General features: G+C 49.6%; 1 protein-coding gene across 5 annotated transcripts; it reads left to right on the top strand.

Annotated features, from left to right (window-relative positions):
* Positions 1-3,083: 3,083 nt before the first annotated feature.
* Positions 3,084-51,047, top strand: Wdr20 (WD repeat domain 20). Of its 5 annotated transcripts, none has more exons than XM_090344861.1 (6): positions 3,084-3,292; positions 28,657-28,839; positions 32,751-32,843; positions 42,134-43,393; positions 45,444-45,505; positions 50,889-51,047. In XM_090344861.1, exons 1-5 carry the CDS (start codon positions 3,200-3,202, stop codon positions 45,501-45,503), a joined length of 1,689 nt encoding a protein of 562 aa, XP_090200987.1. In that variant the 5' UTR covers positions 3,084-3,199; the 3' UTR covers positions 45,504-45,505; positions 50,889-51,047. The 5 variants fall into 5 exon arrangements, with proteins under 5 accessions (XP_090200987.1, XP_090200982.1, XP_090200984.1 ...); XM_090344856.1 differs by lacking the exon at positions 3,084-3,292 and adding an exon at positions 3,432-3,727; XM_090344858.1 differs by lacking the exons at positions 3,084-3,292; positions 32,751-32,843 and adding an exon at positions 3,432-3,727.
* Positions 51,048-55,997: the final 4,950 nt, after the last annotated feature.

Genomic DNA, 55,997 nt, shown 5'->3' on the forward strand with positions numbered 1-55,997 from the left:
AGTAAGCCCTGGGTTCGATTCCTTGGTATCACTGCACAGAAGTGATGTCAGAAGTGGTGCTGTGGTCAAGTGGCAGAGTGCTTTAGGGTGGTACGCTGGGTGGATAGTGGTCGCCCTCCCCAGGTGCTCATCACTGTCCTTGGGAGCCTCCGCCCTGGCATCATGTCGGATGGCCAGCAACCCCACAGCAGGCTGGTTATGCTAGACCACTCCCACAGGAAGGGAAGCACCTTGTCCTTGCTGGAACAGACACGTATTGGGATACATACATAATGTCCTGGGATTCCACACAGCGCTGCTTCTGACCAGGGAACCCATTCACAGCCAAAGAAATGCAGCCATGGGCCCATGGGCCAAACTCCCAGCCCGATCATTTTTTTTTTTTTTTTTTTGCATCCAGTTCCTGAGATCTTATGCTCTGCCGGCCTATAAGTATTCGTTTCAGAGGAAGTAGTGCTTCTGTGAGGGGATACAAGGATTTTATTGAATTGGAAGTTAAGATTTCCTCTTAGGAGGCTGGGAGTTTGGTTGGTGGTAGAGTGCTTGCCTAGCATGCACGAAATCCCAGTTTCGATTCCTCGGTACCACATATATAGAAAATCCAGAAGTGGCCCTGTGGCTCAAGTGGTAGCCTTGAGAAAGCCCAAGGACAGTGCTCAGGCCCTCAGCTCAAGCCCAGGGATGGCAAAAAAAAAAAAAATTTCCTCTTAGCCATATTAGGCTCTTCATGCTCCTGAGTCAAGAAGCTAAGAAGGGAGTTATTGTTGACAAGAGGGGTTGATCTTAACTACCAAGGGAAAATTGGATTCCTACTTCATAGTACAAGTGAGGAAGAGAAGGTCTGAAGCACAGGAGATGATTTAGGGTTTTATTAAGACCCAACTATAACAAGCTAATTCAGGCTACAGAAGAAATGAAGGTGACACTGAGTTACCTCTCTAGGTAAAGAATCAAGACGACTTCAGGGAGTAGCTGAAGACAGAAAGAATACAGAATAGGGGCCGGGAGTTTGGCCTAGTGGTTAAAGTGCTTGCCTAGCATGCATGAAGACCCGGGTTCAATTCCTCGGTACCACATACATAGATAAAAGCCAGAAGTGGTGCTGAGGCTCAAGTGGTAGAGCTCTAGCCTTGAGAAAGTCCAAGGACAGTGCTCAGGCCCTGAGCTCAAGCCCAGGACTGGCAAAAAAAAAAAAAAAAAAGAAAGAATACAGAATAGGTAGATGAAGAAGGTAGTTATAAACATGAGTTTTTAACTCATGGTAAGTCATGGGTATTTCCTATTTCATAAGAATATGTGTATGCATATATAAAGCAGGTATTTAGTAAGGTGTTGGTATAATCTAACTTCTCAGAAGGCTGAGATCTGGATTATGGTTCAAAGCTGTCCTAGGCAGGAAAGTTTGTGAGACTCTTACCTACAATAAGCACCAGAAGAGGCGCTGTTGAGCAAAGAGATCAAGGACAGCACCTAGACCCTGAGTCAAACTCCATGACTGACAAAAACAAAACAGCAGATATATTTTCCTTTCCTATTTCTTTTTCAGGAAGCATAACACTGATTTAATGTCATTACTTAGGTGTTGTTAAATATCCATTATATTTAAATTATGGGATGTCAGAAGACTAGAGAGTAAACATTTCCTTAAGAAACTCTGTCAAGCCTGAACCTGCTGGCTCATGCATATACTCCTAGCTACTCTGGAGGCTGAGATCCGAGGATCAAGATTTAAAGTTGGCAGGAAAGTCTGTGAGACTATTGCCAAGCAACCACTGGAAAACAGGAAGTGGCACTGGGATCCTAGTTATATGCAGGACAGTTATAACAAGCTGTGCAGGTATTGTGTGTGTTGGTACAGGGCTTGAACTTGGGGCTTGGGTGATGTCCCTGAGCTTCTTCATCAAGTTGGTGCTGTATCACTTGAGACATAGCTCCACTTCAAACTTTGGTTAATTGGAGATGCGTGTCACAGATTTTCCTGTCCAGGTACTTTTCTTACCTGAATGTTCAAAGGCTACATAGGATGTTAGTGTCAAATGCATTGTTAACCGTTGGCACAGTTTGTGCTGTTATCTACTTGTTTTTAACTGCTTTTTTTTTTCCCTTTTTGGTACTGGGGATTGAACCCAGGAAGTTGCATTTGCTAGGCAAGCGCTTTGCCACTGAGTTACATTCTAGCCCTCTACTTATTTTACACTACATAAGATGCTTATGATCGAGACTCTTTCCACTTCAGACCTCACCTCCCTTGTCACAGGACAAGGGCGAATCGTTGCCTAGACTGGCCTGGAACCGCTGGGCTCCTCCAGCACTCGCCGCTGCTAGGTATCCAGACCCGTGATTTTCAGGTAACAAGGCAGGACACACAGGTACCCAGGCTTCTCACTCCGCCTTCATTTAAAAAAGTGACGCGCGCAGTAAAACTCTGTCTTCTGGTTACCTTCTCCGCAGCAGCACCGAGCCGTGTCCCCCAGGCCTCCAGACGGTCCTCAGGTCGTCAGCCTCGCGTGACCAGGGGGGCGACCCGCCCCGGGCGGGGACGATCACAGCTAGCCGGGGCGGGGTACGGGGGGCGGCCCGGGGAGGGGACGATCTCAGCTAGCCGGGGCGGGGTGGGGTGGGGGGGCGGCCCGGGGAGGGGACGATCTCAGCTAGCCGGGGCGGGGCGGGGTGGGGGGGCGGCTCGGGGAGGGGACGATCACAGCTAGCCGGGGCGGGGTGGGGGGGCGGCCCGGGGAGGGGACGATCACAGCTAGCCCTGGCGGGGTGGGGTGGGGGGGCGGAGTGGGATGGGGGGCGAGGCGGGGTGGGGGGGAGGCTCGGGGAGGGGACGATCACAGCTAGCCGGGGCGGGATGGGGTGGAGTGGGGGGGTGGAGTGGGGGGGGCGGGGTGGGGTGGGGGGGCGGCCCCGCCCGGCCCCGCCCAGGCGGGGAGGTCACAGCCCCGGCCCGGAGGGTCACAGCCCAGGCGGGGCGGCCCCGCCCAGGTGGGGGCGGCCCCGGCCAGGCGTGGTTCCGGCCCATCACCACACGGACTCGACCACGCTCCACTCGGGCTTCCCGCGTGCGGATCCCAAAAGGGCTCCGGGCCGGGGGGGGGCTCTTTCGGAGCAGGGTCCGCGCAAGCTGAGGAAGGCGGCGTCCGGGAGGCTCCCGTGGCTCCCTCCGCACCGGTTCTCCCCCAGCCCGGCGGTCCGAATGCCCGCCAGCCCGGCCCCAACGCGCCCCGCCCCGCCGGGGCCGCGCCCAGGGGAGGAGCCCGCGGGCGGCGCGCCGCGCGGAGAGGGCCAGGTGAGCGCGCGTGCGCCGTCGGGCCGTAAACAAGCCCGCCCCTTCCCCTCGGCCCGCCTTCGCGGGGGCCGGCTCGCGGGGGGCGGGGCCGGGCGGGGGAGGCGGGGCCGAGCCGGCGCCGGCCACGGCGCCTGCGCGGTGGGCGTGATCCGGGCACTCGGGGCAGGATGAACGCTGCTTTCCAAGATGGCGGCGGAGGGAGGAGGGAAGGAGATGAACGAGATTAAGACCCAGTTCACCACCCGGGAAGGTCTGTACAAGCTGCTACCGCACTCGGAGTACAGCCGGCCCAACCGCGTGCCCTTCAACTCGCAGGGATCCAACCCTGTCCGCGTCTCCTTCGTAAACCTCAACGACCAGTCTGGCAACGGAGACCGCCTCTGCTTCAATGTGGGCCGGGAGCTCTACTTCTATATCTACAAGGGGGTCCGCAAGGTACCGACCCGGCGTCCCCGGGGCCCGCCGGCGGCGCGGCGCGCGCAGCGGCTGGGAGCAGGGCGGTGACAGCGGGGCCCGGCGCGGCGGCCGCGGCCCGGGACCTGGGCTGGGCGCCCCCGGAGGGGCTGGGGCGCGGCGGCCCCCGCGAGTCCCCGGAAGAGGTGGGGAGGACGCCGCGGCGGCCGAGACGAGGTGGAGACCCGGGACCCGCCGGGCGCCCTGGGCCGGAGCCGGGGCGGCTGTCAGCGCCCGTCCCCGGCGGGGCGGGCAGGCGGCCTGGACGGCCGGACGGTGCGCCGCGAGCCGAGCCGCGTCGAGGGGTTCCGGGGCAGCGCGGGCGCACCAGTCTCGCCCAACAAGTCAGGCTGCGCCCCGGGCGGGCGGGCCGGGCGGCTGCGCCCCGACAGCCGCCTTGGAGGAGCCAGGCGGCAGCTGGGCAAGCTCTGCTCCTCCTGTCCTCCTCCTCCTCCTCCGCTCCCTGGCCCTGTCACTGGGCAGGGCAGGGGGGTCTCTGACTCCTGGGCAGGACGAGGGCAGTGCTTCACCCCCGGTTGCCCTTGGAAGGGGACCGGAGATGAAAAAGATCTATCAGTGAACTGTGCCTAGGAACGAGTAAACCTCCCTGCGACTTACGGCTCCCGACTCAGTAACTCCGCGGCTTTGCTTGGTCGCCAGACCCGGGCCGGGGCAGTAGATTGAAAACGTGTCAAGTGTGTTCGCTTCCGATGAGTTTACTCTGTTTGTGGCATGCTGTCAGACATGTTTGTTTTGTTTTGTTTTTCTGAAAAGAAGTGGCTTGACTCTGTCCCCTCTTGTAGGATTGAGAAACTGAAGTAGTTAGTACAGGAGCTGAAGTTGTCGCGCCACTCCCACCTTCATTACTGGCTTACTGGTTGGATGACCTTGGCTTAAGTTTTTAAGCTTTTATTTAAATAGGAGCTGTTGTGATTGGTAATATATAATTAGAAAAATGAACTTTAAAGCACAGAAATACCCAGTAGATGTAAAATGGGAGTTAAAAGCATCAAGGATAACTGGGGTCTGGAGTGTAGCCTGGTGGTAGAGTGTTCAGCCAGCATGCACCGAAGCCCTAGGTTCGATGTCCTGCTACCACATTGTCAGAAAAAGCCAGAAGTGGCTTTAGCTGTAGCTCAAGTGGCAAAGCATTAGATTGAGCAAAAGTGTCCAAGAACAGTGCCCAGGCCCTGAGTTCAAGCCCCAGGACTAGCAAAAAAAATAAATAAATAAATGTTAGAGCAAAGATCAGTTCCATGGACTCTCCTCCCCCCGGAAATAACTTTAGAATGATCAATTATTAAAATTGACATTTAGAATCAGGTGTGGTAGTTCAAGCCTGTCATCCCAGCACTTGAGAGGCAGAAGCAGGCAGTCGCAAGTTTGAGGTCAGCCTGGGCCTTGGTGATACATAAAAACACCCTCCCCGCCCCCAAACTTGTGATGGGAATCAAACCCAGGGTTTCTGGCATGCTGGGCAAGTACACTTCTTAATTTTAAAAGTATTCTCCTATCCAACATCATCTGGTTCTGGTAGCCCTCGTTTACATAGTAAAAAGAGGTTATTTGTGCGAGGAACAGGTGGCTCACATCTGTAATCCTAGCTACTCAGGAGGTTGAGATCTGAGAATCACACTAGAAGCCAGCCTGTGCAGAAAAGTCTTTGAGACCCTTATTGCCACTTACCATCAGGAAAGCTGGAAGTGGAGCTGTAGCTCAAGTAATAGAGTGCTAGCTTTGATCAAAAAAGGTGAATGGGGGGCTGGGAGTTTGGCCTAGTGGTTAAAGTGCTTGCCTAGCATGCATGAAGACCCGGGTTCGATTCCTTGGTACCACATACATAGAAAAAAAGCCAGAAGTGGTGCTGAGGCTCAAGTGGTAGAGCTCTAGCCTTGAGAAAGTCCAAGGACAGTGCTCAGGCCCTGAGCCCAAGCCCAGGACTGGCAAAAAAAAAAAAAAAAAGAAAAAGGTGAATGAAGCCGGGTGTAGCACCTCACGCTTGTAATCCTAGCTATTCTGGAGGCTGAGATCTGAGGATCAAGGTTCAAAGCCAGTCTAGGCTCAAAAGATTTGAGACTCTTCAATTAACCCCTAGAAAATGGGAAGTAGGGTTTGGCTCAAGGGTAGCCTTGGGCTGAAGAGCTCAGGGACAGCACACAGACCGAGTTCAAGCCCCTTGGCCCACCAAAAAAAAAAGTCAGTGATAGCACCTAGGCCCTGAGTTCAAGCCCCAGGACTGGCATATAAAAACAAAAAACCCCCAAAGGGTGGTTTGATTGGAAATATCGTTATAGTTGCATTCTCTTTCAGTGGGACAGTAGGGACACTACTCACTGAACAGTAAAATTAGGACAGCATTTCAGAGGTGAATCACACCTGTACTCTTAGCTATTCAGCAGGCTGAGGATCACAGTTCAAAACCAGCTCAAGCAGAAAAATCTGAGACTTTTGTTGCCGGTCCTGGGGCTTGAACTCAGAGCCTGAGCACTGTCCTTGGGCTTTCTCAAGGCTAGAACTCTGTCACTTGAGCCACAGCACCACTTTAGGCTTTTTCTATGTATGTGGTACTGAGGAATCAAACCTGGGTTTTCATGCATGCTAGGCAGGCACTCTACCACTAGGTCAAACTCCTGGATTCTATGAGAATCTTACCTCCAGTAAATCACCAGAAAACCAGAAGGGGTGCTGTGGCTCGAAGTGGTAGAGCGGTAACCTTGTATAAAAGAGCTCAGGGACAGTGCCCAGGACCTGTCTGATTTCAAGCCCTCTGGCTGACAAAAATAAATTAATTAAATAAAAAATCTGTTAAAAGAGCCTTGCACCGATGGCTCACGCCTGTAATCCTAGTTACTCAGGAGGCTGAGGTCTGAGGATTGAGGTTCAAAGCCAGCCCGGCCACTAAAGACCATGAGACTCTTAATCACCAGAAAATGGGAAGTGGTGCTGTGGCTCAAGGTGTAGGGTGGTAGCCTTGAGCTGAAGAGCTCTGAGACAATGTCTAGGCCCAGGCATAGTGTGGTAGCCTTGAGATGAAGAGCACAGGGACAGCACCTAGGCCCCGAGTTCAAGCCCTGTGACCAAAAAAAAAAAAAAAAACTTTTACCTGCATAATTTTGAGTGCTCCTCTTTCTTTTTCTGAGCTTGATTGCGGGGCTTTGGCTCTTTCCCTGAGCTTTTCGCTTAACGCTAGTGCTCCACTATTTTGAGCCATAGCACCACTTTTGGTTTTATGGCGGTTAATTGGAGATAAGAGTCTCATGGACTTTCTTGCCATAGCTGGCTTTGTACTGGAATCCTCATATCTCTGCCTCCTGAGTAGCCAAGATTACAGGTGTGAGCCATTGGTGTTCAAAATATACTATACTTGTAAAAGATCATTTTTTCTTTTCTTTTTTGGGTCATGGGGCTTGAACTCTGCTTGGGGGTCTGGGCGCTGTCCCTGAGCTCTTCACCTCAAGGCTTCCCACCCCTACCCTTGAGCCAAGCACCACTTCCCATTTTCTAGAGGCTAATTGGAGATAAGAGTCTCAGACTCTTTTGTGCCAGGGCTGGCTTTGAGCCTTGATCCTCAGATCTCAGCCTCTTGAGCAGCTAGGATTACAGGCATGAGCCACCTCGCAGGGCTTGTAAAAGATCTTCAAGAAGTGGAAACCAGTTAATTTGGATTTCAAAAGTAATGAATATTTTTTAGCAGCTCATATCTTTTTCTTTTTGCAGGGCCTGGGGCTTGAACTCAGGGCTCGGATACTATCCTTGGGCTTTCTCAAGGCTAGAACTTCTGCCACTTGTGCCACAGTACCACTTCCAGCTTTTTCCGGTGTATGTGGTACTGAGGAATTGAACCTAGAACTTCATGCATTGTAGGCAAGCACTCTTCCCCTAGGCCATGCTCCCAGCCCTTAGCTCATGTCTTTTAAAAACATTAAAGATACTTTTTGTAAGCATTTAAATTTAGCTACCTTAAAATAGTGATATTATGGTATATGCCTGTAAACCTAGCATTTGGGAGGTGGAGGCCAGCTTAAGCTATTTTAGTGAATTCAAAGAGGTGTGTTTGTGTTTTTTGTTTTTTGTGGTTTTTTTTTTTTGTCCTGGGACTTGAACTCTGGGCCTGGGCATTGTCCCTGAGCTCTTCAGCTCAAGATTATCTCCCTACCCCTTGAGCTACATTGCCACTTGTGGTTTTCTGTGGTTAATTGGAGATAAGAGCCTCACAGACTTTAGTGCCTGGGCTGGCTTTGAACTGTGATCCTCAGCTCTCAGCCTCCTGAGTAGCTAAGATTACAAGCGTGAGCCACCTAGCCCAGTGAGTTCAAAGAGGTTTTTTTTTATTTTCTGTAGGTCGTGGGGCTTAAACTCTGGGCCTGGGTGTTGTCTCTGAGCTCATCAGCTCAAGCCTACTGCTCTTCCCTTGAGCCCCGTTTTCTAGAGGTCAATTTGAGGTTGGAGTCTCAGGTCCTTTTGTGCTTGGGCTGCCTTTGAACCTTGATCCTCAGATTTCAGCCTCTTGAGTAGGAATACTGGCAAGAGCCACCGTGCCTGGCTCAAAGAGTCTCTATAGGCCAGGAGTGTGGCCTAGTGGTAGAGTGCTCACCCATGCACAAAGCCCTAGGTTTGATTCCTTGGTGCCAGAAGTGGTGCTGTGGCTCAAGTGTTAGAGCTCTAGCCTTGAAAAAGCCTCAGGACTGGCAAAAATAAAGAGCTGAGGGAGGGACCTGGAGTGTGGCCTAGTGGTAGAGTGCTTGCCTAGCATGCACCAAGTCTTGGGTTCGATTCCTTAGTACCACATACACAGAAAAAGCTGGAAGTGGCTCAAGTGGTAGAGTGCTAGCTTTGAGAAAGCCAAGGACAGTGCTCAGGCCCTGAGTTCAAGTCCCAGGACTGGCAAGAAAAAAAAAGTCTAACAAAGGGCTGAGGGAGTAACTCAGTAGTAGCTCTAACAGAAGTCTGGGTTTTATTCCATAGTGCTACACAAAAAAGACAGTTGGGAAATGGTGTACCAAGAGATAATGCAATAGTGGAAAAAAACCAATGCCGAAGGCTTTTTATCTACTTGAGTGAAACCACAATATTTATAAGATCAGTGTACTAGCAAACAACTTTTTTTCTTTCTGTGGTTACTAGGGTTTGAACTCAGGCCTTTGAGCTTGCAAGGCAGGTCTCTGTTTTGATTTTGCCTGGGCTGGTCTGGACCTCATTTGTCCTGTTTATACTTCCTTCATTGCTGGGATTACAAGTGTGCAGTACCATGACTGTACTCAGAATAACTTAACATTTTCAACATTCAGACCAAAGGGACTTACTGCATTCCATTTAAGATTCTAGGCCAAGCCAGGTACGGTTGGCTCTCACCTATAATGCTAGTACTCAGGAGGCTGAGAATTGAGGCCTGTGGTTCAGTGCCAGCCTGGGCACAAAAGACCAAAAGACCGGGAGACTCTTACCTCCAATTAGCTTCTAGAAAAACAGAAGTTGTGTTGTGGCTCAAGGGATAGAATGGTAGCCTTGAGCTGAAGAGCTCAGGGACAATGCCCAGGCCCAGAGTTCAAGACCTATGATGGACGGAAAAAAAAAAAAAAGAAAGAAAGAAAAAGATTCCAGGACATAAATATACTGCTCAGATATGCTGTTGGAATGTTTCTTACTGGGGGTGGGAAGTATATTTAGATGGTTTTAAGATCTTATCAACTCCATTTGGCCTAGCGGTAGAGTGCTTGCCTAGCATGCACAAAGACCCAGGTTCGATTCCTTGTTACCACATGCAAAAAAGAAAAAGCAAGAAGTGGTGCTGTGGCTCAAGTGATAGAGCACTAGCCTTGGGACAGCCCAAGGACAGTGCTTAGGCCCTGAGTTCAAGCCCCGGGCCTGGCCGTTGTCACTGAGCTCTTCAGCTCAAGGCTACCACCCTACCCTTGAGCCAAGCCCTATTTCCCCATTTTCTAGCAGTTAATTGGAGATAAGAGTCTCAGGTCCTTTTGTGCCCAGGCTGGCTTTGAACCTCAATCCTCAGATCTCACCCTTAGTAGCTAGGATTACAGGCGTGAGCCACTGCACCCAGCTGAGAGTGAATATTTTTGTTATGAGAGTTTCTGTCAGAAACTGCCAGACTGCCTGTTGGGTACTTTGGAGATATGCATGCTTTGTGTGGAGGTTAAACTAGAATTTTAAAGGGTTTTCTCCACACATTGGCATTATATATTGTCATGTTCATACCATTTTATTCATTTGTAATCCTTTCTTTATTTTGTTGGTGGGGCTTGAACTCTGGGTCTGAGCACTGTCAAGGCTATTGCTCTATCACTTTGAGCCACAGTGTTATTTCCAGTTTTCTGGTGGTTAATTGAAGTTAAGAGTCTCTTGGACTTTTGTGCCCTGGATGGCTTTGAACCGAAAACCTCAGATCTAGCCTCCTGAGTAGCTAGGATTACAGGCGAGAACCACCGCACCTGGCTTCATTTGTAATTCTTGTACCTCCTCACTCCTCATTTGTAATTTAGAAAGAGCCTTAGATGTCTAAAGCTTTTTATTCAGACAAGGTCTGTCCTTGAATCCAATATCTTCCTGCCTCAGCCTCCTGAGTTCTGGAATTAACAGGTATACACTGGTATATTCAATTTACTACATAAAAGGTCTCTCAAAGTATTGCACTCATGTTGTTGTTGTTATTATTATTATTATTATTATTATTTTGCTAGTGCTGGGCCTTGAACTCAGGGCCTGAGCACTGCCCTTGGGCTTTTTCCTCAAGGCTAGTGCTCTACCACTTGAGCCATAGCACCACTTCCAGCTTTTTTCTTTTTTCTTTTTCTTTTTTTTTGGCAGCTTTTTTCTATGTATGTGGTACTGAGGAATCGAACCGAGGTCTTTGTGCATGCTAGGGAAGCACTCTACCACTAGGCCAAACTCCCAGCCCCACACATTGCTATTTTTGAATGATTGGTAACCCATGTTTCTTTTTCCATTAAAAGCTACTTACTGACTGCTGAAATCTCAACAAGATTTAGTCATTTTACTTTAGAATCTTACTGAGTAGAAAGCTCCTTAATTATCACTTAAAGTAGGACATACCTTGCTTCCCTTGACCTCTAAGAAGAGAATGATCGTGGGATTTTGAAAGATCCTGTGGGTGGATTATGAAGAGCAGTGAGAAGCATTCAGAATATGTCGGCCATGAGTATCATTCTGTCACTAGGTGTTTGTGGAGTATGTCTACCAAATAATTCCATTCTAGATGCTGGATGTTGACAGTCTCTGTCCTCAAGAAACTTGGCACTATTGTTACCAAGTTTATCTAGTGGCTTAAGTGGTATTATACTTGATAGACAGCTCAGTAAGAATAAAAACATGGGTTTAGCCAACTTGTTACAGACTGATTTGGCTACGTGGCTAGAGAAACTTAAATATGGAAAGTTTTATTTATTTTTTTGCCAGTCCTGGGGTTTGAATTCAGGGCCTGGGCACTGTCCTTAGATTTTTTTCCCTCAAGGCCATAGAGCTCTACCACTTGAGCCACAGCACCACTTCTGGCTTTTCTATGTATGTGGAACTGAAGAATTGAACCCCAGGGTCTTGCTGCATGCTAGGCAAGCACTCTACCATAGGCCAAACTCCCAGCCCCATATGAAGATTTTTTAAAGACAGTGATTTTGGTTTTGGTTGGAATTAGTTTGCATAGAAATATGAAATATGGCCCTGTGTGGTTATTCAGGAGAAGGCATTATAAAAAGAGATAGCCAGTGGGAGACATTACAGTTTAATTTTCAGGGCATTTAAAATTATCTGAGAACTGCAGAAAAAAGTTGCCTTGTCCTCTGAACATTTAATTTTTTTTTTTTTTTGGTGCCAGTCCTAGCACTTGAATTCAGGGTCTAGATGCTGTCTGAGAGTTTTTTGCTCAATGTTAGCCTTCTATCACTGGAGCCATAGCCACACTTCCTGCTTTTTCTGATTAATTGGAGATCAGAGTTTCTCAGAATTCTTGTGCTCAGGTTTCCTTTGAGCCTGGATCCTCCGATCTCACCCTCCTGACTAGGTTACAGGCATGGAGCACCAGCACTCCATCATTTAATATCTTTTAATACCAGAGTATGAAATACGCCTTGCTTAAAAAATAGCCAGGGCGTGGTGGCTCATATCTGTAATCCTAGCTGCTCAGGTGGCTGAGATGTGAGGGTCAAGGTTCAAAACCAGCCTAGGCACTAAAGGACCTGAGACTCGTATCTCCAATGAACCTCTAGAAAATGGGAAGTGGGGCTTGGTTTGAGGGTAGGGCAGTAGCCTTGAGCTGTAGAGCTCAGGGACAGTGTCCAGGCCAGTCAAGCCCCCTGACCCACAAAATAAATAAAATTAAGATACTTGTTGAACAAGTATCTCTTGAAGATTTTTTACATACATGACCTTGCTAGCTCTTATGGGTGATTTGAAGGTGGAGTATGATATACTTGGGATTGTTGAAGGCCTTGCACTTCTGCTCAAGGCTGGGGGTGGCTAGGGGTGGGCCATGCCTCCCCGTCTAGCTTTTTGCTGGAGAGTCCCTGGGATTGGTCTGTCCAGGCTGACTTGGAATTGCAGTCCTCAGATCTCAGCCTTGAGAATCTAGGATTGTAAGTGTGAACGCCACTGCCCTGCAGTACCAAGTTATTTATGGTAAAGGTGAACTTTTTCTCTGCCTCCTAGGAGAATAATATGGGGTTAGGTTTCATGCAAGATTGATTGAGGACAGTGGTGGTATGTCCATATAATGGATTTTTTGTTATTGTTGTTGTTGTTGTTTTGCCAGTCCTGGGGCTTGAACTCAGGGCTTAGGCATGGTCCTTAACTTTTAACTTTCTTGCTTTTTTGTTCAAGGCTAGTGCTCTGCCACTTGAGCTACAGCTCCACTTCACAGTTTTGAGTGGTTAATGGGAGATGAATCTTATGTACTCTCCTATCCCACCTACCTTTAAACTAATTCTCTGATTTTACTCTGCTGAGTAGCTAGTATTGTAGGCGTGAGCCATGAGTGGCTGGCTCTGAGTTGATTTTGAATCTCAGCCCCCTGATTTTACCTCCTGAGTAAGTTACAGGTGTGAGTTTTTTTTGGGGGGGGGTTGTGGGGATTTGAACTCAGGTGCTGTCCCTGAGCTCTTCAGCTCAAGGCTATTGCTCTACTATTTTGAGCTTCCAGTTTTCTGGTGGTTAATTGGAGATAGAGTCTCATAGATTTCTGTGCCTTGTCTGGCTTTGAACTGAGATCCTCAGATCAGATCTCAGTCTCCTGAATGGCTAGGGTTCTAGGCCTAAGTCATTAGCACCTGACTAGGCATGATAGATATTAATAGAGAGGGAGCAGTTTATAGTTTTTTGTTATTTTTCAAGTACTGGTGTTGAACCTGGTGGGGTCTCTTGCTTGCTAAGCAGGTACTTCACTGCTGAGCCATGCCTCCAGCCCTAATTTATGGTTTTTGTATTTAAGAAGAGTTCACTCAGTAGCAAGAGCTATTTTAATAGTCTAAGTTAATCACTTTTTTAGATTATCCCACTGACCTGTGTTCTCTTTTAGTTGATTTACGGTCGCTTACCCCTGTGTGCTTTTTTCCCTCTGCTACAGCAAAATTCACGTAGGTGCGCTTTTCTATTTACTTTGCTCTCCACTTCAGAGGGCTGGTCTACCTTAATGCTTCATTTAATAAGTACTTAAGCATTTTTGTATGAGAAGCAGTATACTGGACTGGGTAAATCAAAGAAGTGTGGGACCGGGGCCCTCGCTAGAGAAGACTGTTATTGGACAAGGAACATGTATTCACTCTCCATTGTTTGTGGGAAAGGATTCTCACAGTCCAGTGGAATAATAGCTTATACATTAATAATAGTTTTGTACATTTAGCTAACTCTTATTAGATCTGTGAACCCAAAGATAAAGACAGTCCTTGACCTAAAGTACTTACGTTCTTGGGGAAGCCCCAGAAAAGCATTCACAAAAGAACCTAGCCTACTGGGTGGGTTTTATGTACACTTTGTGAGAGGATACTGTCTGGTCTTTGACAGCTGGTACCCTTTCATTTTCCTCAGAATAGTTCTTTGGGCTAGTCTGACGCTAGCTAGCTTCTTCTTGCTGTTTAGATCCCAGCTTCAGTTTTATCTTTCAGAGAGGAGAAGCTATGAATCATCTTCAGTATTACCACATAATCTCACACACAATTCTTTTCTTTTTTTTTGTTTTGTGGGTCATGGGGCTTAAACTTGGCCTGGGCACTGTCCTTGAGCTCTTCAGCTCAAGGCTACCACCCTACCCCTGGGCCTGGGTGTTGTCCCTGAGCGATTCAGCTCAAGGCTACCTCCCTATCCTTGAGCCAAGCCCTACTTCCCATTTTCTAGGGGTTAGTTGAAGATGAGAGTCTCAAATCCTTTTGTGCCATGCTGAGCTGGCTTTGAACCTTGATCTTCAGAGCTCAGCCTCCCGAGTAGCTAGGGTTGCACACAATTCTTATTACAGTTTTAGGCTTTCCACACTGCTGTAACAAAATACCATTGACTGGATATCTTATGGACAACAGAAGTTTATTTCTTACAGTTGTAGATAGATACTGGGCTGTCCAAACTCAGAGCGTTATGAGATGTAGTGTTGAGTGGATACTATTTGTTTGCTAACGGGGGAAGCAGGTTTCTGGGGTCTCTTTAAAAACTAATCCCACAGCTGGGTGCCTGGTGGCTCATGCCCGTGATCCTGGCTACTCAGGAGGCAGAGATCTAAGGATTTTGGAGTCCATGAGACTTTTTTTTTCTCCAGTCCTGGACTTGAACTCAGGGCCTGAGCACTGTCCTTGGACGCTCTCAATGCTAGAACTCTACCACTTGAGTCACTGCACCACTTCCAGCTTTTTCTGTGTATGTGGTGCTAAGGAATTGAACCCAGGTCTCCATGCATGCTAGGCAAGCGCTCTACCACTAGGCCAAACTCCTGGCCCTCCCTCCCCCTTTTTTTGTGAGTCATGGGGCTTCAACTCCTTCAGCTCAAAGCTGGTTCAAAAAAAAAAAAATCCAAAAAACCTGTGACATTATGTGATTGTCATATATTTCACATACCGTTTACATTCTTCATGACTTTGAAATCACTTTTAAGAAGAGCTGTCTTCCCTGCCTTAGTGAATCTCCTGTACTCACTGTGTGCTCTCCACCCTACTACACATCAGTTTTGCTCATCTTGTAAAGAGATTCTCCCCCCCCCCTCCCTCCTTTCCAATCCTGGGTGCTTTTTTTTTTCTTTCTTTTTCTGCCAGTCTTCAGCTTGAACTCAGGGCCTGAGCACTGTCCTTGGACTTTCTCAAGGCTAGAGCTCTACCACTTGAGCCTCAGCACCACTTCCGGCCTTTTCTATGTATGTGGTACCAAGAATTGAACCCCGGTCTTGGTGCATGCTAGGCAAGCACTTTAACCACTAGGCCAAACTCCCGACTTTTGACCATTTACTTCTGATACCCATGTGGAGCCTTGTCTGTAGACTCCAGCATCTTTCCCTTTCCTCCTCAGTGTTCTGCTGACCTCCTGGCTCCCTCTGCTCACTATTGACTCCTGGACTTGCTTCCACTCTAGTCCTGCGTTGTTTCCGGTGGTTCTTTTCTTTACAAGATCTGTCTAGCACCATGGGCCACTTGCTTTCGTAGTTTCCATGGCCACGCTGTGGTTCCCATGTCTTCTGTACTCTCCCACAGTATCACTACCACCTTAGCAACTGAAGCAGTTTCTGCTCCCAAATCTGAATTCAGCTAGTTATCTTTCTGCTCTTGTAGGAGCTTGGCTTCTGTCAGTGTAACCTCCCGGCTCTGTACCACCAGGTCAACCAGACACCACTGATGAGCCTTGCCTCTCAGCAGGATTGGACACCGTTAGTCATCTTCCTTATCAGAACGTTTCTTGTGGTAACACTTTGATCTTGCTACCTTTCTGGTTCATATCCTGGCGGTCATCTACTGTTTCACCACCTCTGCTAATTCCGTCTCTTCTTCTTGTTTTGTTTTTTTTTTTTTTTTTGGTTGGTTGTGGGCTTGCATTCAGGGTCTGGGTGCTGTCCCTGAGCTCTTTTGTTCAAGGCTAGCACTCTACCACTTTGAACCACAGCTTCACTTCTGGTTTTGTTGTGGTTCATTGTAGATAAGAATCTCATGGATTTTCCTGCCTAGACTGGCTTTGAGCTATGATCCTCAGATCTCAGCCTCCTGAGTAGCTAGGATTACAGGTGTGAGCCACTGATGCCTGGTTTCTTGTCTACTTCACCCCACCCCCACTTCCCACTCCTGTGGCTCAAGCTCAGGGCCTGAGCACTGTCCTTGGGCTTTCTCAAGGCTAGAGCTCTGTCACTTGAGCCCCAGCACCACTTCTGGGCTTTTTCTTTTTCTCTCTCTCTCTTTTTTTTTTTTTTTTTTTTTTTGCCAGTCCTGTGGCTTGAGCTCAGGGCCTGAGCATTGACCTTGGGTTTTCTCAAGGCTAGCACTCTAACACTTGAGCCACAGCACCACTTCTGGCCTTTTCTATGTGTGGGGTGCTGAGGAATCGAACCCCGATCTTCGTGCATGCTAGGCAAGCAGTGTTACCACTAGGCCAAACTCCCAGCCCCTTCTGGGCTTTTTCTATGTATGTGGTACTGAGGAATTGAACCCCGATCTTCATGCATGCTAGGCACATGTTTTACCACTAGGCCAAACTCCTGGCCTCCCTGTTTACTTTCTAACTATTAAGTTTCCTTAATGACTCTATCCTGACACATTTTCTCATTGTTATTATAAATTGTTTCCCTTCGTTTCCGAAAATTGTTTATGCTATTTTAGCTCCCTCCCCTAGGAAAAGATATTCCTTACAGTAAATTAAACCAGTGGGTATTTATTTTTCTGAGAGCATAAATCAGTGAGGACAATTAAAACTTAAACTAACGTATGCACCAGCAAAGCTCTGTCTTAGTCGCTGTCATCTCTAGATTTCCCCTTATTAGTAACTGTTGTTGGTGCTTGCTCTGGCCGAGTCTGGATATGGCCATGTACGGTTGGCACTGTGGCTGTCCCCTTTCTCTGCAGTACTTGACCTGTTTTAGAGTTCTATGGCTGCTTAGGCTGCTGGGGGGCTGACACTCGTTCTGTCAACCCTTCCTACTCTAATATTTTGCAAAACAATTAGATTTGTCCCTTAGATTTTTTTCAAGGAAGCAGCTATTATTTTGTGTTTGTGTGTGTGTATGCATGCCAGTCCTGGGGCTTGAACTTAGGGCCTAGGTACTGTCTCTGAACTTTTTTGCTCAAGATTGTCACAATATCACCTGAGCTACACCTTCACTTCTGGTATTTTTGGAAGTTTATTGCAGATAAGAGTCTCACAGACTTTTCTGTCTAAGCTGGCTTCAAACTGTGATCCTCGGATCTCAGCCTTCCTGAGTAACTAGTATTACAGGTGTAAGCCACCAGCGCCTGGCTCGTAGCTGTTATTTCTTTAGTTTCTGAAAATGTTCTATGCGTGTGTGCGTGTGCATGCGTGAGTGCATGTGTTGTCAGTCCTGGAACTTGTGCCAGGCCTGGGCACTGTCTTGGAACACATTTTGCTCAAGACTAGTGCTTTGCCACTTGAGCCACAGCGAGTGTGAGGGTTTTTTGTTATTTTTGTCTGTCTGGGGCTTGACCTCTGGGCCTGGGCGTTGTCCTTGAGCTCTTCAGCTCAAGGCTACCGCCCTACCCCTGGAGCCATAGCATCACTTCTGGTTTTCTGGTAGTTAATTGGAAATAAGAGTCTCACAGACTTTATTCCCTGGGATGGCTTTGAACCGAGGTCCTCATCTCTCAGTCTCCTGAGTAGCTAGGATTACAGGTATGAGCCACCATGAGCAGCAACTTGTTAAAGTTTTCTGTTTGAATAGACTATCCCTTGACAGATTCACTAATAGTTTTCATAATTGGCCTATTGCCTTATCCGTACAGAAGTCCATTAACTGTGACAGAATACCCAACCAAGAATTCTCAGAATCAGGTTCTCAGGAAGAAAGCCTTGTTTTTGGTGTACAGACTATAATCACCTGGCTTTGTTGATTTAGGCTTGTGACAAGGCATGCAGCATCATGGTGGAAGTGTGGGGTGGAAGAAACCAGTTTAACTTGGGGAGTGTGGACAGTGGATGTTGCTTCAGGACACAGTCCCCAGCCTCCTAGCTTCCTTCCATTGGATGCCGTCACATAGCCTTCCAGGAGTGCCACAGACAGGTCACAGGCCTTGAGTACAAGGGCCTTTTTTTTTTTTTTTGAGGGGGGGGTGTGGGGGGGTTGTGGGGCTTGAACTGTAGGCCTGGGCATTGACCTTGATCTCTTCAGCTCTATGACTTAGAGCACCACTTCCAGTTTTCTGGTGGTTCATTGGAGAGAGTCTCACTGACTTTTGTGCCCAGGCTGATTTTTTTGTTTGTTTTATAATAAGAGATTTTACTTAAACATAAAAAAGATTGCTGTTAGAGTTAAAATCTGTAATGGAAAGTAGTTTTCTTATTTTTATATTCTATATTGCTGTCTGTCGTAACAGAAAAAATCAACATTGTTTTGCTCAGGAACAAGGGGCATATAACTAAAGACTGTTCATTCAGCACAGTCCATCTGTGTGTCCTCTGCAACTCCATCAAGATAGTGAATAGACATGCTATATATTTCACAGTATAGTGTACATTGTACAACGCTACACAAAAATAAAGATGTCAGAAGTAACTGAACTCAAAAAATAAAGTTTAGTAATTGATCATCATTTCCATTATATTATTTACAAAAGAAACCATGGATCAAAAGGTGAAATACCCAACAATCATACAACAATTTCTTGTGTGCAACAGAATTACGTCCCAGGCTGATTTTGAACCCTTAGATCTCAGCCTCCTCAGAGGCATTGAGCCACCAGTGCCCAGTGAGTGAAAGGACTTTGGTAGATATTTAGGTGACTAGAAACTGGGAAGTCATGTACATGGAGATTCTCTCTACCCTTGCCCAGTTTGCTTCCGTAATAGCAGTTGTAGTTACAGGGCTCATGGGGTTTCACAACCATGCATGTGTAGTTCTCTGCACCTTTAGCCTATGTACACGATAATGTAACTTAACCATTAATATTCAATTTGTTTCCAGGTGAGGATCACATGTACTCAGTATGTAGTGCTTTATGAATATATGTACTTATTTTTTATGGAAATGATGTTTTTATTTTTCCAAAATTTATGTAGGTTGTACAAGGGGATTATAATTCAATATGACTAAGTGTCCAGTGTTTCTTACTCAGAATCCTCCGTTCCATCACCCCACATTGAGTTTGTTCCTTCCCCACAGGCTCCTTCCACTTTTTTTTTTTTTTTGGCCAGTCCTGGGCTTGAACTCAGGGCCTGGGCACTGTCGTTGGACTTTCTCAAGGCCAGAGCTCTACCACTTGAACCTCAGCACCACTTCTGCTTCTTCTGTGTATGTGGTACCAAGGAATGGAACCCAGGTCTTCATGCATGCTAGGCAAGCACTCTACCATTAGGCCACGTTCCTGGCCAAGTCTCGCCTCTTGTTCTTGTGTTTATATTTATATAATGCAAATTATTATAAGACTTTTTTTAGATAGTCCAAGGAGTTTTTCAGTTTAGTATAATTCCTTAAAAAGTTTTTATGGGGCAGGGAAAGAGAAAGCAACAGATGGGTTATTCTCAGGGAAACATAATTATTCACATCTGAAATACCCTGATAGAATCATTTGATGCAATAAAAATATACACTCAGGGGCCAGGAGTGTACCCTAGTGGTAGAGTGCTTGCCCTCTATACAAAGCCCTGAGTTCAATTCCTCAGTACCACATATACAGAGGAAGCCAGAAGTGGCACTGTGGCTCAAGTGGGAGATCCCTAGCCATGAGCAAAAAGTGTCCAAGGACAGTGTCTAAGCCCTAAGTTCAAGCTCCAGGACTGGCAAAATAAATAAATAAATAAATAAATAAATAAGCAAGCAAGCAAGCAAGCAAGCTGACTCTCTGGGTTCACCAGTGGTTCACCTGGGAGCATAAACTGGCAAAAAAATAATGACAAGCTGGGCACCAGGCAGGCAGCTCATGCCATTTATCCTTAGCTGCTCATGAAGCTGAGATCCTAAGGATTTAGGTTCAGAGCTGGCCTGAACAGAGAAGTTTTGAACAGAAAAGTTTGAGACTCTTATCTTCAGTTATTTATCAAAAGCAGCAAGTGAAGCTGTGACTCTAGTGGTAGAATGCTCACCCCCCCAAAAAAAACAAAAGGGCTCAGGGACACCACCCTATCTTTAAGTACAAGCCTGTAAGATGGATACTCTTTACCTCAAAAAAAGTGACAGGGGAGGGGGGAGGTACCAGCAGGAGGGGCAGGACTAAAAAGGGAGAAAGTTGAATGAGGATGGATATTGCAGAAGTAGTTTATGAAAGAAACAGCTAAGCCTGTCAGGCAGGTGGCTCACGCCTGTAATTCTAGCTATGCGGGAGGCTGAGCTCAAGGATCTCAGTTCAAAGCCAGCTCTGGCACTAAAGACCTTGAGACTCTTAGACTCTTATCTCCAATTAACCACTAGAAAAGTGGAAGGGGCTCTGTGGCTCAAGGAGGGTAGTAGACTTGAGCTGAAGAGCTCAAGGACAACACCCAGGCCCAGTGTTCAAGCCCCATGGCCCACCATAAACCAAAAAATGAAACAACAACAAAAAACAACTAAACCTGTTGGAACTGCTTAAAGAGGGGATGAGGATTCAAGGGAGAGTGATGGAGGGGAGTGATGTTGATTGGGTATGGAAATGTCTCAGTAAAACTCCCCTGTACACCCGAATATCTAGTAATATATAGCTTTTTTTTTTTTTTTTTTTTTTTTTCAGTCCTGGGCTTGAGCTCAGGGCCTGAGCACTGTCCTTGGACTTTCTCAAGGCTAGAGCTCTACCACTTGAGCCTCAGCACCACTTCTGGCTTTTTTCTATGTATGTGGTACCGAGGAATGGAACCCGGGTCTTCATGCATGCTAGGCAAGCACTCTAACCACTAGGCCAAACTCCCGGCCTCAACTATATAACTTTTTAAAAACATGGGAGCCAGGGATGTCTTGTGTGTGTTGAGTACATACTAATCCACAAAGGTATACCCTCTAGCCCTGTATTTTGAGATAATTTCATGATTAGAGAAAAATCACAAAAATACTATAAAGAACTTCTATGTTCACTCATTGAACCACCAGCACCCAGCAAGAACAAGGATTTTTTTTTTTCCAGTCCTGGGGCTTGAACTCAGGGCCTGGGCACTGTCCTTGGACACTTTTTGCTTAAGGCTAGTGCTCTGCCACTCGAGCTACAGCATCATTTCCAGCTTTTTCTGAGTATGTGGTACTGAAGAATCAAGCCAAGGGTTTTATGCATGGTACGCAAGCACTGTACCACTCAGCCGCCTTCCCAGCCTGGATGGTGCAGCTTTTCTGTTGAACTCACTGGTTTGAGGCTGCTGTCTTCTGCGGAGTTCTGGCTGGGTGAAAGACTAATTGAATTACAAAATCCAAGCTGAGTACTTTGGTCACTCCTTTTAGTGGCTGATCTCCTTTAATAAACGAGATAAAACTAATTCTCTTTCCCTTTAGCTCTCTTGGTTCCTCTTTGATAAACACTGGATAGGCTGGAAATGGTTTTATTTGATACAAAATTCCTAGTACAAATAAGTAAATTTTTGAAGTTTTTTTTTTTTTATGGATTTTGGGGCTTGAACTCTGCCTGTACACTGTCCCTGAGCTCTTCAGCTCAAGGCTACTGCCCTACCCTTGAGCCAAGCCCTACTTCCCATTTCCTAGAGGTGTGAGCCCAGCTGAAGTTTGTTTGTTTTATTTATTTATTTATTTATTTATTTATTTATTTATTTATTTCCAGTCCTGGGCTTGATCTCAGGGCCTGAGCACTGTCCTTGGACTTTCTCAAGGCTAGAGCTTTACCACTTGAGCCTCAGCACCACTTCCGGCTTTTTTATGTCTGTGGTACCAAGGAATCGAACCCAGGTCTTCGTGCATGCTAGGCAAGCACTCTACCACTAAGCCAAACTCCTGGCCCTTTCTGCATTATTTTCTAAAAATCAAAGTACCCCCCCCCATCCTGGTACAAAAATAACTAGAAGTAAAGCACTGTGAAACCCTGGCCCTAGTTTCTCTGTAGGGCCACGGCATCATTGGGGATTTCAGGTACTCCCTCTTAGCAGATCATTGCTTATGTTGTTCAGCGACTTGGGTTGGAGCCATGTTATAAAAATCCTTTATGTGCTCTGCTAAGAATGATAAGCACAAGGATTCTCTAAAGGTTAGAAAATCAGTACATTAGTTTGTCGCATCTTCGAATAACTCCCTGCTTTATAATGGCCTTTACTTCACCAGGATTATCTCAGTACTTTGAGAAGGTTAGCCCTTTTGGAGAACTTACAGAAATTAAGAGTTTAAAATGAATATCTTTTCAACTCACACATAAAAGCATTTTGCTTTTTGTTCTATTTCAGATGTTAGTATTCCTTTTGGAATAGGATTTCATATCTATCCATATTTAACAAGGGTTTAATAAAATAGGTCATTTGAATATGATCGCATAATGTTATGAGATCTGGCATTAGGATGTGTGCAAATTGAATTTATCTAATGTTTATTCATAGTGTCTTTTTAATGAAGAGATTGGGTACTGCATCAGGCTTAATAAAGCACTAGGATAACGACCTGTAGTGACCCGCTTTGGGACTAAGAGACTGACCCTGTGGAACGCCACAGGAGAAATGGAGACGGGCTGGTTTTCTCAATGCATGTTATATATATATGTCATAAAGAATCCCATAAAGATGCTTAGTTAAATTTTTTTTTACCAAATTAAAAAGAATAGAGAGGTGGAAATGATAAAGGTTTAGCAGCGTATTAAGTTCAGTGTGTGTGTGTGTGTGTGTGTGTGTGTGTGTGTGTGTGCGCGCGCGCATGTGCGCGCACGCGCGCACATATGCCAATACTCATACTTGAACTCAGGGCTACAGTATGATCCCTTTAGCCTTTCACCCAAGCCTGGCACTCTACTACTTGAGCCACACAACTCCTTTTCTATCTTTTTGCTGATTCAGTGGAGATTCGAGTCTCTAAGATGCTGACTTGCTTGGTGGTAGCTGTTGTTGATGCTTCTCATGCCTTTACTTTGGTTTGAACAGAGGGACTGAGCTCTGTCCCTTAGCTTCTTTGCTTAGAGCTGATGCGCTGCCAGTTAAGTCACATCTCTACTTGCAGTTTTAGTAGTTAATTAGATAGGAATCTCATGAACTTTCCTGCCTAGGCTCACGTCAGATCACAGCATCCTGAGAATTTAGGATAAAAGGCCAAGGCAGCCAGGCACCAATGGCTTGCACCTATAATCCTAGCTACTCCCAAAGCTGAGATCTGAGATTGCAGTTCAAAGCCAGCCTAGAATGAAAGTCCATGAGATTCAACTCCAGTTAACCATTAGAAAATGGAAGTAGCACCTGGCTCAAGTGGTAAAGTGCTAACCTTGAGCTGAGAGCTCAGGGACAGTGCCCAGGTCTAGAGTTCAAGCTCCTAGATGGGCCCAGTGGCTCACGTCTGTAATCCTAGTTATTACTCAGGAGGCTGAGATTTGAGGATCAAAGTTCAAAGCCAGCCCAGGCATAGAAGGACCTGAGACGCTCATCTCCAATTAAACTCTAGAAAATGGGAAGTGGGGCTTGGCTGAAGGGTAGGGCAGTAGCCTTGAGCCGAAGAGCTTAGGGACAGCACCCAAGCTGAGTTCAAGCCCCGTGGCCCACAAAAAAAAAAAAAAAAAAAAAAAAAAGTCTAAGCCAGCCTTACCAGCTTTGAATCCTCTGAAACCTGGAACAGTGGCAACATGTCCCTTGGGAGGGTGAGGCAGGAAGGTGAGAGTGGGGAGGCAGCCTGGGCTATACAGGAAGACCCTGCTCCCCTGGGTGCTGGCTCCCATCCTCCAAGAGCTTTTGGATTGAAAAGAAAAACAATTTTTTTAAGTGACAGGTACCCTGGGAGGAGATGATACATGATAATGACAGAAACTTTTGATTTAGCAGGTACTTGGCTGGCAGTGCTGGGTCAGCTTCCTCGGCAACCCCCCCCCCCCAACAAGTCCAAAGCAGGCGCTCCTGCTGGCCTGCGAAGCCTGTCTTGGTGAACAAACAAGCGATTTATTTATTTATTTATTTATTTTTTGGCCAGTCCTGGGCTTGAGCTCAGGGCCTGAGCACTGTCCTTGGACTTTCTCAAGGCTAGAGCTCTACCAGTTGAGCCTCAGCACCACTTCTGGCTTTTTTCTATGTATGTCGTACTGAGGAATCGAACCTGGGTCTTCATGCATGCTCGGCAAGCACTTTAACCACTAGGCCAAACTCCCAGCCCCAAACAAGCGATTTAGACTATTGCGATTGACTTTTCACTCAACACGTTTGCCCCTGCGCGCATTTGGTTATGGCTTGAAGGGGATGGTCCGGACATCTGACTACCCCTTCTCCCAGACTGAAGTCTGGCTCCTCCCAGTTCCCCTCCCCCTGGTCCTCACCCCCACCTCTTAACAGCTTTGCTGGTGGCTGCTAGGCATGCAAACCACCTCTGGAATCCAGGTGGGAGTTGGTCCTTGTGAAGCTAGAGTCCCTCAGAAGATACTAGTGGGCTTCTTTGCCAAGGGTTTGTTTTTACAAAGTGGATGGGTCTGGGATGCCAGGCATCTGGGCTGTGTGATACTAGTGTACACTAGAATGAAGGCAGGACAGCCACTGTCTGGTTTCAGAAGTATATTGGATACTGAAACTTGACTTCTGGTTTGTTTTGGTTTTTTTGTCAGTCATGGGGCTTGAACTCTGGTCCTGGGCGCTGTTCCTGAGCTCTTCAGCTCAAGGCTTCTGCCCTACCCCTGTGCCATTTCCAGTTTTCTAGTGGTTAATTGGAGATAAGAGTCTCACATTCTTTAGAGCCTGGGCTGGCTTTGAGCCTTGATCCTCAGGTCTCAGCCTCCTGAGTAGCGAGGATTACCGGCGTGAGCCATCTGCCTGGCCGAAACTTGACTTCTGTTACTGTTGTCTTTGCTTAGGAAATTTATGACAAAAAGAATTATCCCTGTTTTCCCTTATTTCTATTTCTTTGAAGATACTACTGGTGAGAATTTTCAAAGCATTAAGCACTAAGTCCTGCCTTCAGAAAAGGAACTAACTTTTCTCCAGTGTCTTTTAAGAGTAGTCAGGTATTATACTGGAGATTTTACATCTATTATTTCATTTTAATAAGACAATCTTGGGAGATAAATGCATTGAGAAGATTGATCTGAAATCTAGGTCAAACTGGGCAAGGCTGGTGTGTTTGATTCCCACTTTGGTGAGCACAGGAACTTGGAGTCATAGTGATGAAATTTTAGAACTAGGTGTTACTTCTGATTTCATCCTGTCAATTTGGTGCTGGAGCAGTGTGGCACTGGAGTGGGTTTTGAACTTCTGTCTGGAAGCTCTCTTGACAGCTGGTCTTATTTGCCAGTCTCTAACATGGGAGCTACAGGCTACTTAACCACACAGGCATAGTAGTGCTTAGCACATGGGGGGTGAGATGTGTAAAGGTGCTCTTTTTTTTATTGTAATTAATAAAAGAGTTACATGATATTTGCCAGATAGTAGGTGCATTAAATCACATACATTAATACCCTTTCTAAAGGTGCTCTTTGTAAGCCATGAAGTGCTATACCAATACTCAAAAGGGCAGTTCGTTGTAGTTAGCATTTAGGTCAGCAAAACGATTATCTACACACACGCACACACACACACACACACACACACACACACACACACACACACACAGTTTGTCTTGTCTCCTTCATTTGACTTGTTTCCTTCCTTCCATCTTTTTCAGTTGTGGGGCTTGAACTCCATGCCTGGGCCCTGTCCTTGAGCTTTCTCAAGGCTAGTGTGCTACCACTTGAGCCACAGTACCACTTCTGGCTTTTTTTTTTTTTTTTTTTGCCAGTCCTGGGCTTGAGCTCAGGGCCTGAGCACTGTCCTTGGACTTTCTCAAGGCTAGAGCTCTACCACTTGAGCCACAGTACCACTTCTGGCTTTTTTCGATGTATGTGGTACCAAGGAATCGAACCCCGGTCTTAGTGCATGCTAGGCAAGACTCTACCACTAGGCCAAACTCCCCGTCCCACTTCTGGCTTTTTCTGTGTATGTGGTAACCGAGGAATGGAACTCAGGGCTTTGTCATGCTAGGTAAGCGCTCTACCACTAAGCCATGCTGCAGCCTGCTGTTTCTTTCTGTGACAGTTACTCAGTGAGACCTTCCATATATGTCAGGCCCCACTAGTAGGACATAGTACTGAATTATACTGATGCCATGAAATTGTGACATGGTTTGTTTTACTGGGGTAAAGTGTGTAAAGCCTGACTTCTGACATCCCTCATGTACATTGAGGGACAAATACTGTACATTGTGTGTGTGTACAGTGTACTTATTTCCATAAACAGTCATTTAGCTCCTTAACATAGTGTTAAGTAATTGTCCAGGTATTTGGGATATAACTGTTGAACTAAAGTGAGTGGAAAGATGACTGTGTGTGTGTGACAGGATTAACCCAATTTTGTTTCTCCTTAAAGGCAGGTTGGTTGAACTCTCAAATTGGCATCTGTGCAGGGCCCTGCAGTTCATTGTTACTTAAGTGTAGGCAATGAAGACATTTGAAAGTCACTGTGTGGTATTTTTGTCACTACACCCAGTTACTCATGTTTTCAGTCCTGTGGCTATTATCATTATTATTATTGCTAGTCTGGGGACTTGAACTCAGGGTCTGGGTGCTATCCTTGAGCCTCTTTGTGCTCAAGGCTAGTGCTGTACCATTTGAGACATAGTCCAGTCCATTATGGCTTTTTCAGTATTTTATGAGATGAGTTTCACAGGGGTGCCTGTGGCTCACTCCTCTAATCCTAGCTACTCTGGAGGCTGAGATACGAGGATTGAGGTTCAAAGTCAACCCAGCACAAAATGAAAGATCGCGAGACTCTTATCTCCAGTTAACCACCAGAAAACTGGAAGTGGCACTGTAGCTCAAGTGGTAGAGTGCTAGGCTTGAGCTGAAGAGTTCAAGAAAAAAGCCCAGGCCCAGAATTCAAGCCCCACAACCCACCACCGACCTCCCCCACCCCCCCCAAAAAAAACAAGAAAGAAGAAAAAAAAAGCAAAAGCTTCATTGACTTCCTTGCCCTAGCTGGCTTCAAACCACAGTCCTCAAGTCTCAGCTTTCTGAGTAGCTAAGATTACAGACATGAGCCATCTGTGCCCACTGACCAAGAGGAATTGTAATAGTTAAGACTCAGTTCTGGGGCCAGGAGTTTGGCCTAATGGTAGAGTGCTTGCCTACCATGCAGAAGACCTGAATTCTGTTCCTCGGTACCACATACCTAGAAAAAGCTGCAAGTGGTGCTGTGACTCAAGTGGTAGAGCTCTAGCCTTGAGAAAGCCCCAAGACTGCCCCCCCCCCCCAAAAAAATACTCAGTTCTCTTCTGATTTTCAGAGTGGCATCATGGTAGCCTGATGCCTCTTGAGTGTTTTTTTTTTTTTTTTTTTTTTTGCCAGTCCTGGGTTTGAGCTCAGGGTCTGAGCACTGTCCGTGGATTTTCTCAAGGCTAGAGCTCTACCACTTGAACCTCAGCACCACTTCAGGCTTTTTTCTATATATGTGGTACCTAGGAATTGAACCTAGGTCTTCATGCATGCTAGGCAAGCACTGTACCACTAGGCCAAACTCCCGGCCCCTTGAGTGCTTTTTTTGAGTAATACATTCAGGCTGTCAGTGACTCAGCAGTGTCTTGACTGCTCAGGCCTGTGTTCAAGCCCCAGGACTCCCGCTGGAAAGCACATACAGGAGAGTGTGTGACCCAGAGGAAACGATCCGTGTATGACTGAGTCCAGCCGTTGGTCCCAGCCCAGCACGGGCCTCAGGATCACTGGGAAGGGCACTTTGGAACATTTTTTTATTTTTTTAACTCAGGGCCTGGACACTGTCCCTGAGCCCTTTTTGCTCATTGCTAGTGTTCTGCACTGGAGCCCAGCTCTGCTTCTGGCTTTTTGGTGATGAATGGGAGAAAGAAGCCTCATGGACTTTCCTGCCTAGGATGGCTTTGAACCATGATCCTCAGATCTCGGCCTCCTGAGTAGCTAGGATTACAGGTGTGGGTCACCAGCGCCTGGCCAAAGGCTTTCTACCTATGTCGTATCTGGCCTACTTGGTGGTTTCTGGTTGGTGGATCTTGGGTTGGGTCTTGAGGTTGCATTTCTGAGTTTTTCAGTGCTGCTGCTGCTGCTGCTGCTGGTGGTGGTGGTGGTGGTGGTCGTGGTGGTGGTGGTGGTGGTGGTGGTGGTGGTCGTGGTGGTGGTGGTGGTGGTGGTGGTGGTGGTGGTGGTGGTCGTGGTGGTCGTGGTGGTCGTGGTGGGGGTCGTGGTGGTGGTCGTGGTCGTGGTCCAGGAACCACACCCTGAGAACCAGGAGGCTGCAGCTAACTTGCCAGAGACATTTAAATGCTGCGGCCTGTCTGAGATCCCACGCGTATATGTCTGATTAGACTTAACTCTTAAAAGCTTGCTGAAATGTATTTTGAAAATTGAATTTAGTATCTCAAAGGTATTTTTCCTCCCAAAGTTCAGGAGTCCTTGTTACATATATCTGAAGGAGCACAAGTGGTGGAAATCGCAGTAAAGACACATATTTGAATAGTGTAACCATGGCTAGTTGGCCAAGGTGTGTGTGAAACGGCTTTTATAAAATGTCACACTGAAAAAATAACTTTGGTTTTGAAAGTGAACCTCATACTAATATAAAACAATGTGACTTAGATTCCTCACCTCAACGTGCTGTTTACTATATGTGTTTTTCTCTTTCTCCTCCAGGCTGCTGACTTGAGTAAACCAATAGATAAAAGGATATACAAAGGAACACAGCCTACTTGTCATGACTTCAACCACCTCACAGCCACAGCAGAAAGTGTCTCTCTCCTAGTGGGCTTTTCCGCAGGCCAAGTCCAGCTTATAGACCCAATCAAAAAAGAGACTAGCAAACTGTTTAATGAGGAAGTAAGTAGCACCCTGTTTTAGTGATTCTTACCAAAGTGCAGTGGGCCTTGTTTTGCACTTTGAGCTAAGCCTGTGTTTTATTTGCTAGTAGTATTCATTAAATGTGGTGGGATCATTTGTTGGCCTTCACCTGTTGATTGTTTTGTGTGTTGTACAGAGCATGCACAGTTGTCTGTAACAGGTGATTTCCTCTATAATGGGGTTAAACATGACTCTGTTGATGGATGTATATGATTTAAAGAAGAAACTGGAATTCTAACTCTGTTCATATCCCCTGGAAATGTTCATGAAGATTGAATAATTGGTTGACATTGCTGTAGGCTGCTCAAATGACAGCAAGAGCTTTTACATGTATGTTTGGCAGGTATTTATCCAAGCAGTAGCTGTATTGCTTTTGGAAATATTTGCTGTTATATCACTTGTGATGTAGGAATTCTGACATAGCCTTTGCCAGCATTAGAAACGGGTTTCTAGTATATCTTCAGTTTCATTCTAGAAGGAGCCTGAGCTATCTGTTCAGGGTCATGTCAGCCCTGTTAAATGTAGCAGACAGAAGAAGTTGCCAAATAGATTCTGTTTGCTAAAGTCTTAGGAGTTGCTTTTAGCTCTAGGTATTGCTACTATATGTTTGGGTTCTTTCTGTTTTAGTATGACTTGCCTAGTAAGAAATAGATAGAAATTCTTGATTATTGTGCAAGAGTCAGGTTACATGGGACTGATTGTCAGAAAGGACATATGGTTTTGCATGGATTTTAACGTCAATCAGATCAGAGCAGAAATGTACAAATTCTGATTGTTAGGAAATAATTTGGTTGGGGGGAGACTATTCTCCAGACTTGATAAATTACAGTGAACGGATTCTTTGGCAGTGTGCTGTTCATGCACGTCCACACCTATCTAGGGCACTCTTGTTTGACACTGCCTGGGAAATTGGTGACATTTTTTCACTTTTTTTTTTCCATCTCCTCTTCTGGTCAGAGCTGACTGGAAATAGACTCAATATCTAGATTGGCAACCTGTAGAGGAAATATTCAATCCATTTTTTTCTTAAAAACTTTTAATTAATATCATCTTGAGAGAGTGATTTCTAAGTAGATGGATGATTTTTTTTTTTTGGTGAGATGGGAACCTCTAATATTTACAGAAATTGTGGAGTTGGAATCATTATGGGTTTATGTTTGTGTTTGGGAAGACAAGAGTGTTATGGATGGGAAAGGATTGAGTTATGTTCAGGGCTGTTGGTAAACAAAATCTGGAGCAGTTCTGGATGAGGATGGCACAGAATGCCACTTAGAGAACAAGAAATGTCTGTGTGTCGTGCTGGGGGAGGGGAAGAATCAGAATGCTCTTGGTCCTGAGCGCAGTGACACTGTGGTCATCCAGGCCAGAGCTGCCCCAGACAGCAGCGCCTTGCTCTTCATAGCTGGTGTCAGCTCTTGAGAACTGTCTCATTGCATTTGAAAAATGGCAGCTGGGTGCTGGTGGCTTACACCTGTAATCCTAGCTACTCAGAAGGCTGAGGTCTGAGCATTGCAGTTCAAAGCCAGCCCGGGGAAGAAAGACCGTGAGATTCTTATTTCCAACTAACCACCAAAAATCTTGAGCTGTGTCTCAGGTGGTAGAACACTATCCCCACCCCCACCCCACCCCCCAAAAAATGCCAGAAACAGCATTCAGGCCCCAAGTGCAAGCCTCAGGATTGGTACCAAAAGAAAGAAAGAAAGAAAGAAAGAAAAGAAAAATGGCTGTTTAGCTAGGACTGTGTGCTTTAGTGCCAGGTTGACATTTAGAGCTGAAATGGAGTGCCTTCACAATCAAGAATGCCTTGGGTGGTGTGTTGATGTTTTTATCAGTTGGGTCAGAATATCTAAGAGCAAAGTTCACGAGAAGCATCTTTCTAGAGCATCAGGATGGCACAGAAGAGGCTCTGTTGTACTCTGCATTGCTGTATGGTACACAGGTTTGCAGTTATTTATTACTTGTACATAGGAGGTGAGTAGGTAACGAAGTAGACAGAAGGTAAGTGTGAGTCCATAGAGGTATTGTGATAGAGTTGGACTATACATTACTTCCCCAAATTTTCTTGTTGTGGGCTGTAAACGATACCAGAGCTCATTTGTCAGTAAGGATGGACAGGTACATTAGTGGGGCTTGTGTTATAATGGTGACAACGCACAAGCAGGATGTGTGTGAGGATATGAATTAAGTGTATTCTTGAGTATGGATCAAATATAACATTATCTTCAAAGTCAAGTTCAGGGGTCAGGTTGAGCAGGATACACTGTTTACATATGTAGAAATGTTGCAGTGGGGGCCAGGAGTTTGGCCTAGTGGTAGAGTGCTTGTCTAGCATGCACAAAGACCCGGGTTCCATTCCTCGGTACCACATATATAGAAAAAGCTAGAAGTGGTGCTGTGGTTCAAATAGTAGAGCTCTAGTCTTGAGAAAGCCCAAGACAGTGCTCAGGCCCTAAATTCGAGCCCCAGGACTGGCAAAAAAAAAAAAAAAAATCCTCTGTCATGATGTTCTAAATTAAAAAAAAGATGTTGGTATATTAAAAAAAGAAAGAAATGTCACAGTGGAAGCCCTCCCTTGTACAATTAATATTTGCTAATTTAAAGGTCAAATTTGGTTTGACACAGTTGCTTATGCCTGTAATTTTAGCTGCTCAGCAGACGCAGACTAAGATAGGGTTTATAAATTGGAGGCCAGTGTGACTATAGAAAGATCTTACTGAAGCCAGCCTGGGCAGGAAAGTCTGTGAAACTCTTATTTCCAATTAATCACCAGAAAACCAGAAGTGATGCTATGGTTCAAAGTGGTAGAGCACTAACCTTGAACTGAAGAGCTTAGGGGCAGCACCTAGGCCCACCCACGAGTTCAAGCCCCAGGACTTCCCCCCAAAAAAGACAAATTTAAGAAATACTTTTCAGGGCCGGGAGTTTGGCCTAGTGGTAGAGTGCTTGCCCAGCATGCACAAAGACCAGGGTTCGATACCTCGTTACCACATACATAGCAAAAAGCCGAAGTGGTGCTGAGGCTCAAGTAGTAGAGCTCTAGCCTTGAGAAAGTCCAAGGACAGTGTTCAGGCCCTGAACCCAAGCCCAGGACTGGCAAAAAAAAAAAAAACAAAAAAACTTTTCAGAAATTTAAGAAATACTTTTCAGAAGATGACATTTGATCTAGGTCTTGAAGTTACTTAGAAGAGTAAAAAGACGGAAAAAAGAAAGGTACTGTACCTGACTTAAGTAACTGTAACCCCTTTGTACATTATAATAACAACTTAAACCTTAAAAAAACAAAAAAGAATAGAGACTGGGGGCATGGCCTGGTGGTAGAATGCTTGCCTGGCATGCATAAAGCTCTTGGTTCAATTCCTCTCTACCACATATACAGAAAAGTCTGGAAGTAGTGCTGTGGCTTAAGGGTAGGGCAATAGCCTTGAGCTGAAGAGCTCAGGGACAGCGCCCAGGCCAGAATTCAAGCCCGTGACCCACCAAAAAGAAAAAGAAAAAAAAAAAAAAAGAATACCATTAAAAGCTAGAGAAGAAGACAGGCTGGGCCACTGATTCTAGCACTTAAGAGATTAAAGCATGAGTTTAAGGCCAGCATGGGTTACATAGCAAGACCCTGACTCAAAAGACAAAATAAACAACAGTGGGTACCCAGGAAGCTGCAGAAAACAACCTGGCCTTTGATGATGGGACATCAGATGCCAGCAGGGCTAAGCCCAGGGTGTGACTTAGAGGGACAGGAGTTATAGTTGGAAAGATGAGTTGAACCACACTATCGAGCCTTTCCTGCCATGCCCCGACACATAGATCTGAGGACATGTAGAGCTGATGCTGGAGGCTGTGGGGAGCCTGGGGGTTTAATCAAGGGAGTGACAGGATTAAATGTGTTTTTTTAGAACTCTTGTCAGCACTTGTGGAAGGTGGATTGGAGTGAAGGAAGAGAGGATGGAGGTAGCAAGACCAGTGAGAAGGCTCTAGTAACTATCCAGGTGAGAGCTGAGGGCTTCAACTAGAATTGCGGCCGTTCTTTCATTTGCTCAATAGACCTTGACTGCTTACCCTAAGCCCAGCACTGGGTCTGTTACCCCTCCGAGGGCAGAGAGGGTTAAGTAATGGTACCACCCACGTGTGCTAAGGATCCCAGGGGTGATGGCGCCTTGTGCTGTGCCACTTTAAACTGGCGGGCACAGAGCCTCCCAGGACAGAGGACCCACCAGGTAAGGAGCTGGAGACAGACACTGCCAGACACTGCCTACAGAAGTATCCTGGCAGCCAGCCTGGATGGGGGGTGGGGGGCTTGTAAGGGAGGGAACAGGAACTCAAAACCAAGAAGCACAAAGCCATGAAGTGCCAGGCATGGTGGCTCACGCTGTAATCCTAGCTGCTCAGTAGGCTCTGATCTGTGATCTGTGGTTCAAAGCCAGCCCGGGCAGAAAGCCCATAAGATTATCTTCAGTTAACCACCAAAAAGCTGGAAGTGAAGCTATAGCTCAAGTGGTAGAAGGCTAGCCTTGAGCAAAATAGAACAAGAACAAAGGAAAACACCTCCTGTAAAGGACTCATTAAGACTCTTGCCAGTGCATGGACTGCGTCCCCTTCCCTGGGCCTGTCCCCAGCCACGATGGAGAGCTTGCTGGTCTGACTGGGGAAATGATGCCTTCAGCTCCCCCCAGTCACCGTGCTGTCTAGTGTCAGAAAGTGAATTTGAGGTTTCTCTGCCACATTCCATACACATTATGTCCTTGCCCGTGTCTAACGGGCATTGGGTAGCAGAATTCATCAGACAGGTGCTCAGGCCTGGAGCCTTCTTCACCGTGACAGCCACTGGCTGAGAGAGGGGCTCTGGTCGGGAACCCGTGTCAGCTACAGATCACGTTTGGGGAAGGAAAAGTGGTTGTAATGAGCCCTGTCCTGTTGTCTTTGTAAAAGGGTTTATATCCATAGGAATGGTAACCTCCAAAGGTTTTCAAATTGTGCTTTGATTGTGGTAAATTATAAAATCTAACAAGAACTTGCAATCTTGTTCTTTCCATTTGTGTATTCTGGACGTTGCTTGTCAGCGCCTAACTGAAGGACGTGTGGGGAGGAGATGGCCCTGGCTCCTGGGCTTGGGAATGGGGTCCTCCCCAGCTCATCCTGTGGCAGGACTAGGGGGCCGTGGGTGGGGGGGCGGTAAGGAGAGCAGAACCCTGCTTGGAATGTTCTGTCTGGTTCTGATGTAGAGGAGCAGACTGTCCACGTTGTGAGTTTTCGTTTTGCTGCTCTTGATTAAAGGAAAGGAGGACAGAATGATCTACACCATAAAATTACGACCTTTGGCAAAAGTGACATCTGCTCCTTTCCTGCTTTTAAATGTCCTTTCCCAGGACTTCCTGTGCAGGGACGCCAGCCTGTTGGCGTGGCTTTCCAGAATCAGAGTCTTCAGCTGTCCGTGCTTGTGGTTACATTGTGGTCTTTCTAGCAGTGGCTGTGGGTTTGTTGTTGTTGTTGTTGTTTTAAAATTCAAGTGTTTTACCTGTTTTGGGATAGGAGGAAAGGGCAAAAACAGTGTCCGAGTCTGCGGCTAGTGCACAGACAGGAGGAGATGGCCAGGCAAGCACCCTGGCCTCAGGATCCTTGTTTTTGCTGAGCTGTCTAATGAAAAGGATGAGATAAATGTGTGCGTTATGTATATTCCCAGGATTGCCCATCCTTCTGTCAGAGCCCAGCTCACCCGGGAAATGGCAGAACTCACAGTGCATTGCAGTTGGGGTAATGCAGGGCTGTCTTCACCCTCCCTACCCCTGGGCCAGGGAGGGCTTTCACTTGTGTGCAGACCCCACAGCAGGGCTCCGTGTGGCCAGGCTTAGCACAGCACCGTCTTCTGTCTTTGATGGTAACAGTTGTAGAGAAGGAAGCAAACAAACATGCTGATTTCAGGAGCTCTTTTCAAAAGCTCAGCATCTTCTACCCACTACCTGACGAATGTAACTATAACCCCTCTTTACATCACCCCAACAATAAAATACCAGCACCTCGCTGTGCGCAGAGTCCCGACAGCCTGAAGCTGGTCATTCTGGAAGTCCGGCTCCCTGCACATCCGAGTCAGGACTCACTTGGAGATGAAAGGTCCAATGGGGCCCCCTCCTCTGCTGCACAGCCCCCGCTGAGCGCCAGCAGGCTTCCTTAGTTTGACCATTTGGGGTGGCACTGGTGCTATAGCCTGGATGCTGTGTTCTCTCATGAGGAAAACTCCCTGCTCTCTGAAGAGCACCGGGCAGGCAGGCAGGCAGGCAGGCAGGCATCACAGGCAGGCTGGCTTTCCATGCCATCCTCCAGTGCCTGCTGTAGCTTTTGAACTGCTTCTTCTGATGTTTTCCCTATAAGCCGTGTCCGCATAGCCTAGTCCTACCCTTTCCTCTAAACCTACTTTGTCCCACTTGCCGTTATTGACAGAAGTGAGAAGAAGATGAAGAAAGTGAAAACTTGGCCTAAGTCTGTTTGCTGGTGCACTGGAGGTGATTGCAGGGATGGAAGCCTGCCGTGGAAGCAGGGCTGGCGTGCGTGGTGTCCTTAGAGCTTCTTGTCAGCTAGTGTCATCGCAGGTAGTATTTGTTTGTTCACTGTGGTTCTTTGGATTGAAATGGTTCTGGGTATTGGCTCTCAGGATCATGACGTGTTTTAATGGAGAGGGTGACACTCGAACCCACAGCTCCTCACTTGAGCTTTGGCCCAGGAGTATACAGAAATGTCCACTGTGCTTGAAAGGTTTCTTATTTGTTTATTTGGTACCAGGACTGGGGCTTGACCTCAGGTTCTGGGCATTCGCTTAGCTTTTTTGGCTCAAGGCTGGTGAGACTTCAAGCCAAACCTCTACTCCATCATCTTTTTGCTGGGAATTGGAGGTAAGGGTCTCATGGACTTTCCTGCCCAGGCTGGCTTTGAACTACAGTCCCCAGAGCTCAGCTTTCTGAGTAGTTAGGGGTATAGGCGTGAGACATCAGGATTTAGCTTTATGGTTTGCTTTCTTACTTTTCTAAAGTGGTTATTGAGATGGGGATTGGAACGTTTCGCGAGTCTGCCTGCCTGCCGTGCCAGTCAGAGGAATGCCTTATCTATCTGTGCTCCCTCTCCCGTTCTCCCTGGGGAAGTGCGAGGGGGCTCCAGAGCTTGTCTTCCTCACTTTTGCTTGCTTCTCACCCCCCCTCTGCCACCTGCCCTGTCCTTCTCTCTTCCACGCCTGCCTCACTCCATCTGCCCTTGCCTCAGTGTGGCCCCGTGTCCCTGCTTTGCTTCCTGGGCTCACAACAGAACTAGCCCCTGCGAAGCTGCCCCAACACAGCGGGAGAATGGCTCTGCGGCCGCTGCTTCCCTCCTGGCTCCGTCCAGTGGCGCTGCCGTCTTGACCTTTGTCTTGCTCCTTTGGGGTAGGTCTCCAGGGGTGGCTGTTGCCTCCTCGGGGCAGCTCAGTCGTGGGGGGGTGCTGTGTGTTTGCTGGTGCCTGGGCTTTGCTTGGCTTCTTTGCTCTGCTGACTCTGTAACTCTTGACCCCCACCTCCGGTCTGGGTTTTTGCTGGTTAGTTTGGAAATGCCTGGGCTGGCTTCAAACTATGACCCTCCAGACCACAAGTAGCTAGGATTTATGTGTGAGTCACTGACTCCTGGCTTCTGGTCATTTGCCCTTTCTGGCTGTCTCCTTACGTATGTCCATCTTTCCATCAACTCCTGCCCCCGCGCCCACTGTTAAAAACCAACCTCTTCCTTCACGGCCCGTTTGCCCCCCTCCCCCGCTCCCACCATCGTGTCCCTACTGCTGGGAGTTCTCCTTGTCCAGTGACTTCCTCCCTTCCCAGAAGCCTTCCATGCCCCGAGGTAGAAAAACACCCTGACGTTTCTGTTTTCTTAGGTTTTGTATTTTTTAAATGGTTTGTAATCCACACAAAGCCAGAACTGTGTTGAGGCAAATAGTTTGATAAATGAATAAATATTAGGCAGTTTGGAGAGAGGCTTAGGCCACAGGAGGAGGGACAGGGCTATGTGACACTTCCATGCACTCTGACATTTTCTAACAGGTGCATCGAAAAAAGCAAAAACCAGACAGGGTGAGTGGCTCACGCCTGTAATCCTAGCTACTCGGGGCTGAGATCTGAGGATCAAGGTTCAAAGCCATCCTGGGCACTAAAATCCATGAGCCTCTTATCTGCAGTTAATCACTAGAAAACGAAGTGGCTCAAGGGGTAGAGTGGTAGCCTTGAGCCGAAGAGCTCAGGGACAGCACCCAGGCCCCAGAGTCCTTGCCCCATGACCCACCAAAAAAAAGAAATAAAGAGCAAAAACTAGGTAAGAGTACTTTTTAAAGAGTATTTTAGTTTATCCACGATATCAAAAATACATAACAGTGTGAAATAATAAAATACCGTTTTCCACATACTTGCACTGCAAAGTCCAGCCTGTGTATTATACCCACAGTCCCTTTCCCTCAGGCAGGAGCTGTCACAGGGCACAGGGCCCAACCCCAGCTCCCAACTCCTGACCAGTGACCTGTCCTGCTCACCTGGCTATCCGCAGGTGAGCCTCTCGATCCTCCAGGCTGCTCTGCCTGACACTTGCCATGGCCACTCTCACTCTCAGAGGCCCTAACCTGAGTCTTGTCCCTTTGTGCCCATCTCTCATGAGCCCCTGTGCTGCCACCTTTGTCTGCTGGCTTCTTGAGGCATGGAATTTGCTGCTGCATCTTTTCCGGATACACATCAAGATGCTTCGTACAGAGAGCCCCCCTCCCCTCTCTCCCCTCCCCTCTCCCCCCTCCCCTCTCCCCTCTTCCCTCTCCCCTCTTCCCTCTCCCCTCTCCCTTGTCCTAGGGCTTGAACCCTAGGCACTGTTCCTAAGCTCTTTTTTGCTCAGGGCTAGCACTCTACCACTTGAGCCATACTGCCACTTCTGACTTTTTGTATGATTATTTGGAAATAAGCGACTCAGGCCAGGAGTGTGGCCTAGTGGTAGAGTGCTTGTCCAGCATGCACCACATACACAGAAAAAGCTGGAAGTGGCGCTGTGGCTCAAGTGGTAGAATGCTAGCCTTGAGCTAGAGAGCTTGGGACAGTGCTCAGTTCAAGCCCCATGACCAACTCCCCCCGCCCTCCCCCCCCCCCGCAAAAAAAGAAAGAGTTCCCCAGATCTCATCCTGCGTAGCTAGGATTATGGGCATGAGCCACTGGTGCGGGCTTTCTTTTTCTTTTTAAATAGTCTAGGGGCCAGGAGTTTGGCCTAGCAGTAGAGTGCTTGCCCAGCATGCATGAAGGCCCAGGTTTGATTTCTTGGTATCATATACATAGAAAAAAGGCCAGAAGTGGTGCTGTGGATCAAGTGGCAGAGCTCTAGCCTTGAGAAAGCCCAAAGACAGTGCCTGGGCCCTGAGCTTAAGCCCTCTGGGGTGGGCAAAACAAACAAACAAACAAAAAAAAAACCACCTCCAAACCAGCTAAAATGTTAGATGGCTTTTTTTTCCCCTTGCTCTGCTGGTGCTGGAGTTTGAACTCATATCTCACATACAGCCATAGGTGCTCTATGGCCCAGCTACTCTTACGGCCTGAACCAGATGGCCCCACCAGCTAGCCCAAGAAGGGCACGTCCCCTCTGCTTGTGGGGTTCCAGCTAGGCTGGCACCCTGTGCCGGAGAAGCCTGGGTGGCCTGGCATGCGGACCTCCGGAGCCACAGTCAGCTGCCTACCTTGGTGTCTGAAGGTGTCTCCCACCTTCCCTCTGCCCTGCCACCTTCCTGCGTTGTGGGCACCCCCTTCTGCCCCTCCTGCTGTGTGGGCACCCCCCTCCGCCCCAGCCAGCCTGCTGTGCAGCCTGCAGTGTGCACTGCTGTCCCTCTCAGAGAAAGGCCTTGTTCTGCCGCCCTCCCCAGGCAAACCTCCTCACCGCCCTCTCACCCAGCAGTCTTCTCTCCCTGCCCTCCTCCTGGAGGGGGGCCTACATTACGAGCAACACGGCAAGGAGTCAAGCTCTGGTACACTCCCTGTGGGAAGGCGGTGTGGCAGAGGCTGTGGAACCAAGCAGCTGCACTGGACGCCTCCCGCCCACAGGCCTGCCTGTCCTGCAGGGGACGCTCTGTTCACGGCAGCCCCTGCTATTTCAATGCCAGCTGCTGGGAGTCTCGCACAGTAAAGTACAGCACAGCCTTAGAGAAGAAGGGGGAAACTGGCCTTGGTCAAGCTGCACGGTTGCCTGAGGAAGCAGAGGGGTGAGCCTGCTCACTGCAGAAAGGAGGGGTGCAGAAACGTGCATTATACTGGGATTCTACATGCAAGAAATCATTCCCATCCAGCCAGCAGTGACTGAGGTCAGAGGATCTGCACTGCAGAAGAGGAAGCCGGGGCTTTCTAGTGTGTTGTGCATGAGGTTTTGAGAAATTTACCTGTTGCTCAAGCTCGGGAGGACTTTGCAGGGTGGGTTGCAGGCGTGGGGCGTGCCGGGGCTGGCCCAGGCGGCTCTTAGTGGGAGGTTAGGTCTGTGCTGTGTGGCTGGGTGTGCTGCCTCCCAATCACCTAGAGCATCGTGTCAGGCTCCACAGGTGCGACACGGGACACCTGCGCACCCTCGTGGCTCGTGCGTGTTCTCCCTTCCTCTGAGCACATGACAGAAGCCGGTGCTGCTTCAGAGCCCCTTCAAGGCCTTCCTGGTCGTGGTCTGCATGACTCGTGCTAGACCAGAATCCGATGTAATGTGGAGGAGGTGTCCTGGTGGCAGTTACAGCCACACAACTATTTAGGATAATCTGTAAGGGTCATTGTCTCCCCCCCCCCCCCGCCCCCGTCTCCTCCCCTCCTCCCAGTCCTGGAGCTTGAACTCAGGGCCTGGGCACTGTCCCTGAGCCGCTTTTGCTCACCACTAGTGCTCTACCACTTGAGCCACAGCATCACTTCTGACCTTTTCTGTGTATGTGGTAGTGAGGAATTGAACCCAGGGTTTTATGCATGTTAGGCAAGCACTGCCACTAAGCCACAGTCTCAGCCCTAAAAGTTTTTTAATGTGACAATAAATTCTTTATTGTTTTATCATTATAGAAACAATAGTATTTCTATAATGTTCATACCTTACAGTTGCAAAGCAGTGTTTTTAACAGTACTGATCTCTCTCTCTCTCTCTCTCTCTCTCTATATATATATATATATATATACACAGGTAGATAGATATACATACATATTATATATATACATATGTACGTATATATTGTATTTTTGCATTTTTTTTTTTTGGTTGTGGGCTTTGAACCAGGGCCTGAGTGCTGTCCCTGTCCCTGAGTTCTTTTGTTCAAGGCTTAGTGCTCTGCCACTTTGAGCCACAGTTTCACTTCCACTTTTTGATGCTTAGAGATAAGAATTTCGTAGACTTTCCTGCACCGCTGGCTTCGAACCATGGTCCTCAGCTCTCAGTCTCCTAAGTAGCTAGGATTACAGGAATGAGCTGCCAGCACCTGGTATAGGACTATATATATTTTTAATATTGGGTTATGTTTGGCATTTTTTGGGGGTGGGGGGAGTGCTGTTCCTGGGGCCTGAACTCAACTTTGGATTTCTGGTGGTTAATGGAGATGAGTCTCACAGACTTCTCCCTGAGCTAGCTTTGAACTAGAATCCTCAGATCCTAGCCTCCTGAACACCTAGGATAAAAGGTGAGAGCTACTGGTGCCTGGCTGCTTAAGCCTCACATAAAAGCCATACTACCAGAAACGTTCATAGCCTTAAGAATGTGTACACATGCATCTGGAATTTGGCAAGTTGTAGAAACAGAGTCGCTGTTCTAGAGTTGGCTGAACGAACCCCACCTGACAAGGCCTCTGGCCAGGTGAGGTGGGGACTCCGTGGACTCCAGGCCATCTGGCACAGTTGTCTATGGGCTCAGGAGGGCTTGCTGGGCAGTCTGGCCATGTGGACACACAAGCCATAAACAGCAAGCCTGGCAAAGCTACGGCATGGGGACATACCCCCCCTTAGCTGAAGAAATAATGTCTAATGGACATCCTGCCAGAATGCTTGCTCCGCTCTTAGGTTCTTGGCATTCTCCTAAGTCAGATGCCAATTACAGGAAGGTCGCTAGGAGGACACGAAAGAAATGAGGGTGAGAACGAGCCACGCTGTGCTTCCACACAGGCCGTCATGCCATTCTGTGGCAGCAGGCAGCGCCTCCCGCGAGGTGTCCATCGCCGCTGGGCTCCGCCCCTTTCCTCCTGTCTGGGTCCTTCGTCACCAGTCCAATGTCTGAGGTCTCATTTTCATGTAATAAATCACCATGGCCCATTCATTTCCTTCCCATTCCTTGTTACTTTTAATTTTTGTGCTGCTAGGATGGAACCCACTGCTGCTCACAGGCTGGCAGCTGCGCGCGTCCAGTGCCTGCCCAAGCTCTCAGCCTTTGTTTATGAGTGAAGTTGTTTTTATCTTCTACGGTAACAAGTAGCGCGCAGCAGACACACAGTCACAGTGCCAGGCAGCTGTGGGGCAGGGTGGACACATCCGGGTGGCTGGGCTTCCCTGGAACAGGGCCCTGGAGTGGCCTTTTTGGGCAGCAGCTGCTCCTGGTGAGGACTTGGGGATCAGCGGTCTCCCGGGCCCTGCCGTGGGGCTCCCGTGTCGTGGTGGTGCTTCTCACTTTTTGCCTTTTCTTTCGGTCTCAAAGGCAAGATTGCTGGCAGGTAGCGGTTAAGCGGGGTGTAGGCCAGTGGGGCGGCAGTGAGTGGGGACAGGGATGGTGATGTGCGGGCTCCCGAGTTCATGGCTAGCCATCTCGATGCTGCCCCTCGTGCCGGCCGGGGCAGCGCTGCGATTCTCTCCAGACCAGCGTGTGTGAGGGAGGAGGCCGCCCTCGGACTCCGGCCGCGCGTGCGCAGCTCTGCGAGGGGTGTGCAGGTGGCCAGCGATCTGCAGTGTCCGTGGACCCCGAGGAGGCTGTGTGGACGGAGGTTTTCCCTGGAGTCTGCAGAGAGGAAGCTGTGGCTCCCAGCGAATCCTAGTGCCTCACCATCGTGCCAGCGCCGGGCACGGTGTCTGGCACAGAGTAGGCCCTCAACACATGCTTATGGATGACCAGCTCCCTCCGTAAGCGCCAGAGGTGCCCCACACCCAGTGCCATGCTAGAACGGGGTTCTCCGGGGCCACATGCTCCTGGCTGGCTGGCCACTCTCGGGATAAATGCAGAGTACCCAGAAGGAGGCGTGCACCCCTCACCGAGACGCAGACTCGAGTGCCTTTACACCTTCTCTATTGTGATAACGTGTTCTCCTTTGTCTTCACAGAGACTAATAGACAAGTCACGCGTAAGCTGTGTCAAATGGGTGCCTGGTTCGGAAAGCCTTTTCCTAGTAGCCCATTCGAGTGGGAACATGTACTTGTATAATGTGGAGCACACTTGTGGCACCACAGCCCCCCACTACCAGCTTCTGAAGCAGGGAGAGAGCTTTGCCGTGCACACTTGCAAGAGCAAATCCACGAGGAACCCTCTCCTTAAGTGGACGGTGGGCGAGGGGGCCCTCAACGAGTTTGCTTTCTCCCCAGATGGCAAGTTCTTAGCGTGTGTGAGCCAGGACGGGTTTCTGCGGGTGTTCAACTTCGACTCCGTGGAGCTGCACGGCACGATGAAAAGCTACTTTGGGGGCTTGCTCTGTGTGTGCTGGAGCCCCGACGGCAAGTACATTGTGACGGGCGGTGAGGACGACTTGGTAACGGTGTGGTCCTTTGTGGACTGCCGCGTCATAGCTAGAGGCCATGGGCACAAATCGTGGGTCAGTGTCGTGGCGTTTGACCCTTATACCACTAGTGTAGAAGAAAGCGACCCTCTGGAGTTCAGTGGCAGTGACGAGGACTTTCAGGACCTTCTGCATTTTGGCAGAGATCGAGCCAACAGCACCCAGTCCAGGCTGTCCAAACGGAACTCTACAGAGAGCCGCCCGGTGAACGTCACGTACAGGTTTGGCTCGGTGGGCCAGGACACACAGCTGTGCTTGTGGGACCTCACGGAAGACATCCTCTTCCCTCACCAACCCCTCTCGAGGGCCAGGACACACACGAATGTCATGAATGCCACCAGCCCTCCCGCCGGCAGCAACGGCCACAGTGTGGCCACGCCTGGGAACTCCGTGCCCCCTCCACTGCCGCGGTCCAACAGCCTTCCCCACTCGGCCGTCTCCAACGCGGGCAGCAAGAGCAGCGTCATGGATGGGGCCATCGCCTCTGGCGTCAGCAAGTTCGCAACCCTCTCACTGCACGACCGGAAGGAGAGACACCACGAGAAAGACCACAAACGAAACCACAGCATGGGACACATCGCTAGCAAGAGCAGTGACAAACTGAACCTAGTTACGAAGGCCAAAACGGACCCCGCGAAAACACTGGGGACGCCCTTGTGTCCTCGGATGGAAGATGTCCCCTTGTTAGAGCCGCTGATCTGTAAAAAGATAGCGCACGAAAGACTGACTGTGCTAATTTTTCTTGAAGACTGTATAGTCACTGCTTGTCAGGAGGGATTTGTTTGCACATGGGGAAGGCCTGGTAAAGTGGTAAGTTTTAATCCTTGATGCTGCCCCGGACCCAGAGCGTGGCTAGCTAGTTGGGGAGGGGTGGGGTGTACAATGAATGTGAATGACACTTCCTATTCCTAATGTAAAACTAAATGCATCAGAGCCATAATTTTGGATACTGCATGCCATGTAATTCTGAATCATTTGATAATTCACCTTAGAGCGTTGGAAAAAATATATAATCAAACTAATTGCCAGCCGAGTCAGTTGTCCTTCCCGGAGTAAGTAGAGCCCCAGGGTCAGCGTTCCTGTACCAGAGTATTTCAGTTCTAGGGAAATCATGACAGCATGAGGAAGCAATGTCTTTCACGTGCTGAAATTACAATTTACGCTTTAACTGGAATATTTTTGCCTAACTACTCAACTAGACTATTGTACACCTGATCAGAGTGTGTGTTCAGTACAGATGGCCAATAATTGTCATTTGTAGTCCAATTTTTTATCTTAAAAATCATAAAAATGTTTAGGAATTGATGAAATTTAACTTTAGGAACAAAGCGATCAGCAGGGTTGATTGATATTATTTTTACATTGTTCTGGCAATCCACAGAAAGAGCCTTAATTTTTAAAACCCATTTTAGTCATTTTATGACAATTAAAATTGTTTAATAAACATCTTTTTTCAAAGAAGCAGTTTGTAGAACTTTGATTGAGACTCTGTGTACGCAAATCTCCACCTGCTCCAGAGCGTGGACAGTGACCTGCCGCAGCGAGAGTGCATGCGTGTCCTGTGTTAGCTTCCTGCCCCCGGCAAGGAGAGGAGGTTCTGCTGGCTTTGATTTGGTTTTTCCCCCCTTTGGATCAGAAAGGTGTGGCTGCGGGCGGCCGTCAGCCTGTGTGGTAGACTGTGGAGCTCCGTGGGGCTCCGGTCCCCAGCGGGGTGCCCAGGAGCGGGCTTCCCCTCGCACACGCACTCTCAGGTGGCAGTTGTGCTCTAGGCTGGCTCGGACACAGACACTGGCCAGCGCTGCGCGTGCTGCCTCCGTGGGGACTGAGGGCGTGAAGCGGTTCCTCCTGGGCCTCGGCAGTTGAGAAGTTGGTTTCCGAGATGTTCTCGCAGTGATAAGATGGCTCCCGGAGCTGTATAGTTGGTGTGGAGATGAGACCTGTTTTGTTTATCTTGGCACTTGGTGTTGGTTGTTCTGCATACTTTTGTGATCACATGCAGTGCTAATTGCCTCAGTGTGAGTTGTACATGCAGCTCTGTGAAGCTGAGTAGGTGGTTTGAGTCTCTCTGTGTTGTCAAGATCCAGACAGAAAGAACCCCCCCTGATCTGTCCCCTCCCCTCCCCGCCCCCCCCCCACCCTCAACTCTTACCTCAGCCTCCCCAAAGGCTGGGCTGGGTCCCAGGCCTGCTTCCACTTCTCAGCATGCCGTGGCGGGATCTGCGCACCACACACCGGAGCTTCTGCTCAGTGCAGTGCAGCGGCAGCCTCTGCAGCCGTCCTGGGCCAGGGCCGTGCCAGCCCCCGGCCATCTGCCTTGAACACCTGGCCCTTTGTTCCTAAAGGCTAGCTGTCCTAAGGACTATCTCACTTTGGGGCCAGTGGGCTGCTCCGAGGGGTGGTGAGTGACGGAGGGGCGGGGACTGGCCGAGGGGCTGCATCCACTCCATACCTGCATAGTTGTGGAAATCCAAATGCTTCTGAGACGTCAAGGATGCACTTTCAGAATTCAGGACTTTGTATTGGGCTAAAGACAGGTAAGTCCACAGGTGCGAAGCCCCCAGTGACCCCTCAGTTCCTGCCCGGGCCTGGCTCGGTGGGGGCTGGTGAGAAGGAGGTTGGCTTGGTGCCCTGGTACATGTTGGCCTGCGGAAGACTTGCCAAAACTGAGCTGAAGTCGCCCTCTCCTCCTGGCCCCTGCTGAGTCTCCCCCAGGCTCCAGGGCCTAGTGGAGAGCTAGGGGTCACCCCCAGGGAGGGCGACCTGGCCATGTGGCCTGGCGTGGGCTGTCCCCGCATGCAGGGCAGTGCCGCCCACCTCCCCTCTGCCTCCCTGACTGACTCCCGCCCCCTTTCTTTGGCAGTCGGCAGAGCACTTCTGCAGGCAGGACAGAGGGCCAGGCGTTCTCCAAGACCAGAACTAAAGGTGCGCAGCTGGAGGAGAAGCGGGCAGAGCTGGAGCAGGGGCGTCGGCGGCCTCAGGTGGTGGCTCCTGGTCTCAGACATCCAAGAGAGACGGGAAGCCTTCTTAGGGCTTTCTTGCTAAACTTTGAACTTCCTCACTGGCAGTTTGCAAAAGTTCAGCTCAAACATTTCCTGAGCCAGAACACCTTTTCTAACCCAACCCCTGGAGGAAACAGAGGCTGTGCCTCCTCCTTCTTCCGTATGGGCCAACCACGCCCTGAGAAGCCCTGGTGAAATCACGTCCCCATGGCAAGACAGGGCCTCGCTGTGCCCCGCGTGCAGCAGCCCTGACCGCCCGCTCGCCATCCTTAGCGCCAGGAGCCAGGTGCAGCCCTCTTGTGAGCTCGGGATTGAAGCCAGGGCCTCCCGCCTGTCAGAAGGGGAGCGCCCCAGAGAGGGCTGGAGCAGGGGGGCTCGGAGCACCAGAGGCGTGGGCAGCACCTGCAGGACAGGCACCTTGGGCTCCTGACTGACCACACAACCCTGGGTTTGCCCTCCGCTAGTCGGGCCAAGCTTCACTGTGAAGTGGAGACTGGGCCAGCCCAGGACGAGGCCATGGCCCCTCGCTTCAGTCAGCGGGGTCATAGGCCGTGTCCAAGTCCAAGACTGGCCCAGGCCCAAAAATGAGCCTAGCCTAAAAGTAAAAAAAAGGTCTAGGGCTATGGGTCAGATGGTGGAGTGCCTGCCTAGCGAGTGTTGCTTGGCATATTGACACACACACACACACACACACACACACACACACACACACACACACGCCAAGGCCTTGCTCATTTGTAAGGGTATATCCATGTGCCCATCCCTGGGGAGATTCTGGCATTTGGGCTTCACACCTAAGGCTTAGCTCTCAGCCAGCCCCTTCTCCACCCCCCTTTTCCTGTGGTGATTCTGGTGATGCCGACAGGAGCACAGCATGACAGCCACAGTGGGCCCGAAGCGGCAGGATCCTGGCTCATGCCAGCCTGAACAAAAGTGAGAGCCTAGCTCAGTAATAACCAGAGCAAAAAGGGCTGGAGGTGCGGTTCAAGCAGTAGAGCATTTGTCTAACATGACAAAGTCCTGAGCACCTCCAGCCTCTCCACCCCAGTACATCCAAAAAGAAAAGTTTGTGCTGAAATTGCTGACTGCCCATGTGCCCCTGGGAATGAGGTGGGTGCCTCTTGCCTAGGGAAAGATGTTCTCAGTTTGAAGAGGGCTAGAGGCGGCCGTGCCACTGCTGTGCCACTGCTGTGCCCCCTCGTGGCCAGCAGCCAGTGTGTGAGTGCACAGGACTCCTGCGGCCTGCAGACTGGTCACCTGGGGTCACCGCGGGAAAGCGGGTCTGCCCACCGTCCTGGACCTGCAGCCAGGGGGCTGGTCCTGGAGCACACCTGGCTGTCTGCAGCAGCACGTGCTGGGGTTTGGGTTAACTGTCACCTTTGCAACTCAGATCTCACGTTCAAAACCCAACCCTGTCCCCTGCCCAGCAGGGCCCAGCGTGCTACCGCTGCATGGGCTCCACAGCGTCCTGGGCAAGCTGCTGTCTCTCGAGTGTAAAAGACGAATGTCCTGCACTTGCCGTGTCTGTATACCTAAGTCGATTAAAGTCTGTTGGTAGGAGACTGTGTAAAATCGTGTGGATATTTTCCCTCTGTGAAAAAGCAAAAGCAGCACTGACATGTATTTCTTTTTAACCTCACCAAACTCCTTTACAACTTGAATTCACAGCACATTCCTAACACAAAATCCCAGTGAAACAGTTCTTCGGTGTGGCAATAACCGATGAAGCTTGGGTATCCATACTGTTACTTTATTCTTCCCAGGAAATCATGTTTCTGTTTTCACTGCTTTGTTTTGTAGTTTTTCCCTTGGCACTGTCACAGCTAAAGAGACAGGACACCCTTGCCATTTTGCAGCACCTGAGGGGTTCTCTGTGGGCTGACATTAAATAAACATGCGTGGCTGCTCTGCAAATGGCGAGAGTTCTCAGTAGTCATTTCATATCTGACACTTAAAAATCCCCAGTGAGCCACGACAGAAAAGCGTTCAGCTGCTGCGAAACTAAGAGCCTAGAGAGGTATAGAAAGGTTACCTCCCCGGAGCTGACGCCATCGTCATTGGAAACTCAGGGGAAATGTGTGCTGTGTCCCTGGCGCTGCTCTCCGCAGCCCTCTTCCTCTTCCTCCTCTACCCAGTGCCCCGCCCGGTTGAGGGGGGGTGGGCAGGCATGCTTGTGGGGCTCTGGCTCAGGTGGGTGCATCAGGTTCCGGTGCCCAGGGGCTGCCTGAGCTGTGTGGACTGACGCGGGGGAGAGAGGACTTAAGAGCTGGCATTGCCCCAGGGTGCCGTGCTGCCCCTCCCTCTGGACAGTCACTACTCCAAGCTGGCCCTGGTACCACACCCTCCTCAGAGGCTTCGGAAGGAGAATTTGGATGTGTGGACCCAGGTGGCAGCCGAGGCTGGCCCAAGCGCCGCCTCCACTGTCCTGGCCAGGGGGTGTCAGGGGGAGTTCAGCCTCCCCAACAGACAAGTGAGGCAGGAGGCCACGGCTGCAGGGCTGGGCTGGCTTGGGCCTGCTGAGGCCACGCTGAGCCTCTCTGTGGGTCTGCCGTGGCCTAGGCAATAGCTCCCACACCCTAGGTGCTGCCCTCTGGCACTAGCCTTCTTCTGCAGCGGCTGGCTGGGTGGCTTCAGCCTCAGGAGCTAGAAAAGCTTTGGGGTCTCTCCATGGTCCCTTCCTGCCCATAGCAGACAGGAGTGGGCCTGGCCCAGGGGCTCCGGCCTTCCTCCCCAGGCAGGCAGGTCTCAGGTAACCCTCAGTTTCTCTTTCCTGACAGTGCACTCGTTGACAACTTTTTTGGTGGAGGCCGACTATTTGGGTCTTTTGTGGCACCTTCCGTCAGTGGGCAGGTGGGGGCTGGCAACAGACAGGAAGGAGCCAGGGGCTCAGGCCCTGGACGAGCAGCTAGTTTTGGGCAGGGAGAGTGGAAACGCCATGGGCTGCCCGGCCCTGACTTGTGCTCCTTGGCCAAGGCTTCTGTCTTCCGCAGCACTCCCTGCGGTGCTGGGACTACGGCTGTGCACCACATCCTGTGGGCCGGTGCGCAGTCTGGAGGCGAGGAGTGCGACTGGAGCTCACCACTGCTGGTGGGCACCTGGGAGGAGTCACGCCAGAGAACACAGGCCTGCCTTCTCCCGGGCACCCTGCCCCTGCCCACTCCATGCCTGTGGGAGCTGTGCTGAATGCAGGCTGCAATGCAGCCAGACCTGGGCGGGCCCCGTGTGCTCTTGTTTGGGTTGGAGAAGTGGCCAGACAGTGCTGGACTGGCACCCAGCCCAATGTCCATTCCTTACCGCACAGCTGTCCTTGAGGCTCCGTCCTTGCAGACGCTGGCGGTGTGGCAGGAGGGGGCAGGCATGACGTCAGGGCCTCCTCCACAGGAATGCCCAGCAGTGCCTGCCAGGGCAGGAGCGCAGGCACACTCCTCTCCTGTCCACTGTGGTGAAACAAGACAAAACGTTAGTGTCGCACCGTAACCATCAACCCTACCCAACTCGGCGGGAGTTCATCAGTTCTGAGACGAAGGCTTCACTAGGAGCCAAGCCCAGACCAGAATGAAGGGAGGGCAGGAGCCGCCGCTGGGGACCTGCCTGGGCAGCCCCCCCCGCCCCCCCGTGGAAGGGAATGCAGAGGGGATGTCATGAGAGCACGGGTAGCCTGGGGCACCCTCGCTGGCAAGCAGCACTTCCATCTGGGAATCCCACTCAGCCTCCCCCCCACACAGGCCACCCAGGAGACGGGATGAGGTGGCAGTCTGTTTCCCCTGGTGATGCCGGTGGCAATAAGCATGCAGGGGGTCCTCCCTGGGGGCTGGCCCGCCCGGCCCTGGACCAGCATCCCTCCCTGGGCCCCCCTGCTTCTCAGCTCCCCACATGGGCTGGCTTCACACACCCAGCATCTGATGGGCTCCAAGCTGGTGCTGGCTCCTGCCCACAGGACCTGTCTGTCTCCCCCACCCCACCCTACTCCCAGGCGAGCCACCTGTCCCCTCCCCCCCACCAGGCCTTCCCAGTCCAGGCCCAGAACTGGGCCCCTGGACTTCGCTCCTAGGGGATGCACAGGAAATGATCCTGAAGTGATCGTTACCCAGGGATGACGTCACAAGGGCACACCCTGGCTTCCTGACCTGTGAGTGTGGGTTACAGGTGCTGAAGGAGGGTGAGGCCAGGTGAGACCGGGAGGGGGAGGCAGACACGATCCCCTGGGCTCAGGCTGTGCTCTCTCGGCTGGGGCTGGAGTCACCTCTGCTGAGGTGTACGGCAGGGCAGAAGACAACCTTGGTCCAGCCGCCCGCCGCAATGACTCCAAAAAGAGCACGTCTAGCTACCTTCCTCAGAGGTTTTGTGTAAATTACATGTCAAATCAGATCGATTGCCTTTTGGGGTATATTCAATCAGATAAAGCACTTAGTCTTACCTATTTTAAAAGTTGCTAACTATGCCTCTAAGGAGCTGCACAGGTCTGGCCGGGTCAGCCTTCCAGTGCACGCGGGCTGGGTGGGCGTGGCCCCGCTCAGCAGCCTGAGCAGGACGGGGGAGAGCCGCAGCATTCTTTCATGCCCCAGTCCTGTCTAGATCACAGGGCAGGTGACTGGCGCCGGGCAGGTGGAGCTGGGTCAATTCCAGATTGTCAGCCCTTATGTGTATCCCTGCGAGCAGAGTGAGAGGCTTGCGGCCTGTAGGCTTTACTGGTGTAAAGCGTCTCTTCGGCACAGCGACAGGATAAAAAGTGCATTCCTGGAGCCCAGCATTTGCAGCTCCTTTTTTTCCATGTTTGGTGCAAGTCCTAGAGCTTGAACTCAGGGTCTGGGTACTGTCTCTGACCTCTCTTATTCAAGGCTAGTGCTCTACCACTTGCACCACAGCTCTACTTCCACTTGTACTTTTGGTGGTTAACTAGAGATAAGAGTTTTTGACTGTCGCCTTGTGGAGGCTGCCTCTGAACTGGGATCCTCAGGTTCTCTCTATACATACACATATACACATGATGCCAAGAGGCTGTGGGAAGAAAACCCTCCGAAAGTGCCTTCTCGGAGACTCATGCCTCATTTCTTGGGGGCTGAGGGCTCTTTTCTGTCCCCAGGAAGTACCTTCACCCTGGTCTCAGGCCCAGGAGACCTCTCCAACCCCCCTTGCTGCTTGCCTCTCCTCCTGGACGGGGCAGAGGCCCAAGCCTTCCCTCCTTCGGGCTCTGGTGGGGAGGCGCATGGGGACACTGGATGGCTCCCGCCAGCCTGCGCTGCAGGCGGCATGCTGGGCTGCTTGCCTGTGCCTCGCTGGATTAACGGGAACTGCTTTGTTTGCAGGGTTTACTGTCATCCCCACACCAGGCCAGTTCTCCAGGTGGCACAGCAGTGTAGCCACCCCATGGCTGCTTCCAGACTCCAGATTCAGGTGGACGGAGGTGAGGAAGACCACACCGGGGCCCTGACCTCACGGGAGCCTCGCAGGCCAGCCGGTCAGCAGGCCGATGAGGGGACGTCGGAGGCCGTGTGAACTCAAGGGGTGACGCTGTGCCCTCCCTGGCTCACCCAGCCGTGGCAGTCCACTGGCAAGGCAGTCTCTTGGGGCTGTGGTGAAAAAGAAGACCTGCGAGTTCTCTTGCTTCTCACTGTCCAGCTCAGAGCCATTCAGCCATCTACAGATGGAGCGCGTCCAGGCACACACAGTGGAAGGCACGTTTCTTGGACTGCGGAGCACTACTTCTCTCTGGTTTTGCACTGATGGCTTTTTACACCTTAGGTGGTCAGAGGACCGCTGGGTGCACTGGGAACAAGTGTTTTACCTTCTGACGTCCACATGTAATTTAGGACGTTTTAAACACTGTTTGCACTTAAAGTAGTTTCACTTGGACAGCAAATGACTGACTGGGCACTGGATTTCTGCCCACCGAGGTGCGAAGATGCCCTTTTATCTGTTAACCTTTATTTTAATACTCGTGTCCAATGCAATCAACTCTGTATGTGTAAATAATTAATTCTGCAACTGGGGAACGAGTTCCCTCACTAGTAATTTTCATCACTAAAGTGATCTTTCTAATGCACAAAAACATTAATATTAAAATTATGTTGACTATACGATTTGGTTTATCTTTTCTTAAGCGGACTGTGGAGGGGCTTCCTGGCGGCTCGCTGATGGGAAGCCGTGGCTGGAGCGCCTGAGCCGGGCCCACCCACCTGTGGCTGCAGCAGGCCATTGGGCAGCTGCCAGACAGGATGGTTCTGGGCTTTAAAAGGATACTTTTTTTTTTTTTTCCAGTCCTGGGCTTGAGCTCAGGGCCTGAGCACTGTCCTTGGACTTTCTCAAGGCCAGAGCTCTACCACTTGCGCCTCAGCTCCACTTCCGGCTTTTTTCTATGTATGTGGTACTGAGGACTCGAACCCGGGTCTTTGTGCATGCTAGGCACGCACTTTAACCACTAGGCCAAACTCCCGGTCCCCCACTTTTTTTTTTTAGTACTGTGGTCTTTCTGTCATCCTCAGGTACTGGTTAACAGAGCATGATGTGGTGACAGTCCACAGTGCATACAGGCAAATCAAGATCAGTTCTCCACCTAGCAATCCCAGAGGCCCTGTTAGTACAGGAGAATCATAGGTGGAAATCTCATTGACACCAAGGCGATGATTATTGTGACAATTAGCTGGTGTGGTGGTACATGCCTGTTATCTCAGCTACACAGGAAGCTCAGGTGGAAGATCACAAGTTCAAGTCTAGCCTGAATAACCAGTGAAGCTTTATCTCAAAACAAAATACGGTCAAGAGTATGGTTCAGTACTAGAGCAATTTGCCTAGCATGAAGCAGCCCTGGGTTTCATTTCCAGCACTACAAACAAGAGACCTAAAGCAGTGTGATCTGATGACCTCACTGGGTTTCACGGCGTTCATTCGCCTGGAAGGTTGGTGTCACTTGAGGGCTTAGGCCCTGCCTGTCACCTTTCTCTGGGGCCTGAACCAGCTTTGCAAGCTGCACTCAAGCTGTGCTACCTTACTGTAGGCTGCTCTGTACCAGGAACCAATCTTTCTGGCTGCGTTTCTAAGGCCGGCTCCTGGCCAGGCCATCTGCGAGCTCCCGACACCATGGGCACAGCAGTCGGTCCGTCGGTGAGGCTTACCTGCCATGGTTCTCTGCGCTGCCTTGGCGGTGCGGGGTTGGAGGTGGTCCGTGCTGGGCCTGGGCATGCAGGAGACCTGGAAGGGTCTGATGGTCACCAGCTCAGCTCCTGCTGCCACACAGCTTGCATGCTGCACTCAGGCCTGGTGGCCTGCCTTCCTGCAAAGGAGCAGAGCAGACCCGGGGAGGTCACACAGTCACTGCCACCAGGCCCAGTTCGACATGGAGTCTGTTGTATGCTGGCCCCGCCCGGTGTCCCTGGGGTGCACAAAGAGGGAGCTGAGGGCGTCCGGACGGTGGGGGCAGTGGGGAGGTGACACTTAGCCTTCCACTCTGGAGCTCTGTGCAAGCAGCTGGCAGGGCCAACCTCCCCACTGTCTGCGGATATGGCTAGACACCCGCCAGGCTCATAGCCAGGCTGCCTCCATGCCACTGTACCAGCCTGGCCCTCAAAACCTCATAGCCGGCCAGCAGGGCCAGAGAACGGCAAGGGACAGGCTCCAGACAAAATGCAGGAAATCTACGAAGCCAAAGCCGAGTTGGAGCCCTGCCCTGTCCTCCAGGAGTTGTGCCACAGACCACGTGAAGAGTTTCCCCTGGGGCCTGACTTCCTGCCCGGGGGAAGGTGGGTGGCTTTGGGACAGGAAGAACCCCAGCTGCTGTGAACTAGTTTGCATCAGCCAGAAGCCACAGGGTGGAGGAGATTCCCTCATCCCCACACGTGAAGGGAGCAGCTACACTCACGCACTGGTCCATCACTTCTGGTGGCCATGCCACTCCTCCGGCATCTCTGGGCCCTTTGCTCGCTGGGCTGGCAGGACTCTAGCCTTGTCCTGAGCTGAGGGCTCAGCACCCACTGAAACAGACTCAGGCATTCAGCAGAAACGCAGGGACCCCGCTGCCCAGGCCCCTCCAGGGGTCTCAGGAAGTATGAGCATTAGTCTGACCCAGCACAAATCCCCTCCCCGCAGCAGCCCGTCCACCGGCCTCATTTCTGGCCATGGGTGGGCTGTGCTGGGTACCCACTGCCGTGACATCCTCTGCTCTGGTGGCCCAGCGGTCCTGCAGCCTGGGGCAGTGGTGGTGGGAGAGGTCACAGGTCTGCCTCAACAGAAAAAGACTAAACTCGAAAACTTGCTTTTTTTTTTTTTTTTTTTGGCCTGTCCTAAGGCCTGGGCTCAGGGCCGGGGCACTGTCTTTGGGATTTTTCAAGGCTAGCTAGCACTCTCCCACTTGAGCCACCACACCACTTCTGGCTTTTTCTGTGTATGTGGTACTGAGAAATCGAACCCTAAGATTCATGCATGCTAGGCAAACACTCTATCACTAGGCCACATTTCCAGCCCAGAAAACTTGTCTTAATCATCAGATTTGAAAAGATGAAGAAAAAGGCACACAGGCTCATCATATACATTCCAACATAAAAAGGGGGTTAATAGCTAGGTGCGTGTGGCTCTCGCCGGAATCCTAGCTGTTTAGGAGGCTCAGATCTGAGGATCCTGGTTCAAAGCCAGCCAGGGCACAAAAGTCCATGAGACTCTAACCACCAGAAAATAGAAGTGGTGCTATGGCTGAAGCGGTAGAACCCTACCCATGAGCTTAAGAGCTCAGGGACAATGCCTAGGCCCAGAGTTCAAGTCCCACAACCAACAAAAAAAGGAGGAGGGGATGTAATAGAAAGTAGGGGTTCAGCCCAGAGGGAGAACTTTTGCCTATCATATAGTTAGGCCTACTGTGGTTCATGCCTGTAATTCTAGCTACTTAGGGGGCTGAGATCTGAGGATCACAGTTCAAAGTCAGCCTGAGCAGAAAAGTCCAGAGACTCATCTCCAATAAACTACCAAACACTCAGAAGCAAAGTTGCAACTCATGTGGCTATGCACCATTCTTTTTTATTTTTTGCCAGTCCTGGAGCTTGAACACTTGACATGAGCACTGTCCTTGGGCTTCTTCCCCAAGGCTAGTGCCCTGCCACTTGAGCCACAGCACCACTTCTGGTTTTTCTATGTATGTGATACTGGGGAATCAAACCCCAGTCTTCAGGCATGCTAGGAAATCAGTCTAATTCCTGCCCCCCGCCCTTTTTTTGCTAGTCCTGGGGCTTGAACTCGGGCCTGAGGTTGGGCTTTCTTAAGGCTAGAGCTCTACTACTTAAGCCACAGCACCACTTCTGTTCATGTGGTACCGAGGAATTGAACCCAGGTTTTCCTGCATGCTAGGCAAGCACTCTACGACTAAGCCAAACTCCTGGCCCTCATGTGCCATTCTTGACCAGGCCCCGAATTCAAGCTCTAGGATTGGCAATAGATAGATGGATGGATAGGTAGATAGATAGATGGATAGATAGATAGATAGATAGATAGATAGATAGACAGACAGACAGACAGACAGACAGACAGACAGACAGATAGATAGGTAGATAGATGGATGGATGGATAGATAGATATAGATAGATAGATAGATAGATAGATAGATGGATAGATAGATAGATAGATAGATAGATAGATAGATAGATAAGATAGGTAGATAGATGGATAGATGGATAGATAGATAGATAGATAAGATAGATAGATAGATAGATAGATAGATAGATAGATGGATGGATGGATGAAGGTAGACAGATAAATAGATGGAAGTTGGCTGCAGGCACTGCTGGCAATGAAGCAGTGGACTGTGTCCCCAGGGGACCCTGCCCCAGAGTTGAGGTGCCACCCTCTGGAGCCAGGGGAGCCAGGACTCGCAGGCCAAGGCCGTGCCCCTTCTCGAATGGTTTTCCAGCTGAGCAGCATCCAGATCTTCCCAACAAGTCACTGCGCCCAACATGGCCCCAAGCTCACACAAAGGAGTACCTGTAGTGGCTAGACAGGAGACCGAGGGCATGAAGGACCGGAGGGGCTGCCTGTCCTGTCCTGTGATGGAGCATTCGGCCTCGCTCACCACCGCCCGGGAGCGGAGAAGGCACAGCCACTGCCCAGTCAAGCCAGAAGTGCACACAACAGGGTCTGTAGTTTCCTCGACTGCTTCACTGGTTTTGAGGCAGGGTCTCACAATGGGCTTCCACTGGGTTTGAATCCTCCATTTCCCTAGCACCCAATCCTGGCCTTATCTGCTCAAATTCACAGGAAATTCACAACACTGCTGGTGCTGGTGGCTCACACCTATAATCCTAACTACTCAGGATGTGGAGGTCTGAAGATCTTGGTTCGGAGTCAGCCTGGTAAGGATAGTCTGTGAGACTCTTTTTTTTTTTTTTTTTTGCCAGTCCTGGGCTTGAGCTCAGGGCCTGAGCACTGTCCTTGGACTT

The sequence above is a fragment of the Megascapheus bottae genome, chromosome 14 (assembly GCF_031878675.1).
Source record: "Megascapheus bottae isolate mThoBot1 chromosome 14, mThoBot2.hap1, whole genome shotgun sequence".
Lineage (NCBI taxonomy): Eukaryota > Metazoa > Chordata > Mammalia > Rodentia > Geomyidae > Megascapheus > Megascapheus bottae.

What these genes read in the sequence shown, in the direction of transcription:
- Wdr20 (XM_090344856.1), top strand. Translation starts at nt 3,479, where the DNA reads ATGGCGGCGGAGGGAGGAGGGAAGGAGATGAACGAGATTAAGACCCAG. An exon ending in TCTACAAGGGGGTCCGCAAG is followed by an intron (nt 3,728 to 28,656) that starts GTACCGACCCGG and finishes TTTCTCCTCCAG; the next exon opens with GCTGCTGACTTGAGTAAACC. An exon ending in GGGGAAGGCCTGGTAAAGTG is followed by an intron (nt 43,394 to 45,443) that starts GTAAGTTTTAAT and finishes TTTCTTTGGCAG; the next exon opens with TCGGCAGAGCACTTCTGCAG.